The sequence below is a fragment of the Eschrichtius robustus genome, chromosome 14 (assembly GCF_028021215.1).
Source record: "Eschrichtius robustus isolate mEscRob2 chromosome 14, mEscRob2.pri, whole genome shotgun sequence".
In the NCBI taxonomy this organism is placed as follows: Eukaryota; Metazoa; Chordata; class Mammalia; order Artiodactyla; family Eschrichtiidae; genus Eschrichtius; species Eschrichtius robustus.
Window position 1 is genome coordinate 317,723 of NC_090837.1, and position 71,851 is coordinate 389,573.

The following is a 71,851-nucleotide window of genomic DNA, read 5'->3' on the forward strand; positions in this document are numbered from 1 at the left end:
TCATATGGTAGTTCTATTTTTAGTTTTTTAAGGAACCTCCATACTGTTCTCCACAGTGGCTGTATCAATTTACATTCCCACCAACAGTGCAAGAGGGTTCCCTTTTCTCCACACCCTCTCCAGCATTTGTCGTTTGTAGATTTTCTGATGATGCCCATTCTAACTGGTGTGAGGTGATACCTCATTGTAGTTTTGATTTGCATTTCTCTAATAATTAGTGTTGTTGAGCAGCTTTTCATGTGCCTCTTGGCCATCTGTATGTCTTCTTTGGAGAAATGTCTATTTAGGTCTTCTGCCCATTTTTGGATTGGGTTGTTTGTTTCTCTAATATTGAGCTGAATGAGCTGTTTATATATTTTGGAGATTAATCCTTTGTCCGTTGATTCGTTTGCAAATATTTTCTCCCATTCTGAGGGTTATCTTTTCGTCTTGTTTATAGTTTCCTTTGCTGTGCAAAAGCTTTTAAGTTTCATTAGGTCCCATTTGTTTATTTCTGTTTTTATTTCCATTACTCTAGAGGGTGGGTCAAAAAAGATCTTGCTGTGAATTATGTCAAAGAGTGTTTTTCCTAGATTTTCCTCTAAGAGTTTTATAGTGTCCAGTCTTACATTTAGGTCTCTAATCCATTTTGAGTTTATTTTTGTGTATGGTGTTAGGGAGTGTTCTAATTTCATTCTTTTACGTGTAGCTGTCCAGTTTTCCCAGCACCACTTATTGAAGAGACTGTCTTTTCTACATTGTATATCCTTGCCTCCTTTGTCATAGATTAGTTGACCATAGGTGTGTGGGTTTATCTCTGGGCTTTCTATCCTGTTCCATTGATCTATGTTTCTGTTTTTGTGCCAGTACCATATTGTCTTGATTACTGTAGCTTTGTAGTATAGTCTGAAGTCAGAGAGTCTGATTCCTTCAGCTCCGTTTTTTTCCCTCAAGACTGCTTTGGCTATTCGGGGTCTTTTGTGTCTCCATATAAATTTTAAGATTTTTTGTCCTAGTTCTGTAAAAAATACCATTGGTAATTTGATAGGGATTGCATTGAATCTGTAGATTGCTTTAGGTAGTATAGTAATTTTCACAATATTGCTTCTTTCAATCCAAGAACATGGTTTATCTCTCCATCTGTTTGTGTCATCTTTGATTTCTTTCATCAGTGATGTATAGTTTTCTGAGTACAGGTCTTTTACCTCCTTAGGTAGGTTTATTCCTGGGTATTTTATTCTTTTTGTTGCAGTGGTGAATGGGATTGTTTCCTTAATTTCTCTTTCTGATCATTTGTTGTTTGTGTATAGGAATGCAAAAGATTTCTGTGCATTAATCTTGTATCCTGCAACTTTACCAAATTCATTGATTAGCTCTAGTAGTTTTCTGGTGGCATTTTTAGGATTCTCTATGTATAGTATCATGTTATCTGTAAACAGTGACAGTTTTACTTCTTCTTTTCCAATTTGTATTCCTTTTATTTCCTTTTCTTCTCTGATTGCCATGGCTAGGACTTCCAAAACTATGTTAAATAATAGTGGTGAGAGTGGACATCCTTGTCCCTGATCTTAGAGGAAATGCTTTCAGTTTTTCACCATTGAGAATGATGTTTGTTGTCGGTTTGTTGTATATGGCCTTTATTATGTTGAGGTAGATTCCCTCTGTGCCCACTTTCTGGAGAGTTTTTATCATAAATCGGTGTTGAATTTTGTCAAAAGCTTTTTCTGCATCTACTGAGATGATCATATGGTTTTTATTCTTCATTTTGTTAATATGGTGTATCACATTGATTGATTTGCAAATATTGAAGAATCCATGCATCCCTAGGATAAATCACACTTGATCATGGTGTATGATCCTTTTAATGTGTTGTTGGATTCTGTTTGCTAGTATTTTGTTGAGGATTTTTGCATCTATATTCATCAGTGATATTGGTCTGTAATTTTCTTTTTTTGTAGTATCTTTTTCTGGTTTTGGTATCAGGGTGATGATGGCCTCGTAGAATGAGTTTGGGAGTGTTCCTTCCTCTGCAATTTTTTGGAAGAGTTTGAGAAGGATAGGTGTTGGCTCTTCTCTAAATGTTTGATAGAATTCACCTGTGAAGCCATCTGGTCCTGGACTTTCGTTTGTTGGAAGATTTTTAATCACGGTTTCAATTTCATTACTTGTGATTGGTCTGTTCATATTTTCTGTTTCTTCCTGGTTCAGTCTTGGAGGGTTATACCTTTCTAAGAATTTGTCCATTTCTTCCAGGTTGTCCATTTTATTGGCATAGAGTTGCCTGGAGTAGTCTCTTAGGATGCTTTGTATTTCTGTGGTGTCCGTTGTAACTTCTCCTTTTTCATTTCTAATTTTATTGATTTGAGTCCTCTCCCTCTTTTTCTTGATGAGTCTGGCTAATGGTTTATCAATTTTGTTTATCTTCTCAAAGAACCATCTTTTGGTTTTATTGACCTTTGCTATTGTTTTCTTTGTTTCTATTTCATTTATTTCTGCTCTGATCTTTATGACTTCTTTCCTTCTACTAACTTTGGGTTTTGTTTGTTCTTCTTTCTCTAGTTCCTTTAGGTGTAAGATTAGATTGTTTATTTGAGATGTTTGTTGTTTCTTGAGGTAGGATTGTAATGCTATAAACTTCCCTCTTAGAACTGCTTTTGCTGTATCCCATAGGTTTTAGATCGTTGTGTTTTCATTGTCATTTGTCCCTAGGTATTTTTTGATTTCCTCTTTGATTTCTTCAGTGATCTCTTGGTTATTTAGTAACGTATTGTTTGGCTTCCATGTGTTTGTGTTTTTTATGTTTTTTTCCCTGTAATTGATTTCTAATCTCATAGCATTGTGGTCAGAAAAGATGCTTGATATGATTTCAATTTTCTTAAATTTACTGAGGCTTGATTTGTGACCCAAGATGTGATCTATCCTGGAGAATGTTCCGTGCACACTTGAGAAGAACGTGTAATCTGCTGTTTTTGGATGGAATGTCCTATAAATATCAATTAAATCTATCTGGTCTATTGTGTCATTTAAAGCTTGTGTTTCCTCCTACCTCAACATAATAAAGCCCATATACGACAAACCCACAGCAAACATCATTCTCAACGGTGAAAAACTGAAAGCATTTCCTCTAAGATCAGGAACGAGACAAGGATGTCCACTCTCACCACTATTATTCAACATAGTTTTGGAAGGCCTAGCCATGGCAATCAGAGAAGAAAAAGAAATAAAAGGAATACAAATTGGAAAAGAAGAAGTAAAACTGTCACTGTTTGCAGATGACATGATACTATACATAGAGAATCCTAAAAATGCCACCAGAAAACTACTAGAGCTAATCAATGAATTTGGTAAAGTTGCAGGATACAAAATTAATGCACAGAAATCTCTTGCATTCCTATACACTAATGATGAAATATCTGAAAGAGAAATTATGGAAACACTCCCATTTACCATTGCAACAAAAAGAATAAAATACCTAGGAATAAACCTACCTAGGGAAACAAAAGACCTATATGCAGAAAACTATGAGACACTGATGAAAGAAATTAAAGATGATACCAACAGAGGGAGAGATATACCATGTTCTTGGATTGGAAGAATCAATATTGTGAAAATGACTATACTACCCAAAGCAATCTACAGATTCAATGCAATCCCTATCAAATTACCAATGGCATTTTTTATGGAACTAGAACAAATCATCTTAAAATTTGTATGGAGACACAAAAGACCCCGAATAGCCAAAGCAGTCTTGAGGGAAAAAAGCGGAGCTGGAGGAATCAGACTCCCTGACTTCAGACTATACTACAAAGCTACAGTAATCAAGACAATATGGTACTGGCACAAAAACAGAAACATAGATCAATGGAACAAGATAGAAAGCCCAGAGATAAACTCAGGCACCTATGGTCAACTAATCTATGACAAAGGAGGCAAGGATATACAATGGAGAAAAGACAGTCTCTTCAATAAGTGGTGCTGGGAAAACTGGACAGCTACACGTAAAAGAATGAAATTAGAACACTCCCTAACACCATACACAAAAATAAACTCAAAATGGATTAGAGACCTAAATGTAAGACTGGACACTATAAAACTCTTAGAGGAAAATATAGGAAAAACACTCTTTGACATAATTCACAGCAAGATCTTTTTCGACCCACCCTCTAGAGTAATGGAAATAAAAACAAAATAAACAAATGGGACCTAATGAAACTTAAAAGCTTTTGCACAGCAAAGGAAACCATAAACAAGACGAAAAGACAACCCTCAGAATGGGAGAAAATATTTGCAAATGAATCAACGGACAAAGGATTAATCTCCAAAATATATAAACAGCTCATTCAGCTCAATATTAAAGAAACAAACAACCCAATCCAAAAATGGGCAGAAGACCTAAATAGACATTTCTCCAAAGAAGACATACAGATGGCCACGAAGCACATGAAAAGATGCTCAACATCACTAATTATTAGAGAAATGCAAATCAAAACTACAATGAGGTATCACCTCACACCAGTTAGATAGGGCATCATCAGAAAATCTACAAACAACAAATGCTGGAGAGGGTGTGGAGAAAAGGGAACCCTCTTGCACTGTTGGTGGGAATGTAAATTGATACAGCCACTATGGAGAACAGTATGGAGGTTCCTTAAAAAACTAAAAATAGATTTACCATATGACCCAGCAATCCCACTACTGGGTGTATACCCAGAGAAAACGATAATTCAAAAAGACACATGCACCCCAATGTTCATTGCAGCACTATTTACAATAGCCAGGTCATGGAAGCAACCTAAATGCCCATCGACAGACAAATGGATCAAGAAGATGTGGTACATATATACAATGGAATATTACTCAGCCATAAAAAGGAATGAAATTGAGTCATTTGTTGAGACGTGGATGGATCTAGAGGCTGTCATACAGAGTGAAGTAAGTCAGAAAGCGAAAAACAAATATCGTGTATTAACGCATGTATGTGGAACCTAGAAAAATGGTACAGATGAGCCGGTTTGCAGGGCAGAAGTTGAGACACAGATGTAGAGAACAGACATATGGACACCGAGGGGGGAAAACTGGGATGGGGTGGGGATGGTGGTGTGCTGAATTGGGCGATTGGGATTGACATGTATACACTGATGTGTATAAAATTGATGACTAATAAGAACCTGCAGTATAAACAAACAAACAAAACAACTAATACTAAACTTTCATTGGGTTATTTGTATGGAAATATGTTAATATAAATGTTTCAGACATTCCATGAAATTTCTAAAAATCTTATATGTTCTGGTATAATGTTATAAGTCATAATTCTAGTTATTACTTTAAAATGTATATCTCAGAAATAACTAAAAAATAAATAAATAAATAAAGCTTGTGTTTCCTTATTAATTTTGTGTCTGGATGATCTGTCCATTGGTGTAAGTGAGGTGATAAGGTCCCCCACTCTTATTGTGTTACTGTTGATTTCTTCTTTTATAGCTGTTAGCATTTGCCTTATGTATTGAGGTGCTCCTATGTTGGGTGCATATATATTTATAATTGTTATATCTTCTTCTTGGATTCATCCCTTGATTATTATGTAGTGTCCGTCCTTGTCTCTTGTAACATTATTTTAAAGTCTGTTTTATCTGATATGAGTATTGTGACTCCAGCTTTCTTTTGATTTCCATTTGCATGGAATATCTTTTTCCATCCCTTCACTTTCTGGCTGTATGTGTCCCTAGGTCTGAAGTGGGTTTCTTGTAGACAGCATATATATGGGTCTTGTTTTTGTATGCATTCAGCAAGCCTGTGTCTCTTGGTTGGAGCATTTAATCCATTCACATTTAAGGTAATTATTGATATGTATGTTCCTATTACCATTTTCTTAATTGTTTTGGGTTTGTTTTTGTAGGTCCTTTTCTTCTCTTGTGTTTCTCACTTAGAGAAGTTCCTTTAGCATTTGTTGTAGAGCTGGTTTGGTGGTGCTGAATTCTCTTAGCTTTTGCTTGTCTATAAAGCTTTTGATTTCTCCATCGAATGTGCATGAGATCCTTGCTGAGTAGAGTAATCTTGGTTGTAGGTTCTTCCCTTTCATCACTTTAAATATGTCATGCCACTCCCTTCTGGCTTGTAGAGTTTCTGCTGAGAAATCAGCTGTTAACCTTATGGTAGTTCCCTTGTATGTTGTCATTTTTCCCTTATTGCTTTTAATAATTTTTCTTTGTCTTTAATTTTTGTCAATTTGATTACTGTGTCTTGGTGTGTTTCTCTTTGGGTTTATCCTGCCTGGACCCTCTGCACTTCCTGGAATTGGGTGGCTGTTTCCTTTCCCATGTTAGGGAATTTTTCAACTATAAGCTCTTCAAATATTTTCTCAGGTCCTTTCTCTCTCTTCTTCTTCTTGGACCCCTATAATGCAAATGTTGTTGTGTTTAATGTTGTCCCAGAGGCCTCTTAGGCTGTCTTCATTTCTTTTCATTCTTTTTTCTTTATTCTGTTCTGCAGCAGTAAATTCCACCATTCTGTCTTCCAGGTCACTTATCCGTTCTTCTGCCTCAGTTATTCTGCTCTTGATTCTTCTAGTGTATTTTTCATTTCAGTTATTGTATCATTTATCTCTGTTTGTTTGTTCTTTAATTCTTCAAAGTCTTCGTTAAACATTTCTTGCATCTTCTCAATGTTTGCCTCCATTCTTTTTCCAAGGTCCTGGATCATCTTCACTATCATTATTCTGAATTCTTTTTCTGGAAGGTTGCCTATCTCCACTTCATTTAGTTGTTTTTCTGGGGTTTTATCTTTTTCCTTCATCTGGTACATAGCACTCTGCCTTTTCATCTTGTCTATCTTTCTGTGAATGTGGTTTTTGTTCCATGGGCTGCAGGATTATAGTTCTTCTTGCTTCTGCTGTCTGCCCTCTCCAGTGCTTTTTTTATGTATGGGAAGATGCAAAGTCTGGACTCACTGAAATCGTTCTTTTGATATGCACCTCAGCTATCTGGGGCCAGGATCCTGTGTTTTCTCATCCTGAGTTTCCTCAAGGCTCACCATCGGGGCAGCTGTAATGTGATGGCTTGATGGCTGCAACGTCCTTTGTTTACTGATATGGCAGGCAATATTTAACTATAAATTAATAACATAATTTCAAAAGGTCTTTCTGCCTGAAAATCTTTTTTTAAAAAAGCTTTCTATTCAACAAATAGCGAGGGAAATACAGACAAAACCATAGACAACACTGTACAAGAATTTGTGGGAGAAACTTAAAGCAGTGATGACAGGAAATTTCATAATCTTAAGTAATTATAACAGTAAAAAACAAAACAATAAGTGAGTTGAATTCTCAAAAAGCGAAAGAACAAAGTAAACCTAAAGAAGTCAAAGGAGAGGAAAGATTAAAGATAAAAGCAAGAAACTATCCAAGGGCTTCTCTGGTGCCGCAGTGGTTGAGAATCTGCCTGCCAATGCAGGGGACACGGGTTCGAGCCCTGGTCTGGGAAGATCCCACATGCCGCGGAGCAACTAGGCCTGTGAGCCACAATTACTGAGCCTGCGCGTCTGGAGCCTGTGCTCCGCAACAAGAGAGGCCGCGATAGCGAGAGGCCCGCGCACCGCGATGAAGAGTGGCCCCCACTTGCCACAACTAGAGAAAGCCCTCGCACAGAAACGAAGACCCAACACAGCCATAAATAAATAAATAAAAATTAAAAAAAAAAAAAAAAGAAACTATCCAAAATCAGCAGGAACAGAAAAGACTGAAATAATACTATGAATCCACTCAAAGTAACAGACAACTATAGAACACTGTCTCTAAAGATTGTTAAATATGCATAATTTTTACATTTTTACATGTGCATGAAACATTCTCCAAGATAGGTTCTATGTTGGACCACAAAATAGTCTTAATAAATTTGAAAGGATTGAACTCATAAAAATTATGTTTTCTGACAACAATGGAACTAAATTAGAAATCAACCCCAGAAAAATTGTAGGAAATCCCCAGGTTTTTGGAAATTAAAAAACACATTTTTAAGCAACCCCTAGCTCAAAGAAGAAATCATAGGAAAATTAGAAAATACTTTGAACCAAATTAAAATGAAAATGCAACATATCCAAAAGTCTAAATTACCAGAAATTCAAATCCTGAGCTCGTTCCTTTATTCCACTTACCTCCCATTTAATCTTCCCTTTCTATTTGAACCCAGACCTGCTCAGTCACTGTTATGGTTTCATAAAATTCCCAAGCAAATTGTATTTGTAACAAGTCCCAAACACATTCTATGCCTGGTTCTCTGATTGAAGGAAACTCAGCACTTAAGATCTTTCTTAGGCTGTCCTACCATTTGGTTTGCCATTTTATGTCATTTAAGTAAATTTAAATGGATAATCCCTAATCTTATTGTCTTTCCAGATCTTTCCATGTTAGACCTTAGTCTCCTGTTAATCCAAGTCTCCTTATTCATAATTATGAAACTTTTGTTATGGTGTAAACCTGCTACTGCCTTAAAACAATGCAGAACTATTTTTAGGGAAGAGGGCCTAGGATTGCTATTGGGTATGAGGGAACGGAAGGAGGTCTTGGAAAAGTGCATGAGGGAAATAGACATCTGTAAGAATAATTAATGACAGTGCGTAGACAAGAGGAGACCAACGAGGGCATTTCAGTGTGTAGGATATGACAGAATACAACACAAAGATAACCATTCTGTTCATAGAAGATTAGGGACAGTAATTGGGGCAACTGCATGCAAAAAAGAAGTAGAGCTGCAACAATGAATAAATACATACCTTTTTGTTTCTATATTTTTCAGTGATTTAGCTTAGGTTTTTTTTTTTTTAATTGGCATGGGAACTGATGCTGGAAATGAGGTAGGAGATGGATGGGCTCTGGGGCTGAGCAGCTGGAATTTGTCAAGCTGAGTAAATTGGGGTTTGTCTCCCCCTGACACTTCAAGGAAAAAGTTAATGGCAGGAGCTGAGCTCTGTTGGAGTAAAGAGATAAATGACCACATCTACCACTCCTGAGGTCAAGGAGACCTCCCCAACTGCACATGCACAGAAAGGCTCCTCAGGGGTCAGAAAGGGAGGGGCTGCTATCCCATAATAGGTGCTGTCAATCTCCCAGAGACTCCCACGCTGGCATCCATCTTGGCTAAAAAATGCGCACACATGGTGAGGGCCCTGGGCCAGGTCAGATGTGGGAAACAAAGCAAGATTATTGGCCAGAGGAAAACAAAGACTCAGAAGAACTGCCCTCAGATAAGTGATTTAAATCACCTCTCTGGCGAGCTCCTCATTAAGGAGGATGCCTGCACTCTTTTCCTGGTGCGTATTTCTGCCTTGCTTCTGCCTTAAATAAATAAACTGCTTCTCTGTGTGCTCTCCCACATGTTGTGCTGTGTCTCTAATAATAAACTTTGTGCCTGTTTTCAAGTTTTTGTCTCCTTGAAAAACTTTTGTTTTCAAAGGGGACAGGAGCCAGGGCAGCTCTGCTTCTAGCCTCTAGCTTCTGGTGGTCTAGTGGTTAGAGTTCCTGGTTTTCACCCCAGCTACCCAGGTTCAATTCCTGGGCAGGGAACTAAGATCCTGCTTCAAGCCACCACTCACTGCTGTCTCCCTGAGATCAGAAACACCATGCCTAATTAATGCAGTAAATTTGTATTAAGAGTCGTTTGGATACAAATGCCAGAAATATAGCTCAAACTAGCTTAAACTAATGGAAAAAATGTATTAGTTTTATAACTGAAGGGGACAAGCAGTGGGCTTCAGGAATGGCTGGACTCATAGCTTCATTCACCATTACTCTACTTTCTCCCTTTCTCTATTCTTCCCAATTGGCCTTTCCTCATGAAATAGCAGAGGAAGACTCACCCTTCTTTCATAATCGTTCTGGAAAATATGTGGGGATAGACTCTCATCATCCCTGAACAAGAGTCACAATGACTGATGGTCCAGGCCTTGCCCATTGTATAAAACCAATACTTCATTGTCTGAAGCTTTACTGAACCCACATAGACTAAGCATAGGAGAAAGGTTGTTTCCCAAAGAAAAACTGAGATGAATTATCAGAAGAAAGGGAATGGACGTAGGGAAGGCAAAAATAGAATTTCTCAGGTCCTCTAGTTCTAGAATTACTCCCCTGATACATGAATTCACCCTGTTCCATGGGACAGTCACAGCATGAGGAAGCACTATACACACTTTCAATTTGCTCAGGTCATATCGCAAAGCCTCCAAATTCATTCTTGTCTATCCCAGTGAATTTTGATCCCACCATATTTATGAACTGTGGTAGGACTTGTAATTTGAACCATGTAAATTACTCCTATGGCCTTCATATCACATATCATTCTTTGTTTCCTCCTTGCATATCTTTATTTTTTTCTCTACTTAAATTCTAAGCTTCGGGTAAGAAAGTGCTCCTATTTATTTTGCTCCCAATTTTGGAAACAGTAGTTTCTCTTTAGATATTGAATTGGTTGGTTGACTTATATGGAAGATGCCTAGAAAAATTATTTCTCCATTTTTAAAATGGTCTTTTTCATAATAATTTCTTCTCAGTCTCAGCTTCCCTGATCTTCCATTCTCTTTCTGTGCTTTTATTTTGTGTGTGGGAAATCTACTATATAAGCCTAGGACTTTAATACTAAGGGACTCAGCAAAAGATGAGACAAATGTATTTCTCTAACAGACACTTATAAAGTAACTGGAACAAGAAGTGTACACAGGTAGCAGGTTGAGTTTTGCAGGAAGCAGACTTTGTAATGGAGATTTATGAGCGGATGGTTTGTAAGGGAATGAGGGAAGCAGGACTGGACGGAGGGGAAATTTGAACAGAGATCCATTTACAAAGGAGGCCTCAGTTAAGCTTGCAAAGGTCTCTGAAGCGGGCCCTTCAGAGATATCCAAAATTGAGGCAAAGGGGTGGGGACTTTGTACCCCCATATTGACCAGTTGTTGGATACAGGCTGTCCCCAAGGAGGAGGCTAATCTTGGGTGAGGCAGCTCCTTCAGCTGAGGGCAATTTCTCGAGAGGGACTCATTTGTGGCCTCTTAGAAGGCACCACAATTGGTAGCTGGACGGATCAGTGCCTCAGTCCTTAAGGAGGTTCTGGGTCGCACATCAGAGCACCCACCACAACACACAAGGCAGTAAGCCTCTGAGATAAGATTTTGCAGAAAAATCAGTCTATTGTTACAAAGTCAGCTTTCAAAAGGAACTAGGGGACTTCCCTGGTGGCACAGTGGTTAAGAATCTGCCTGCCAGTGCAGGGGACATGGGTTCGAGCCCTGGTCCAGGAAGATCCCACGTGCCGCAGAGCAACTAAGCCCTCGTGCTACAACTACTGAGCCTGTGCACCAAAACTACGGAAGCCTGTGCTCTAGAGCCTGCGAGCCACAACTACTGAGCCCGTGAGCCTACAGCCCATGCTCCGCAATAAAAGCCCGTGCACCTACAGTCCATGCTCCACCGCAGTGAGAAGCCCGCGCACCGCAACGAAGAGTAGCCCCCGCTCGCCACAACTAGAGAAAGCCCGCACGCAGCAACGAAGACCCAATGCAGCCAAAAATAAATAAATGAATAAATAAATTTATAAAAAATTAAAAAATGAAAAGAACTAGGCAAAACCACCATAAGACATAACCTGCATAGGGTCAGTACCTATACTTAATAAGAAAACTCATTCAGTTTGAGGGAAAGTAGTATTTATGCCAATAACGATTTTCAGAGTTCAATCAGGTACACAGATTTAGAGTGACCCCAATTTTTTTTAAGATAGAAAACTTCCTCGTTATTTTTCATTCTGAAAAGTCAAGCCTGAAATTTCACACAGACTCTTCAGTGAATAGGCCTGTATTGTATTTTTCTTTTCTGAGTCACAACTTTGTATTTTGACCACCTAGGTTTGAATTTTTGATATACTACTAAATAGCTTTGTGGCACTGGGTTTAAATAAAAGTGGTCAGTAATTTTATCTATTATCATCTTTATTGCTATTCTTGTCATTATGACATGTGTAGAGTTGCAGGGCAGATGTCTGGGAAGCCCTTGAAGGTTTTCGGTTAGCACCAGTAATATAAAGTATATATATTGATATTTTAAAAACATGAGTCTTAGATACAGAATGTTTTGGAGGTTGGAGGGAGAGAGTTCACCACTTATTACATGATTGCAGATATACTGCGAAGAATATGATTCTAAATCGACTTTTCTCTAATTCTTTAACTTAATAATATTTTCCTGTGTTATTATTTCCCTTTATTGTATCCAGTGGTTTTCAAAGTTTAGGATTCGTTGGAATCACCTTAGTAAAACATGTGTTCTTTCCAGAGGATGAGACTTGGACATTTGTATTTTTAACAAACTTGCTGCATGAATACAATGCTTGTTGAAGCATGAGAATCACTGATTTACCTCTTTCTCTAATATCCTTTGTCACATTCCTAGACAAAAATCTCCTAATTTTCAGTGTTACTGTTCAATTTTTAGATTGCAAATCCATAGTAGAGAACTGTCTGTGTCATTCATGTATTATTTGATATTTAATGATCCCACTTTTAGTATAGAAGTCTCCTTTCTTCAAAACTAGGAAATCAAAGTAGGAATTATTTTTTTCTTTCATGCAGGAGTCTAGGATATTTCTGAAGGTAACTCATCCCAACACAAAATGATGGAAAAACTTTTAAGCCACAGTCTTAAGTGTTCCAGTTTCAGAGAGAATTAGGAATGTAAAGACCAGTATATGAAACAGAAGGGAAATCAGAAGGCACTTTCAGCACCTAACAAGAAATCCCTTCTTTCAGCCAATACACAAATCTTAGTCTATATCTGGGAATTCTTACTGGAGAGAAACCTTGCGAACATTCTAAGTGTGAAAAATATCTTAGCTCTAACATAGTTCTAACCCAACATCAGAAAATACATGCTGGAATCAAACCCTATGAAGATAATCCCTCGTGTACAGATCAAACATTACTTCACACCCCATAACCATTCGTGTAGAAAATCTCTCTGAACGCAAGGAATGTGGAAAAGCCTTTAACTATTACTTTCTCCTTATTGATTAGCAGGATGTTTATAAACGGTTCTAACTATAAGCAACGTGGGAAGATTTTTAGTTATTGCTCAAGCCTTGTTAAACATCGGAGAATTCATACTGAAGGAGGACCCTGTGAGTTTAATGAGTGTGATAGCCTTCAGACACCTTTAAGACTTCACTGCACATCAGAGACTTCTAAGCCAAGAGTCAACTTTACCCAAATCAAACCGAGAGAACAGGTCCCATGCGCACTCTGAAGAGTCTAAAGAACCAGTTGGGGGCTTCCCTGGTGGCACAGTGGTTAAGAGTCCACCTGCCAATGCAGGGGACACGGGTTCAAGCCCTGGTCCGGGAAGATCCCACATGCCGCCGAGCAAATAAACCTGTGTGCCACAACTACTGAGCCTGCTCTCTAGAGCCTGTGAGCCACAACTGCTAAATCCTGCACACCTAGAGCCCGTGCTCCGCAACAACAAAAGCCACCGTAATGAGAAGCTCGCGCACTGCAACGAAGAGGAGTCCCTGCTCGCCGCAACTAGAGAAAGCCCGTGCACAGCAACGAAGACCCAACGCAGCCAAAAATAAATAAACAAAATAAATAAGTTTATTAAAAAGAAAAAGAAGAACCAGTTGTAGGAGTGTTAACTAAATTGCCTACTTAAAAAACAAAACCAAACCTTCTTTGCCACTTAAAAAGGCATTAAGTAGTTGATCCAACTTACTAAGGAAATCAACTGATTTATCACAATAAATTAGCACCAAAGGAAGCTAGGTGAAAAATGAATACAAAGTTAATAATTTTCACCATATCATCAACAAATTGCAACCAGGTGTTGGGCTCATTCCAAAGAGTGATGGAGGTGCAAAGAACAATGTCAAGATCGTCAAGATCGAGACTCTACAGGGTATCATAGTTAAGATGTAACTAGCAGCAGTAAGCACTCTAAACTTTCACTGACAAAGAGGATGAAGTACATACCTAAGTGCTCAGGTCATCTTGTTCTGTTGATCTTGAGCAGAAGTTGTCCTCTTCATGCAGTCATCTGCTTCTGAAAATTTCCTAAGACCCTTCAGTGTGATGCCTCCAGCTGGTACTGTTTCCCAGTTATTTAAGAATGACAAGTCTTGGGCTTCCTTGGTGGCGCAGTGGTTGAGAATCTGCCTGCCAGTGCAGGGGACACGGGTTCGAGCCCTGGTCTGGGAGGATCCCACATGCCGCGGAGCGACTAGGCCCATGAGCCACAATTGCTGAGCCTGCGCGTCTGGAGCCTGTGCTCCACAACAAGAGAGGCCACGATAGTGAGAGGCCCGCGCACCGCGATGAAGAGTGGCCCCCACTTGCCGCAACTAGAGAAAGCCCTCGCACAGAAACGAAGATCCAACACAGCCATAAATAAATAAATAAATAAATAAATAAATAAATAAATAAATAAAATTAAAAAAAAAAAAAAAAAAGAATGACAAGTCTTGGGACTTCCCTGGTGCTCCAGTGGTTAAGACTCCACGCTCCCAATGCAGGGGGCCCAGGTTCCATCCCTGGTCAGGGAACTAGATCCCGTATGCCGCAACTAAGAACCCGGCACAGCCAAATAAATAAATAAATATTAAAAAACAAAAACAAAACAAAAAAAGAATGAGAAGTCTTTTTACTTGAGACCAGGATCAACAACCTGGAGATTTAATGTTGTGTTTGTTAACAATAGTATTCATGTAAAGTTAAGACATAAAATGTATGACATATGATAAACACAGTCTGCGTGTAGTAAAATTATACATGGAATGGCAGGCTACACAGCACATTCATTGCAATGATTGCTGCAAGAGGAATGGTAATAGGAGGAAAGAGACTAAAGGCTCAGAGAACAGCAACTGAATATACAGTGTTTTAATTTTTTTGTTTTGTTTTTTTATTTTTTGATTAAAGAAGGATCTGAATCAAATATTACCAGATATGAATATCTGATCATTTGACTGTTTATGATCTCATTCTCTATACTTTCGTGTATTTTTAAAATATTCTCAATTTAAGAAAACAATATTGGTGATAGTTTTATGATTTCTAACGATAATACTTCTTATACCGTTATCCATTTATGAGACATTTATTTTCACATGTTGCGGTAGCAGTATCTCAGCACTTCTGTGCGTTGTTTTTTTTAATGGACATTCTAGGTTGAATTTATTTAAAGATTTTTCAGTATTTAATTAGATGATGATGCATGTTTCCCCCTTTAATCTACTGATATGGTGAAAAGTCCTGCAATGACTTCTACTTGTTTATGATATATGTTTTTAAATGTATTGCTTGATTCCATTTGCTATTTTTTTTAATTTTTCACATAAATATCATAACTGAGACTGCTTTACAGTTGTTGTTTTTTTTATTTACTTTTGGTTATAGTATAACTATTTTGCTATCTTTGTGTTAAGAAAAGGGTTCGGTCTAGATTTTTCAAGAAATTGGTAAGATTATATTCTTTGATAATGTGGAAGATTCACCAAGGAAAACACGTGAGCCTGTAGCTAAGAACTTTTTAAAATTTTTTATTTTATTTTATTTTTGGCTGCATTGGGTCTTCGTTGCTGGACGCAGGCTTTCTCTAGTTGCGGTGAGCAGGGGCTACTCTTCATTGCGGTGCGCAGGCTTCTCATTGTGGTGGCTTCTCTTGTTGCGGAGCATAGGCTCTAGGCCCGCGGGCTTCAGTAGTTGTGGTTCGCAGGCTCCAGAGCGCAGACTCAGTAGTCGTGGCACACGGGCTTAGTTGCTCCACAGCATGTGGGATCCTCCTGGATCAGGGCTCGAACCTGTGTCCCCTGCATTGGCAGGCGATTCTTAACCACTGCACCACCAGGGAAGCCCCCTAAAAACATTTTTAACCGTCACTTTAGGTCTAAAAAGATATTATTTTCTTAAGTTAATTACCTAACTATTCCTTTATATCACGTACTTCATTAAGTTCTAAATTTATTAACATAGTTCCTAGATTACATATAATTGAGCAAAATATTCTTTCACAAATATTTTAATTTGTTCTTTTTGGCTAATTTTCTTTTTTCATTACCAATTGTTTTTGCTGTTTCTTCTCACTTTTTGATAAAAATCTTTAGTATGACTTTATATTTTATTTAAAAAATTGGATTTATCAAGTTGTTTTTTCTATTTTAATTCCTTTTATATTCTGCTTTTATATTCTTTAATTTACTTCTCTTCCCATAATTACATTTTATTTCTCCCCAAATCCCTCATTTCATTTATTTTCATTCTTTTTGTTAGTACTGTTGGACTGGATAAAACGTACCTATACTACTACTTTGATTTTATAAATTACTTTGCTCTATGATCAAAACTGGAAGGGATGGTGAGCACATTGCGGGGGGGGTGGGGGGGGGGGGGTGGGGAGCGCAGGCTACATCCCACCGTCTGAACCGGGAGCCCCAGGCAGCCGCAAAGAGCTTGGCACCAGGAAACCTCACCCCTGTCCATCAGGGAGGCGCGCCGCGGAGGCCTCTGGGAAATGTAGTTCTAAAGCGAACGGGGCTCCGGGAAATGTAGTTCTGCGCGGACACTTCCGCGGCCGGGCCGTGTCTGCCTCGGCGCCGTGGGCCAAAGGGGTAAGGGTGTGGGGGGCGGAGACGGGACGGCGGGGCTGCGGGCTGGCGGTGGCCTCCGCGTCCGACCGGGGCCGCGGTGACCACGGCGCGGACCGGCTCGGGGCCACGCCGGCGTGCGCACGAACCGGCTCGGAGCCGGGTGCGGGGAAGGCGCGGGAGGACGGCCCTGCCGCGCAGGCGCCGATTCCGGTCCAGGTCGGGGGGCGCTGTGGGGGAGGGGCGTGGGGCGGCAGAGGGGAGGGGCCGCGGGGGCCGCGGGGCGGCCGGGCAGCGGGGAGGCGGGAGGGAGCGCGACGGTGGGGAAACGTTTGGGGGACAGGGGTCTGGAGGGGCGGGTGTGGGCGGCAGTGATGTGGGAAGCAGGAGGGAGATTTGGGGCGCAGGGCAGGGCCTCCCGTGGTGGTGGGAGAGGAGGGGCTGTGCGGGGAGACGGTGGGGCTGATGAAGCTGGGGACCCTTGGCGGGCGAGGTGGTGGAATGTCTGTGAAAATCAGTAATTCGGGGCCAGGGAGGGCTGAGTGGTTGTGCGGAGGGAATTAAGTGGATGGTGGGGGCCTCTGGGAGGGGCCTCTGGGGGAACCTTAGCCTCGGGGGCTGGAGGCAGCAGGCCCTGGGGGTGAGGGAGCCCGGAGGCTCCCCTCGGGAGTGAGTGGAGGGCTGTGCGGCGCCGGCGTGTGCGCTGGGGATGTGGGTTAGGGTTTGTGTGCAGCAACAGTTAAGGCTCTAGCCATCCACGATTTGCGTGCCTTTGGCTTGGCGACTGGGCGCGAAGGGATGAGCGACGAGGCTCTGTGGGCGCGTGGGGGGCACGTAGAGGGCCCAGAGTGGTTGCACTGAGGATTTCGTCGGCAGGAAGGGCCGCTGGTTGCTGCAGTGTTGGACTGTACCTGAGCCGTGTGCTCCTGGGAAGATCCCCCCCTCTCTCGGGTTCCGGGAAACAGCTGGCTGCAAAGGACCCCCTTCCCACATGATGCCCTTGTTTACCTGTGACAAGGCCATAGGTAAATATGACACAGCCCCTCTCATCTTTTGCCTCATCAATGATTAGCTGAACCGTTTGTTCTCACTGATTAGAACGCTTAGAAACCAAACTTTGGTTCAGCTTCTCTCCTTCCCGCAGTTCCCTGAACTCTGGGCCGTACGTAAGCTTGAGCAGCGTGCAGCCCGCCACCGCGCCCAGAACTGGCCGAGCTCCGATGAGATGTCCTCTCGTCTGCTGTCTGGTCCCCTGCCCTTTGATCCAGCTTCTCCGCACTCTGCAGAGGTGCTGTGCCTCTTAGGGCCGCAGCGTCCTTCCTCTTTCAGCACCCCTCCCCCCCTAGAATAAATCCTCGGAGTAAAACATTTCTTTGCTACGTCTGCGTTTGGTTTGACTTGACAGTTCGATGGTAGCTTTTTCGGTGGAGGGCAGTGACCGGGGCGGCCCGTGCTGGTGAGTGGTCTGGGCCCGTGTTTGGGGATCTTGTGGCTGAGGCATCAGGTCGGAGGCCGCGTGCCAGTGGCAGGGGTCTGCACACAGGTTGACGGGTGGCCTGTTGGGGGCTGTGAGGGTGATGTGGGGGTGGTAATTGGCGCCGTTGGAGGGGCCGGGGGTGTTTGTGCAGAGCTGGGGGCCCTCGCAGGGTGATGAGCTCTGGGGGCGTCTGAGTGGTGGGTGAGCTCGGCGTGGACTGGAGAGTGGGTATCTGGAGGTGAGTGGCTGGCAGCCCCGTGTGATGAGGCCTGGCTCAGGGGGCGGGTGGTGACAGGCTCTGTGAAGGTGAGTGGGTGGGCACCGCGAGAGGGAGGGATTGGAGTTCTCTGGGGGTCCTTTGGGACTCAGCACTTGGGGTTCCACTGACTCAGTGTCTAGTCAGTGGATAGACCGTGGAGGTTATTGAGTGGGGTTTGGAGGAGCCAGTGATGGGGTTTCTTGGCCTTGGCATTGAGAAGCCTGTGGAGGTCAGAGGGCTCTGGGGTCGTAATCAACCAGGTGGTCCGTAGGGAGGCCTGTGGCTGGTGTGCAGGGCTGAGTGACGGAGAGCCCACCGTGACTGGGAGTCAGGGGTTCTGTGGGTGTCTGATCGGGGTTTGGCTGTGGAGAGACTTTGGGGTTCATTGATTCACGCACTTCTGTGGATTGGTTTTGTCACTGGTGGTTGGTGATGGGGGGGCCTTGCTAGAGGAGCCGATGGGGACTCACAGTGTGTGTAATTGACGGCCCAGACCCCCTGGGGGGTGCTGGGCACATGGGGTTTATGGAGTCAATGGTTGTGTGGCCTGGAGACTCGTGTGTCCAGTGATCTGGGGGCTGGGGGTTCTCAGGGGGTCAGTCAGTGTGATTGAGGCGGTCTTTGGAACCGAATTTGAGGGGCTTTGGGTGTTGGTGATTGCGGGGCCTGTAAGGGTGGTGTTTTGGGGTTTGGGTGAGTCCTGCGTTGGCTCAGGAGAGACTCACGTCGTGACTTCTGTTCAGTAACCATGTTGTCCTTTGTTCTTTGGCCCCTCTCACCCAGCGTGTATGTGGCTGTGTTGGTCAGTGATGGCTCCTTTTACTTGAATATTTCCTTGTTTAAAAGTGCTCAGAGACCCCACTGGCTAGGAGTCCTCCCCCTTGCTCCAGCCCTTTGTGTCGGATGCTCCTTGCCGGGCCCCTCCTCCTCAGGGCTCGGCTAAAAGTCATCTGCAAGGAGTGCCCTCCACCCACCCACTCTGGCACATCTGAAGTTTCTTCTGAGCACTCTCACAGTCTGAAATTATTTTACTTACTTGTGTGTCTGTTTCCCATCCTAGAGGGCAGGGACTGTCTGTCCTGTTTAGCGGTCTCTCCCACGTGCCCGGAACAGGGCCCGGTAGTAAGAGGCCTTCAGCAAATTGCTGCTTTCCTGGCCCGTAAATGAGACTGTGAGTGTGTGTCTAGGTCTGCATTAGTGTGTGAGTGGGATCTGACGTGGATGTGAGAGCACAGTGCAGGAGTATGTTGGGGTCCTGGGGGAGGAACCAGGGTGACTGTTCGGGGTGTTAGTACAGTTGGCACGTCCCCTTTTCCAGAGGAGAAGCTACAGAAGGTCTCCTGTGCATCAACCCAAAAGGGGTCCAGATGAGATAGAAGCTTCCAGGGCAGGTGGGCCTGTGTCTCAGGGGGCCTCAGGTTTGGAAAGCAGTGACTCTGGGCTCTCTTTTCACTGGGCCTTCTAGACCATCGGGACCTGCCCGTGCCCAGGAGCCCCAGGGAGCTCCCTGCGCGTCTCGGGAAGAGGCGCTTCTCCTTTGGGTGTCGCTCTCTGCTCTCCCAGGACGTTTTTCGTGAGAGACCTGTTCTCATGCACCACACTCTTCACTCTGGTCTCGGGAGAGTCCGGTTTCACTCAGGGAATCTGACCTTTGTGTCTGCTGCCCCCCATGCGTGGGCAGAACCCATGCCATCCTTCTCCGTTCCCAGTTGTAGAGTTCTTCCTGCCCTGGACGCCCTCGCTCTGCCCTCTGCCACTGTTTCAGGTCAAATTTCAAAATCCAGTCTGTCTGTCTAGATGGGCTGGTTCTTGACTCTCCACAGGATCCTCAGCACCTGGGTAACATTGGGACCTGCCCTCCCTCCCTGGCCTGTGTCCTCCCTCGATTCGCTAAAGGACAAAGAGGGAAACGTTTAAGGCCCTCGAGAGACGGTGCCAGGAGCTGGTCCGTGGTCCGGCTGGCGTTGAGCAGCATTCCTGGGTTTCCTTTCCTCTTTCCCTTGCTGACCGAGGGTGTGGGGCTCCCGAGCGGGTGTGGTCTGATTCCAGCCCTCAGCCCAGCTCTAGGGGCGGGCAGGAGGGGCCTCGAAGGGGCCAGTGTTCTCTCCACTCTTGTTAGCTGCCCGGGGGCAAAACCTGGCAGTCTGCTAACGCCAAGGCATAACTTTCTTCCCTCATTTGTGGAGGGCGAGTCCGCCCATCTCTGTTCGGCTGGGACCCTGAGGATACCGCCCTCCTCTCCCCCCATTCTTTGTTAGAACAGGGGGCTCCTGCTCTAGATCTCCTGTAGCTATTACGTTCTCTCCTTGCTCAGCTTACTTTGCGGAAAGGTGCCCGCTGACCATCCACCATGTCGGTCCTCCTCTCAGCCTGTCAGCCTGTGGGACCAAGCCGGGAGCACGAGGGGCCGCAGGTGTGGACCGCGGCGCTGGACGGATCTCGGGGGGGAGGTGGAGTTTGTCCCTCGTGCCCCCAGGCTTACCGGCAACTGAATTTTTGGATATTTCCTTTCAGATGTACCCTCACGAAGGAGGCCACATCCCTGTGTGACCCAGCTGTGAGCCCGTGGAGTCCTTGGCCCTGATCCGGTATCCGGCCGGTGTAAGTGACCTGGTTCGTGAGCGGTGGAGAAATTGAAAGTGTAAGTATTTGTGTGCATGAAGACGTCGTGTTTTTTGTGATTGTGCTGATCTTAACTCTTGGTCCATCTGTTCCGATAATTCTGCCTCAGATGATCTCTGTAATACAGTTTGTGATCTTTTAAAAAGTTTTTAAAGTAGTGGTTGTACTCGTTTGTTTGGTTATTTGGCTCATTGGGGAAATAATTTCAACCAGTCTCTGCCAATCCAGAAGACTTCTCCACAAAAGTAGAAGAGAAAGAATAGGTGGTTGTTGTTTTTAAATTTCTTTTTCTAATTAAAAAAAATTTTTTTGGCTGCACGCGTGGCATGCAGGTTCTTAGTTCCCTGACCAGGGATCGAACCCGTGCCCCCTGCAGTGAAAGCATGGAGTCTTAACCACTGGACCACCAGGGAAGTCCCTTAGAATGGTTTTATTATTGAATAAAAATTGAACCAGAATTTGATGCCCACCTCAGGCAGTCTGCTAAAGACATTGCGAGAGACAGGAGGAGATCATGCCCTTTTCTGTGGCCGGGCAGGTACAACCCGTTATACACACGGTCTCAAGGTAAGTGATCATTTGTCACGTGTAGTCCATCCTAAACTTGCCCGGTAGTTGGGGTGGCTACTGTGTTAGCTGCTTGCCTTCATGCAAAGGAAAAATACACTTCACCTACCTTTATGATGGGGGTAATTTTACAGTTTGGAGCCGGGTGCCAAAGTCAGGCTGGTTAGGCTCCTGTCCTTGCAGAGACCCGGAGAGGGAGGTGTCCCTGCCTGGGTGATTCAGAGACGGCTCCCAGGTCCCTAAGAAAGGCATTCTTGAGTTGTTAAACTTAGTTTTAGGAAAGATTTACATACATCCCAAAGGGGCAGAGAAAGATTTTGTAATTGCCGATCTTCTACAGTAAATAGTCTTTGAAAACGGTTCTGGGGAGTCCTTTTCTTTTTAATTTGTATTTGCCCTCACAGGCTCTGAGCTGTATCCCCCTAGAGGTGTTATCTGCTCTCCTGCTCTGCTAATTGCATTAGGGAAGGGCTGAGGCCAGGCCTTCGAAGCAAAGGGGAGGGAAGGCACCCCAGGGCCAGCAGTGTGGACCTTGGAGCCCCCGGATAGCCCCGTACCCACCACTTGTCTGAGCAGCTCTTCCGATCAGGGAGCAGAGACCCTTAGGAAGAAGCAGGTGTGGAGCAGTTTCCTTGGGGTCCGTGGGGCGGTGGGAGACAAGTAAGTGCCTGAAGGCAGCTGGGCCCTTGCCGTTTCTGTGATTCCTAAACTCAGCAGGGGTTTTGATCTGCCTTCTACGGTGGCCTAGGCTGTTCTGCTGATTTCCGAGGGAAGGGAAGGCAGTATTTGCGCCAACGTGAGCTGAGAAAGAAAGAACGGAAAAGATTTCCTTAGGCCTCTCTTCTCGCTGCGTCTGCTCTGGGCTGTAGCGGGGCCGGCTCAGCCGGAAACCCACAGCTGAGCGTCAGCTTCACCGCGGCCTCCGTCTCCCCCGGGGTCTCTCCTCCTCTTCTGGCCATTTCTTTTAGTTCCTCTGATCTATGCTTTCCTTTTGCTCCAGGGCTGATTTTGGAGTAGAGAGCCAGCACCCCAGGCCACTTCCCGCTCCCTGTCCTGCCTAGAAGTGAGTGGCGTTTTATTCTGTAGTACCTGTGCCAGTGGTTTCATCTAAGTGCCCCTGGGAATAGGTGCTGCAGGGTGGGTGAGCCAAGACTGTATTTCCAGACTTGGTTGCCGTCTCTGCAGAGTGCTTTGAGGTGGTGGGGCTCCCCTGGGGTCTTTGGTTGAACCAGCGAGGCAGGTGGCTCCCGTCGGGCATTCCCAGGTGGGAGCCAGGCTGCAGAGCCCAGGGTGTGGTGCAGGCCTGGCCTGGCTGCGGTCGGCTCGGCTGACACATGCCAGTAGCTCACTTTCTATCCTGTTTCTTAGTGCTAGCAAATAGCTTGTCTGAGTTCCCAGCTATAGAGAACCAAGATTGAGGTCCCCAAATGAATTACATCATCTAAAATAAAATTCCCACTGCACCTCCAGGCCATGGCTCTCAGGAGCACGAAAACTCATGTGAAATAAGAAAGAAGAGGCCTCAGGACTTGGGGTGCATTCCCAGTCCACAGACCTTTGACCAGAGGCCTTTTTCCAGAGCATCAGGACAGAGCAGAGCAGATTTCCCAGGAACGGGGGAGAATGATCAAGTCACAGGTGAGTTATTTGTCCTCTAGCAGTTTTCTCTGTGGGTGTGATGAGGCTCACAGGCGTCTCTACAACTAACAGGAAAGGTCTAAATACATTTAACTTATAACCGGAGAAAATATAACCTTGGGAAGGAAGATGTCAAAAGAAGCACAAGGTGGATCATAGAATCGTACAAAAGTCTTGAAGATGGGGCATAGACGTAAGACAATTAAGGCCCTGCACTGTTGGAGTTGAGCCGCAAGCTTCCTCAGATGTTCCCAGAAGCCGCCACAGAAAGAGAAACAGGAAGAGTTGCGTGGTTTCCTCTGTCAAAAAGCAGACCATTTGCTCGGTGGAAGCAAACATCTCCTGATGGTTACCTGTAAAGAAAGCGTTTTGCTAGCTGTTGATGTAGATGACGTGGCAGGTGACATCCTGTAACGGATGAACACATTTCTGAGGCTGTTCTTCGCAGGTCCTAGGTGGGCGCGGGTGTAAGGAGCACAGCAACGGGCAGCAGGCCTGGGTCCACGTGCCACCTGAGCTCTGGGTTTAGGGAAGAAACCTGAATCATCTGGCACAACTGGTTGTTACAAAACCTTCAAATGGCCCCATATATATTTTCTCAGTTGGAATTTCGATACATTTTAGGTAGAACTGTTTTTGCTTCTGCTGGCAAAAGCTGCACGGGAGGGTATCTGCCTTCAGTTCCTTTTCCTGACCTTTTTTTTTTTTTTTTTTTTGATGTATAGTTGATTTACAATGTTGTGTTAGTTTCTGCTGTACAGCAAAGTGGTTCAGTTTTATATATATATATATATATATATATATATATATATATATATATATACATATACACACACATACATTGTCTTTCATATTCTTTTCCATTACGGTTTATCCCAGGAGATTAGATATAGTTCCCTGTGCTCTACAGTAGGGCCTTGTTGTTTATCCATTCTATATATAACAGTTTACATCTGCTAGTCCCAACCTCCTAATTCATCACTCCCCCTACCACCCCGACTTTATTTTTTATTTTTTTAAATTAATTTATTTATTTATGGCGTGTTAGGTCTTCCTTTCTGTGCGAGGGCTTTCTCTAGTTGTGGCAAGCGGGGGCCACTCTTCATCGCGGTGCGCAGACCTCTCACTATCGCAGCCTCTCTTGTTGCGGAGCACAGGCTCCAGATGCGCAGGCTCAGTAATTGTGGCTCACGGGCCCAGTTGCTCCGCGGCATGTGGGATCCTCCCAGGCCAGGGCTCGAACCCGTGTCCCCTGCATTGGCAGGCAGATTCTCAACCACTGTGCCACCAGGGAAGCCCACCCCGACTTTATTGACTCAAGAAACGACTGCGGTATCCCTTCACCTTTCTTCTTTTTTTTTTCTTTAATTAATTAATTAATTTTTTGGCTGCATTGGGTGTTCGTTGCTGCACGCAGGCTTTCTCTAGTTGCAGTGAGCGGGGGCTACTCTTCGTTGCGGTGCGCGGGCTTCTCATTGCAGTGGCTTCTCTTGTTGCGGAGCATGGGCTCTAGGCACGCGGGCTTCAATAGTTGTGGCACACGGGCTCGGTAGGTGCGACTTGTGGGCTCTAGAGCACAGGCTCAGTAGTTGTGGTGTACGGGCTTAGCTGCTCCGCGGCGTGTAGGATCTTCCCAGACCAGGGCTCAAACCCGTGTCCCCTGCATTGGCGGGCGGATTCTTAGCCACTCTGCCACGAGGGGGAATCCCTCTCTTCACCTTTCAAAACAATTCCCATCCACCTAGCTGACCTCCTCCCTCTTTTCCTCCCTCTGTTCCTTTCTTTGTTTTAAAAATCCTGTTGTTTAAAGCAGCGCATAGCACTGTAGCTTTTCCCCTTTGCTGCTGTGTTCTGTGCCAGGAGCTCAGCAGAGCTGAGAGGGCCGAGCTGCCAGGTGTCAGAGTAGCTGGTGAGAGCAGCAGCCAGGGTGACAGTAGCCGAGAGTGATGGCACGAGCGAGAGCCGGATGCCGCAAAAAGCGCCAACTCCCCATTTCCTTTTCCTGAGGAGTGAACAGCGCCCTGGCCACGTGTCAGGTGTGTTCGCTGCCCAGGGAGCCCCGAACAAAAGGCTCCGGCAGATTTATGGACTTGGGGGCCAGGAGGAGGGGAAGAGGAGGAGGGAGTGGAAAGTACAGGGTACCGGGTCAGAGTACGGACAGTGTCTTCAGGTTCCCCCTCCCACAAGGGGGTCTTAGAGAGGCACCTGAGAAAGGCTTCTGCCAAAGGCCTCAGGCAAGTATGGTACTGGCACAAAAACAGAAACATAGATCAATGGAACAGGATAGAAAGCCCAGAGGTAAACCCACGCACATATGGTCACCTCATCTTTGATAAAGGAGGCAAGCATATACAGTGGAGAAAAGACAGCCTCTTCAATAAGTGGTGCTGGGAAAACTGGACAGGTACATGTAAAAGTATGAAATTAGAACACTCTTTAACACCATACACAAAAATAAACTCAAAATGGATTAAAGACCTAAATGTAAGGCCAGACACTATCAAACTCTTAGAGGAAAACATAGGCAGAACACTCTATGACATAAATCACAGCAAGATCCTTTTTGACCCAGCTCCTAGATAAATGGAAATAAAAACAAAAATAAACAAATGGGACCTAATGAAACTTAAAAGCTTTTGCACAGCAAAGGAAACCATAAACAAGACCAAAAGACAACCCTCAGAATGGGAGAAAATATTTGCAAATGAAGCAACTGACAGAGGATTAATCTCCAAAATTTACAAGCAGCTCATGCAGCTCAATAACAAAAAAACAAACAACCCAATCCAAAAATGGGCAGAAGACCTAAATAGACATTTCTCCAAAGAAGATATACAGATTGCAAACAAACACATGAAAGAATGCTCAACATCATTAATCATTAGAGAAATGCAAATCAAAACTACAATGAGATATCATCTCACACCGGTCAGAATGGCCATCATCAAAAAATCTAGAAACAATAAATGCTGGAAAGGGTGTGGAGAAAAGGGAACACTCTTGCACTGTTGGTGGGAATGTAAATTGATACAGCCATTATGGAGAACAGTATGGAGGTTCCTTAAAAAACTAAAAATAGAACTACCATATGATTCAGCAATCCCACTACTGGGCATATACCCTGAGAAAACCATATTTCAAAAAGAGTCATGTACCAAAATGTTCATTGCAGCTCTACTTACAATAGCCAGGACATGGAAGCAACCTAAGTGTCCATCATCGGATGAATGGATAAAGAAGATGTGGCACATATATAAAATGGAATATTACTCAGCCATAAAAAGAAACGAAATTGAGTTATTTGTAGTGAGGTGGATGGAGTTAGAGTCTGTCATACAGAGTGAAGTAAGTCAGAAAGAGAAAAACAAATACAGTATGCTAACACATATATATGGAATCTAAGGGAAAAAAAAAAAAAGGTCATGAAGAACCTAGTGGCAAGGCGGGAATAAAGACACAGACCTACTAGAGAATGGACTTGAGGATATGGGGAGGGGGAAGGGTAAGCTGTGACAAGGTGAGAGAGTGGCATGGACATATATACACTACCAAACGTAAAATAGATAGCTAGTGGGAAGCAGCCGCATAGCACAGGGAGGTCAGCTCTGTGCTTTGCGACCACCTAGAGTGGTGGGATAGGGAGGGTTGGAGGGAGGGAGATGAAAGAGGGAAGAGATATGGGAACATATGTATATGTATAACTGATTCACTTTGTTATAAAGCAGAAACTAACACACCATTGTAAAGCAATTATACTCCAATAAAGATGTTAAAAAAAAAAAAAAAAAAAGGCCTCAGGCAGAGACACAGGGCACCCGAGATCCTCACCGGCCCCTTGGAGGCCATGGCACGCAGGCTGCGCCCCAGGTCTGGGGGCAGGGGTGGGGGCAGTGTCCCCCAGGAGGCCTGTGGGGTAGCCCTCTGGGCCTGCCTGTGTTTGGATCTGAGGATTCACACGTAGGTTTTTAACCAGGAGCCAGACTCCTCAGCCCACCTGCTTGATTTTTCAGGACCTGAGTGAGAAACAGGCAACCCCATCATGGACCTGAGCAGGTCGGACCTAGAGGGGCCGAGACAGGAACCAGGGAGTTCATCCGGGGCAGCCTCCCAGCGTGCATGTGGTCTCAGCCGTTTCCCAATCAGGAAGGCATGTGTCAGCCCATCAGGAGGCTTCTCAAGTGGCCGTGTGAACCTTTGTGACCGGGCACAAGGCAGTGGTTCGCATAGCACAGCTCTGGCAGCAGGCGGAGGCTGGCCTGAACGCCTGCCAGGGCTGAGACAGCGGGGTCACACGGCTGGGTGTGCACACCAGGAGCACAATCCCAGGGCCTCCAAGCAGCACATGCTTTCATCAGGCAGTTAGGCTAACGGGGCCCCAGCGTGGCTTTCCGTTGCCCAGTCTGAATAATTTACTTCAGTCCTTGGTTTTCGAGGGGCTGCCTGGGGCGCTGAGTTCCAGGCCATTTTGTTTGTCCAGGCCCTGCCACCTCACGGGGTGCAGACAGCATCGGGGCTGTTGCGTGGGAAGCACGGGGGCCGAGGCGCCCTGTGCCGCTGGCCGGCAGCCCCGTCGAGCAGGAAGGCGTCAGTCTACACCCAGAGCGGTCACGGGCATGGAGAGAAGCACAGGGAGTCATTTTCTTTTGTTTCTTGTTTTTTTTCCAGGAGGAAGGAAAGCTTTCAGGAGCAGGTCTAAAACACAAAGGTCGTTAATATTTTTCTCCCTCCCCTGTGCCTCCCCTGGTGCTGGGCTTTATATTCTTTTCTCTCTGGTCATCATCAGTGTGTCCCATTTAGTAATCAAAACTTTAAAAGAAATCATCTCTGTTTTCATCCAGACCCTTTGTCTGGAAAGACACTTTGTCCCTATACAGAGGGACAGATATTTTTACATAATTTAACCAGAGAGACAGAGCGTGTTTAAGAATTGGTTCCAGAAACTCCTGAGTTTTTAAAAGATTTGAAAGTGGTTGTACGGGATCTGGCACTCACTGAGTCTTCGGGACGGGGTCGTAGGGGTGGCGGCTCCTGCGGGGTCTCCCGCAGGGCATGACAGTCAGTGACTGTGAGAGGGGGGCTGTGACCGGGGACAGCGTGGCCGAGCCCCGGCGTGGTGAGAAGGGCCGCTCCCTTCTGAGTGCTGTGCTCCAGGCTGGGGTCACCGTGAGCCCCCCTGTCAGCCCCTTAAGCCTGTCCTAGAACTGTCCATTAAAACGCTCACTCAGCCCCTCTGCAGCTATGGGGCTGTTATCAGATGCAGTGAATTCGAACAGGAAGTAAATGTGGTCAGGTAGGGCCTGGAGAGTGTGACCCGTGCCTGGGGAGCCCATGAGGATGGCCAGACCAGACCCCAAGAAAGTGTCAGGGTCCAGTGAAACCCTCTGGTTGGGACCAGAGGACCAGTGAGATCCGCGTGTTGACAGAGTCCTGGCCCGCTGGCACGGGAGCCTGTCCCTGAGCAGTGTTTTGGGCCTTGTCCAGCGTCTGGAAGGCAGGACAGCTTTCCACGCTGTTTCGGCACCTTCTGATGACACGGCAGCACACGTAACGTGGGCCCAGCCTGGGACGGTATTGGTCTCTATGGCGTCCTGTCCTTTGCCCAGATACCAGTGGCACCTTCTTTGAGAAACACTGCTTATTTAGAGACAGCCTATTTCAACTTCTTATTCTATGGGTAGATGGGTGGCTAGGTGAATGAATTCATAATGATGAATATTTTAATAACATTTTTGTTTTCCTCTCAAAGTATAATGCGCGACTAGGATATTATATTACTTATCCATTGCTATGTAACAAATTACCCCAAACCTCAGTGGCTGAGAACACAAACATGTATCTCAGTTTCTGTGAGTTAGGAGTCTGACAGCTGCTCACCCATTTGATTCTGGTGGAGGGTCTCACGCGACCCTGTCATCAGGATGTTGAGAAGGGCTGTGGTCATCTCACGGGCGGTAGGGAGGTGACCTGCTCCAAGCTCCCTCACGTGGGTGTTGGCAGGCCTCGGGTCTTTGCCACGTGGGCTTGTGCACAGGGCTGCCTCGCCATGTGGCCCAGGGAGAGCAGGAGAGGGTTCCCAACGTGGAAGTCACAGTCTCTTACACCTGATCCAGCACTTCTACCCTGTTCCATTCGGTGGAAGTGAGTCAGTAAGTCCAGCCCACAGTCAGGATGGTGGGGATTAAACGAAAGCATGAATCCCAGGAGTTGGAGATCATGGGGCCATCTCGGAGGCCGCCTGTCACTGTAGAGAAGAAAGCCTGTATTCAACAAAGAGAATGACTTCCGATTTAACAGGGATTATGCTTTTTTAGATATCATTTGAGGATGTGGCTGTGGACTTCACGTTGGAGGAGTGGCAGCTGCTCAATCCTACTCAGAAGACCCTGCACAGGGATGTGATGTTGGAGAACTATAGCAATCTAGTTTTCTTGGGTAAGAACATTCTTGTGTGACACAGGGCGCACCCAGCAACTGTGGGACCCCTAAGATGTTATGGATTTGGGGTTTAAGTTTCAGATGTCAAAAGAGTTTTTGATTTCTACACCCAATTGAAAGGCTTTTATTTGCTTGTTTTGTTTTTTAGTCTCTGTAGTGAAATCTTCTTTATATTTAAGGGTCCCTCAGCCCAAGCAGTTGGGACTCTCTGTGTTTCCAATTGACAGGTTATCAAATGATCAAACCTGAGGCGATTTTCAAACTGGAGCAAGAAGAGCCATGGATATTAGGTGAAGAAATCCTAAGTCAGAACTTTCCAGGTGAGAAATTATCAGGTATATGGCAGATAGTGAAAGTTAGGTCTCGGGTTTTGATGACAGGTTGGTACTTTTGAAATGTTATCTGTAAAACCGTGTTTAAAGTTCCTCCGTCCTTAGGGTTGACTCAGGACTAGTGACACGAGTCCTTCCTGACTTTTCATGTGCTCTCCGTCCTGGTCTCCACATCAGGATGCATCCCCTTTGGTGGAGCTGGTGATGAAGTGTGCCCCGTCTTCCATAGCCGGCAGCACAGTCATTTAGGACCTGCCTTCGTGGATACGCCCCTTCTGCTAGCTTCCCCAGTCCCACCTGTACAGGTGGGCTTCCTTCCTCGTCCTTAAGAGTTCATAGTTTTTTCCTGTTTGAGGTGACACTGATTACCTTTGAGTTCCCTTTATTATTTTTCTTTTCTCTCCCTGATTGGTCAGATTTCTATTTCAAACCCACATAGAGTAGAAGGTGAGTTCATGGATACAGGAGAAAAGTCTAACGCCTTAAGCACTTTTCCGGCCTCCCTGCAGATAAGAACTTCAGGGTCAGCGTCCAGGGCTTCTTTCTGGTGCCTTTGGTATTCAGCTTCTAAAGCTTCTCATTTTTCCCTTCAAATAGTCTGCTGGGTTTAAGACCTGCTCTGTGGTACTTTAATGCCATTTGTGTTGAAGACCCTCAGCAGTGTGGCAGCATCTTATCTCTGCAGTTTTTCCTGTGCCCAGAGGTCCTGGTTGACGCCACTCAAAGTAGTTCTTTCCTCGTGTCTTTCACATTTGTTTCTCTGCATGTGGGCCTTTGGTTGTCCTACACTTTCCCATTTAGACACCCTCCCCCTCTTCACTTTAAGCTCTTTTTCCACCTCCAGGGAGTGTTCCCTGACTCCCAGCCTTTTCTGAAATCTCTACCCACTGAGCAGTATTGTAGGAACCCGGGTGTGATCACATATTATCTGTAATTCCTTAACCAATTAGGTCTTCAGGTTTTTTCCCACATAGAAAGATGGTGAGTAACTTACTCTTCTCTGTTCTCTGTGGAATTTATGCTGTGTAATTACTAAATACTTCATTAATTGGTTGTGGTGAGGCCAGGTAAGGCAGGAACTTTCTTATTTATCAAATATTTCTTTAGTACAAAGGTTTTCGTCTAAGTAAGTGTTTCAGCTTACCTTAGGAAATATTTCAAATTACAGATGTCTAGGCACCATTCACATGGATTATTAGGACTGGGTATGTGTAGTTTAGAAAAGCTGTCAAGATAGACTTTATGTTCCCCCGTTAATTTAGAACCACTGCTATTTTGTAGAATGAGAGGAGTTGAGATAAAATATGAGTCATGAAATAACCTTGCAGGACCAGAGAATTTTAATTTAGAAGAAAATATAAAATTAATTCAGTGTTTGAACATGAAGCATTTGTGTCAAAATGCAAAGTTAATTGTCAAGATTAACTATATAGAAAGGAATTGCTTTAGACGTTTAATGACAAGTGAAGAGTATTTATCCTACATGTATTGAGGGCTAGTTATGCGCTATGTAGTGGGGGTACCTCAGTGAAAAACACAAACCTCTTCCCTGCCCTCAGGGTTTACATTCTAGTGCGAGAGACAGAAGCAAGGTGATTACCTATTTGATAAATGCTGTGAAGGGAATAAACAGGGTGTTTGTTAGTGTGCCCTTAAAATTATGTGAGCCAGGCATGCTGGAAGCTGGGCAGGGAGAGCACATGCAAAGGGCCTACAGCAGGAAAAGGCCTTTGGAGTCAGTGGGACGGGGAGGAGCCCAGTGTTGTGAGAGGGAGTGGGGGGCTGGAAGGAGCCGGCACGCAGGGGTGCGGAAGCCGTGATAAACGTCTGGGTTTATCAAAGGTTTCTAAGCAAAGGGTTAAAAGGCCTGAGTACATTTTCTAAATATTACGTGTTGCTGTGTGGAGACTAGAGTTGGGAGGGAGCAAGCCTAGAAGTGGGAATATCAATTGAAAATAGGGTGAAATGAAGGCAGAAAGGACCGGAGTGTAATGGAAACAGAGATGGGGAAACACACGTGTACCCGCACCTGAGGTGGCACCAGAGAAACCCAGTCCAGGTGTTTGCCAAAGTGACAAGACTTTTTTAAAATTTCTTAAAGATTTTTTGGTACAGTTTAACTTCAATATTGTTTTATATCATTTAACTTATTAATTTGGATATATATCTTAGTCTTATTTCCTGATTTGATTTGAATTAAAATTTGTAATTTTTCTTTAACATTTCCTAAAACAATTTTTTATAAACTATTCAGGTGGATCTCACACTTCTGTGTCTACAGACGACTTTGCTTTTAACCCCCTAACTTCTCTCTCTAGTCTTTAAAATACCCATGAATAGCATTATCATCCACACTCACTGAAGCTTGGAACGTTGAATCCTTTGTTCTCCTCCGTATCGGGCTCTAGTTGGTTCTTCCTCTGAAATTCTGGTATGTCTGAGAGTTAGATATGGCTTTTTTCCCCCCCAAAAAAATTGTCCTGCAGAAGAGGAGTGATAGCTTTATATCTGAGATCTTGCCATATCTTTCATCTTGGGAGTATTACCTCACAATTCCTAGTAAAGAATATAGTGAACTAAACAAACCTTTAAAAGATCATTTTAAAATTCTCAATAAATGGTCATATTGTGGAGATCACAAATAATTGTACTTACAGGGTAAAAAAAAAAATCTGTCCTAATGTTATGCAAAGAATACTTGTGGTTTAGAATAATTTCCATCATATACAGATGCAATATATAGATGATCGATTCAACTAAAATGTCGAAAACCTAAATACAAGTGTTGATGCTGAGCTCTGGAGAACTCTCGGATAATTCCAAAAAGTAACTCTCATGATGGTGAAATTACTGATATCAGTGATTCGGGTGAGGATCTTGAATGAGAATGTTTTTTTAATGTACCAATAGTACAGCAAACTAACGTACCTCACCTTTCAGACGTGAAGTTGATATCCTGCATTTGCTGTACATCATATTCAGTGTTTCTTCCTGTCTGACGTTCAGCACTGTGTACTAATCTTGCTCTTCTGTGTACTGTGATTCTCAGCCTTCTCTGATGGGGTACTTACCTGCCTTCCTCCCTGATTTCTGCTACTCACAGCGTCTGGGCACACAGTAGATAATCAGTAGGTTATTGTGGAATGAGTGCGTTAACCACCCCAGTATTTGATCAGAAATTGCTTGTCTCTTTTACCTCATCATGATCACTTGAGTATATTTCATCTTCCCTTATTTGAAAGTTGTGTTTATAAACATTTGTAATTTCAAAATCTGTTTTCATTTCTATTAAAATTTTCAATGCCTAATAAGTAGACACTGTATTTGGGAGATTTTTTTTTTTTTTTTGATGGACTGGGATATTAGGCTCCATTTCAGAAGACTTATTCAATAAGCATAATCATTGGGGAAATTTACACAGTATGGTTCATTTTTTCCTTTTTAGAAGAAGTCTGGCTAGATAATAATCTCAAAATGTGGCACCAGGATAATCAAGACAAGCTTAAAAGTATGGAGAGAGGCCATGAATATGACGTCTTTGGGAAAATGTTTCATTCAGGCATTAACTTTGATCATTTAGGAATGAGATCCCATAAATGTGGCACAGGTGAAAAAAGTTTGAAACATCCTTTTGATTTTCTTATTCCAAAAAGTAACTGTGAAAGAAAAAAACTTGATGAGCTTAATAAGAAATTATTATTCTGTATCAAGCCTGACAAAACCTGTGGTGGAATAAAATACTCTGATTGCAGTAAATGTAGAAAAGTTAGCAGTAAAGAGCCAGGGCTCATTACAAACCAAATAGCACATACAGGAGTCTGTTTATGCATGGAATGTGGTAAGGTTTTTAACAAAAAGTCACAGCTCATTATACATCAGAGAACTCATACAGGAGAGAAGCCCTACGGATGCCGTGACTGTGGAAAAGCCTTCTCCCAGAAGTCATTACTCACTATTCATCAAAGGACTCATTCAGGAGAAAAGCCATACGGGTGTGGTGAATGTCAAAAAGCTTTCAGCAGGAAGTCACTGCTCGTTTTACATCAGAGAACTCATACGGGAGAGAAGCCCTATGGCTGCAGTGACTGTGGGAAGTCCTTTAGCAGGAAGTCACAGCTTCAAAGACATCAGAGAACCCACACAGTAGAGAAGCCCTATGGCTGCAGTGACTGTGGGAAGGCCTTCTCCCAGAAAATAAGGCTCATTACTCATCAGAGGACACACACAGGGGAGAAGCCCTACAAATGTAATGATTGCGGAAAAGCCTTCTTTTGGAAGTCACAGCTTATTACTCATCAGAGGGTTCATACAGGGAAGAAACCGTATGCATGTAGTGAGTGTAAAAAAGCCTTCAGCAGGAACTCACTCCTCATTAGGCATCAGAGGATCCACACAGGAGAGAAGCCCTATGAATGCAGTGAATGTGGTGAAGCCTTCATCAGAAAACCACAACTTGTCAAACATCAAATGACTCACACAGGAGAGAAGAACTATCAGTGCAGGAACTGTGAAGAAGCCTTCTTTAAGAAGTCAGAACTAATTAGACATCAGAAAGCTCATTTAGGAGAAAAACCCTATGGATGTGTTGAATGTGGAAAAACCTTCTTTGGGAAGTCACAGCTCCTGACACATCAGAGAACTCACACCGGAGAGAAACCTTACGAATGTGGTGCCTGTGGGAAAGCCTTCACCCAAAAGTCCAGCCTGGTATCTCATCAGAGGACACACACAGGGGAGAAACCCTATGAGTGCAGCGAGTGTGGGAAAGCCTTCAGTGAGAAGTCAAGCCTCATTCACCATCAGAGAACCCACACTGGAGAGAAACCCTTCGAATGTAGTGAGTGTAGGAAAGCTTTTGCCTGGAAGCCACAGCTTCTTAGGCATCAGAGAATTCATACAGGGGAGAAACCCTATGAATGCAGTGAGTGTGGGAAGGCATTTGTTCAGAAAGTACAGCTCATTAAGCATCAGAGAAATCATACAGGAGAGAAGACCTATGGATGCAGTGATTGTACAAAAGCTTTCTTTGAGAAGGCACAGCTCATTATACATCAGAGGATTCATACAGGAGAGAGACCCTATAAATGTGGGGAATGTGGGAAATCTTTCACTAGAAAGTCGCACCTTATGAGGCATCAGAGGATCCATACAGGAGATAAATGCTATAGATGCAGTGAATGTGGGACAGCCTTCCACAGGAAGGCACAGCTCCTGATACATCAGAGAAGTCATATGCTGTAGACATGGGGCGAGTGCGGTGAGTATGGGGAGTCTGCCATCAGGTGTCAGGCCCCTCACACTCTGAGGACACGTACAGGAGAGAAACCCTGTCACTGCAGTGACTGTCTCACCATACAGAATTCAGAAAGAGAACTTTTTTTTAAGTAGGCAATATAGGAAAACCTTCTCCCAGAAAACAAGACTTATTACATATTGATGGCTCCTCAGTGTGGAAGTCTTCTCAGTATTGTGTTAAGTACAGACCTTTCAGTCAAAAGTGACAGCCTATTAAATATTTAGAAGACCTAAACAGGAGAAAAACTCAATTGTCATAACAAGTAAGTGAAAGATTTCACCGGGAAAGGGTAACTCAGAGTACACTAGAGAATACATGCACAAAGGAAATACTGAGTATTATATATTAGAGGTCTCATGCAGAGAAGTAGTCCTAATAATTTGAAGAATTTGATAAACATGATCCTATTAAAATAATTCTAAAAGGAAGATGTGTTCATTGTATATAAATTATTATGAGAAAATAGGCATTTTAAAGTGGTAGCTGTGTTTTATGTGTGAAGACTTCTGCTTTCTGCTATGGTGCTATAGGAAGAACCAGATAAACTCTCCTGCCTTAAGCAGCTAGAAACCGTACCATTTATGAAATAGTGGTTTTTAGACATATGTCAAACACAGGTTTGTGATCCCTGGCAGGAGGTGGACAAGGTGAGGAGAGCCCCACGACTGCCCAGCCTAGACCCTGGGGGCAGCCTCCAGGCTGCAGGTCAGGGAGGGGAATGAATGTGGTCCTGCTGGACTGAAGAGAGTTGCCGAGTTGGCGTCTGGGGAGCCCTGGTGGCTAGAATTTGCAGGGAAAAGCTTCTGGAAGAAGCTTCCCAGAGAGGGCCTGCAGAAATCCGCAGTGAGTCCCCCCTTGAGTCTGTGGGCTTTAGTGCTGATTCACACATGTGTGGAAGGAAGCTGAGACCATGAGAGCGGCACTGGGGAGCAGTGAGCTGGGCAAGCCCTGGAACTCAGCGCAGGCGGGGACGGTTCACGTTCCCACCAGCCACACGAAAGCACGTGGGCATCAAGAGAGTTGCCAGAACAGTATTGTCTTGATGGGGAGGGTAACTAACCCTAGATTAAAAGCTACTCTGCATCCACAGTGACTGGCGTCCAAACACTTACCTGGCATGCCAAGGGGCAGGAACATATGACTTGTAACCAGGAGGAAAATCAGGCAGTAGAAAGAGAAAAGACTGAAGTGATTGGAATTAGTAGACAAGGATGTTCAAATAGCTATTGTAAGTATAAAGTAGAGGAAAACATGAATTTGACGAAACATAAAGTGGAAGATATATTTTTAAAAGCTCAGATGGAACTTCTCAGGATGAAAACAACATCTGTAAATTAAAAACAAAAAACTGGATGGAATTAAGAACATATTAGACATAGAAGAAGGAAAACAATCAATGAATTTGAACAGTAAGTATAAAAAGTATCCAGATGAATGATACACACAGAAAGGAAAAGACTGGGGGGAAAGGAGAACAGGGAATTAGTTACTGTGGTGTAACATACATGGAATGGGAGGTCCAGAAAGAGAGGAGGGAGAAAAAGGATTTGGATAAACGATGGCTGAAAAATATCCACATGTGATGAAAAGTATAACTCCACATATTCAATAAGCTCAAAGAACCCAACACGTAAGAAACATAAAGATACCAATGGACATCATCGTCAAATTGGTGAAAACCAGTGTTAAAGAGAACGATTGTAAAACGCCTGGAGGAGAAGACACAACACGTTCACAGAACAAAGAATAACAACATACTTCTGGTCAGGAACTATGCAAACTAGAAGACAGCAGAGTGACATCATTAAATTATGAAAGATAAAAAAGAAACCCCTGCAACCTGGAGTTCGGTTGCCTGTCAAAAACATCTTTCAAAAGTGAAAGCAAAAAAGACTTCAAAGAAACAAAATCAGAGAGAGTTCCTGCCTTAAGGAAACATTGAAGGAAGTTTGGGGGCAGCAAGAAAAGAACACTCTGGAAATGGTGAATGTGTGGGTGAATATGAAAGTTTTTTTTCTCATCTTAAAATCTTTCAAAAAGGTAATGGACTGCTTAAAACCAAAGTAATGACAACATACTTGGGGTTATGATCTATTTAGAAGTAAAGTGTATGACTACGATAGCACTTAAGTGTGAATCTTTAAAAATAGTTGAACAGACTGTGTCGTCTGAGACAGGGGCTCGGGATGACTTGTGTTTGTAGCAACTGCACGATGGAAGCTGTCTGTGTTATGGATCTGTGCACGTCTCCACACCCATTCTCCTTTTTCTGCTCTGCATGCCCAGAGGGAGTGCACGACTGCTTCCTAGGGTTTCTGCTCAGGTTCACACAGGGAGGTATGTGTCAGCCCTCCCTCCCTCCTGCTGGCCTACAGACACCCAGATGGCTGCAGCTCCCTGCTCATCAGATGTAAGGGTGTTAACTGCTTCTGGGGGCTTCACCGTCCCTGGTTGGTTTTCTTAATTGTGAACACAAATCTGTAAATAGTCCCTTTATTAAATGTTCTTGAGTTAATAATTTGAGTGTAACATTTGTTTTCTGTGACGTGTTAAATGATGAACGGTTGACCAAATTTTGAGTATCAGTTACTGGTCCACGGGGCAAAGACTGACATCTGTCAAGATTTCTCACACTCAACATCAGTGTTTTCTCTTTGTGTTTTAATAATTCAGTAGAAATTATAACAGAGTTCTTTGTGTTTTTTGTTTTGTTTTGCTGCAAACGTAAGTGGCTCTGGAGATCATTACCATCTGCTCCATATGCTGGTGGTCTTGCAGTTATTACTAGAGTTTCTTCACTGATAGAAACCGAAATGTTTATGAGGTCTTTATGCTGCCTCTGGGTTAGCTGAACGCCTTACAAGAAAGCGTTGTTATTTATGTTAAATGTGTACAGACAAGAAAAAGGTAGCCCATTACTGAATGAAGAAAGAAAGGAATGATGTACTGTACTTCCCTGTACTCTCAGTTTAAAAACTTGTGCTGCGCAATTAAAATACTCTTATTCAATGTTCTGCTGTTTTTATTATAATTCGTGCAGTCTGTCACCCGTAGACAAGATTTCCCATCTCAGGAGTCAGAATCACCCCAGAGAAGCTCTTCAAAGGCTCCACACCAGTTCGCATCACAAACACCACGCCAAATTGAAAATCAGCTTTTCTAAGATTAAAACAGAGGTGCTTCAGGTACAACCTCATGAAGCCTAATAAATTAGGTGGAAGTAGACTGTTAGGCTGGTGTAGAGCGCACTCCCCTGTCATTTATCAGACATCCTCTCTCACCCAGTCTTTCTCTCCTGCTGACACGCAAACCTCATTCGAAGGGAAATAATTGTCATCAGGCTACACAGCGGTATTTTCTCTAACAGTTGGATTTGCATTTCAATCTGCATTTTGAAGAAGCTCTTCGTGCAGGTTTTCCATTTCATATAACTCCAGGAGGTACTGTTCACAATGCAGACTGTGTTAATAAACTTGTGTATCACTCTGGTCCTGTCTTTCTGAAAATAGCTAGTGAATGAAATAAACCTTTTGAGGTTTGGGCATAATTGGAAAAGAGCATTGTGACAGTTACCTGTAATGGTTTCTCTGTGTTCTGTTTATGATGTAAAGTGGTTTCCACCATGAGAATTCTCCCCTGGCCCCTTATTTGCCACATGGTGAAGGGAAAAGCCATTCTCACTCTGATTATCTTAGAAAATTTCATTTATCTCCTGATGTCTGTCTGCAACTTAGAAGCAGGCACTGTAACATGTCATGATCAGCTCAAAAGAATGAAATTTAACTAAGTTAAAGTAAGCTTTTCTTCCACACAGCACAGATCCCTCCCAGCGCCACACACCCCATCGCCACATCAACTCACCTTAGTAGTGGATTTGTTGTGGGGCCAAGTCTGCAGATTTAGTGATACCATGTATTCTTTATTTTCTTTGTGGGCTCTTTACAACTTTTTTCACAGTTATTACACAATTCATCTGGGTAGTCTTGACATCTTGTCATTGAGACTCTTACTTTCAGAATGCTAATATGAAATAAACCCAGAACACCAAATTTATTTAATACCTAAATAATTATATTTAGGTATTTAACAATACCTATGTCATTATATTTAGGTATTTAACAATACCTAAGTCATTATATTTAGGTATTTAACAATACCTAAGTCATTATATTTAGATATTTAACAATACCTAAGTCATTATATTAAGGTATTTAACAATACCTAAATCGTTAAAGGTACCCAGCAAAGAGAATGTACCTATGAAGCAGTCACTGGTGAGATGAGAGAAACACAAGTGAGGTGACATTGTAATTTGAGGTTCTCAAAGCACTAGAGTCGTCAAAATCATTCATTAAACACGTCAAGCTCAGACTCACAAAAAGATGGGGGAAGGGGATTAACTTCTGCGTGCTTGTTAGAGATGGGGTGAAGGGAGCGTTGAAACCAGACACGCCTGCACTGCAGCTGTCCAGATGCAGTGTGGGCGTGTCCCCAAACCATGACCTCTGAAGGCAAAAGCAGGTCGTATACATTTGTCCTCTTGGGTATAACATGTTCGTATAAAGCAGAATGCGTCAGGTGATGTGACGTCTGCGGTCGGGGACCGCTGTGCTCCGGTACGAGGGTGGTAAGTGGCCGATGATGAAGTCAGGCTGCTGTCCCTTGTTGAGGGGCATCCGGAGATCAGGGCATCTGGCCTGTGTCAGCTCACGCCTGCTGCTAACACTTCCCTCGGTGCTGCATTTGAGAGGAAAACCTCTGTACCCATGTGTTTACTGGGTAACAGATTGATGAATTCATATGTGTGAGTGTGATCATCGGGAACAGTAAACGCTCCCTTTCATGCCAACGGGTATCCCAAACTCAATCTGAACTCGCATCCCTTTGCAGCACGTCATGATCCAGTACACCTAACCTAGAGGAAAAGCAGTTGGTGATGTTACAAGTTAGTGCTGTAACCAGCCCTTTGCTCACCTGCCTGGGGCCTGCGATCTGCACAGAGGAAAACAGCTTGTTTTTTTACAAACTAATCTGGGAACTCCCCTACTCCTCTGAGGTTTAAAAGAGTAGGATACTCATAGCTTAGCTGTACCAAGAGCATAACTTTCAAGAAAAATAGAGATGAGACACAGAGTCTAAGACAGTTTACCCACACCTGCCCTGCGCCTTCTGAAGAGGAGGGTCTGGGTAGGGCCGTAGACAGTTCACGTTGGAAACTCCATCAGACACCAAATCCACGTCCCCACGAAACACGGGGCAGTGCTGTCAGAGCGGACACAGCCAGGCCTCGATCCCACACCCCACGTCCGGGCTGTCCCTGCGGGAGACACAGTCCTCGGCTCCTGTCCTGCCTTGATGGCCCACTAGCGTCAATCAGGTCCCGTCTTTGACTCATGCCTGAGTGTGGGTGTTAAGTCTCACGTGTTCGCCTTGTTGAGAGGCTTCCCTATGGAAGGAATGAGAAGTCCCCGGACGTGGTCAGTGCAGTGCTGGTGGCAGGTGAGCTCTGTGCCTGGCGCGTCCCGTGTTTCTCTTACTGTTTGCTTGCTTAGTGTTTAGCTCCACGCTCAATCTAAGCTACTTTGGTACCAGGGTCCCACCAGGTGGCAGGGCTGGGTTTGAACCCCTCTATCTCCCTAGAAATGAAGTGCTCTTTGTTACCCTGCTGTTAATTATGCTGTTTTCATCCCTGTATAAACCAGCTAATTTCTTTAGATATCTCAAAATCCTTACTGGCATTTGTCACAAACTAAAGCTGGAAAGACTGAGGGTCTGAAAAAATTAGGATCACAAAAGGCATACCTCATTTGCATTATTAGCCATTTTACTATTGCATAGTTTTTGACAAATTAAACTTTTTTGAGCTCCAATTTCCAATCTGTACAACTAAAATGGGGTTATGTGGTCTTGCGGTGTCTGTCCAGTCCATTCATCCTGTGCTGGGGGCCGGAATCCTGGCCCCCCCTCCTCACTGCAAATGCAGTGTTCTGGCCTGCCTGGCCGCGGCCATATTCTATCCCGTCGGCCAGTGACGGCCCAGGTTTTGGGCATGTGAGTCAAGAAGTTGTATTTACCAAGACCCTATAAACGGGTGCCAAGCGGTGGCCTCCCTTGGAGGGTGGAGCTGCTCTGGTGCATCCTCCCTACCTGGAGAACCCGATCTTCAGCCGGGGTGGAGGGTTCTAGACTTAAAATGAAGCAGAGACATGACTAGGGAAGGTCCCAGTGATGTTATTTGAGGTCTGGACCCACTCGTCCCTGAGGTGTCTACACTCTCAAATTCTCTGTTTGTTTCCTAATCTTCTGCTTTAGTTGCATTCTGTCTCTTGCAATCAAAAGAGTTTTGACTAAAATAGGTATTACACCTGCCTTAGCTATTTGCAAGATTCTTCATAAGACCAAAGTAAAAAATGAATAATGCACAGGCCTCTTTTTTTTTCATTTTTAAAAACTGTGCTAACATGCATATAACATAAAATATACCACCCTAACTATCTTAAGTGTACACTCCAGTGTGTTAAATATATTCATAATATTGTGAATATATTACCATCATCCATCTCAATAGCTCTTTTCATCTCACAACACTAAAATTCTGTACCCATTAAACTCCCCAAAGCCCCCTGCACCAGCCTCTGGTTACCAGCTTTCTACTTTCTGTCTGTACCTCATACAAGTGGGATCCTACAGTATCTGTCCTTATGTGACTGGCTTATTTCACTGAGCATAATGTCCTCAAGGTTTATCCATGTTGTAGCAGGTGTCAGAATTTCCTTCCTTTTAAGGCTGAATAATATTCCATTGTATATATACATCACATTTTGCTTATCCTTTCATCCATTGATGGACACTTGGGCTGTTTTCCACATTTTAGCTGTTGTGAATGATGTCACTGTGAACATGGGTGTACAAACGTCTCTTTGAGACCCTGCTTTTAATTATTTAGTTATTCCCAGAAGTGGAATTACGGGATCATGTGGTAATTCTATTTCAAATTTTTTGAATACATAGGCCTCTCACAATTCTGAAATACACGTTCGCTGCCTTTCCCAAGCTGCAAATCCTTCTGTCACTGGTAACAACATTCCTCCAGTCTCCCATTCTAGAAACCTCAGTCCTTTTCCTTATTCTTGTTCCCTGATGTATAGTCTGGAACCAAGTCCTGTTCTTGTTTCAGTACATCGTGTTTAATTTCATGTGCATTCCCTCTCCCACCCCCTCTAATGATTCACTCGTGTACAGTTGCTGTCACCTAAGGAACAGGGCTAACAGAGGGTGGTGGTTCAGATGGTGGGTCTGCCTGGGCTCAGGTCCTGGCCACGTCACTCAACATATAACCTCAGACATGCCTTCTCAGCTCCTTGCTTTCCTAACACATGAGGATGATCATAATAGTACATGCTACATATGATTGTTAGGAGGGCTGAATGCAATAGGAAGTGGAAAGCCTTGTATATAGTGAGGGCCCAATACATACCGTTATTAATGAGCCTTATTGCTACTGCCCATTTCCCCTAGTCCTGAATGTGAGTCACAAGGGCCTCTTAGGGCCATCCAGTTTAATCTTGCTGTTATGTGGGTGGGAAACAGAGGTGGTAACAGATGTCACTGGGGAGCCAGGACGTGAACCTTGAGTCCCAGTGCCTGCCTGTGCTCTGCTGTGTCCCCCACGTGGATCTTTCAGTTGCACCTCTAGAATCATACCTGGTCTTCATTCCCAACATTTAATAGCTTATTGTAACTTGATTTCTACTATGATCTGAATATTTGTATTTCCCCCAAATTCATATGTTGAAATCCTAAACCCCAAAGTGAAGGCATTAGGAGCTGGGGCTTTGGAGGTGTTTAGGTCATGAGGGTGAAGCCCTCCTGACTGGAATCAGTGCCCTCGTAAAAGACCCGAGAAAGCTAGCTCATCTCTTCCCCCAGGTGAGGGTACACGAGAAGTCAGCGACCTAGGGGGGGTGGGCTCTCAGCAGAACCCGACCACTCTGGCACTCTGGTCTTCGACTTCCAGCCTCCAGAACTGTCAGCAATAATTCCTGCTGTTTGTAAGCCACCCAGTCTTGGTATCATAGCAGCCTGAATGGACTAAGACCATCCAGACTGCCGCTCTGCTGTCTAGTCAGCCACGGCTGGCATGGACTTTTCCCAGCCAGGTTACTGTTGGTATTAATCTCCTGCTCAGTCAGTCCCCAGCGCCCCTACTTGCAAATCTACTCTCTTCTAATTTAAAGCTTTCCCAGCTTTCAAGTCCCACCTTAGGGCCATTCCCTGGGAATCTCTCCCTCCCTTCTCAGCCCTTAGTGATCTCTGATTGAGGCTCCACATCAGACTCTCACGCCTGGGGCAGCTTTTTTCTCTCCTAGTTTCCCATCTGGTGTGTTTATCCGCAGTGGGGATGTAAGCCTGGTCCCGGCCATGGCCCCGGCCATGGCCTTTCCTTTGGGGTCCTCCACGCAAGTTACTTGTTTCCTCCCTTTTAACCCTCCTGCTTTAGGACAATAAACAGCAGTCATTTGGTTCATCCCCATAGGCCATTATGTGGGTGCATTTTTCAAAGCTTTGGTAAATGTAATTAGAAGTTTCAAATAATATTAAAAGCTAGTGGGTTTTATTATGGTGGTGGGTATGCAATTACGCATTTGTCAAAATGTACACATGTTGATATAAAAAGAGTGACTTTTAGTTTGTATAAATTATATCTCAATAAATCTTTACTTAGAAAATACCTAGTGGTTTTCTTATCCTTTGGAGTGTGGTTAGCCAACTGTACCAGTGCAGTGGATGTAATATGATTTCAACTGCTTGTCCCAGAGCAGTGTGATTAAAGGCAATTACTTTCTTTTTTGCATGTGTCTATTTTCTACATGATAAACCATGATCACATCCTGTTATAATTTGAAAAACAATCATTTTGTTAACAATTAAATAATTCTCCTTGTTCTTAATGACTGGAAAACAAAAGTGCTCAATGAAAAGGCACAATTGGAACAACTGAATTCATTCACACTTACCCTAAAAGGAGCAGCCAGGGCCAAGGAGAGGGTTGAACAGAAGCTGGAGTCCTGGGGGTAGTAGGTGAGGCCACACGGGGACAGTAAGGTGCTGATTCAGGCTCCGGAAGAAACGGAGAGACAGGAACTAGTGGTGGAAGGGAAGGCTGAAGCTGCTAGTAGTGGGTGTTGACGATTTTGCCCACAGGCTTTGAAATGTTTTAAAACAGCACATTAATTAAATTAGCTAAATGAGAAGAACAGAGAGAAAAATCACTGATATAGAAAAAATAAACATATAATATAGATTATCAACAAAATTATTAACAAATTCTTTGAAAATGCCGATTAAATGATGAATCTCTCAAAAAGGTTGAGAAAAGTAAAAAGTAAACAGCATCTAATGAAAAAAGAGTTTTGAAAAATTATTAGAGGAAACTATAAAATATGAAAATTTAGATCAAATACTTTTTTCAGAAAATATAGAGAAGAGATCAAACTCACTTTGAACATCAATAAAGAAATCCAAAATAACTTTAGCAAACTGAGTCTAGCAATATATTAAAAACAACAGTGACAAGTAAGTTCACCCTAGGATTGAAACAGTTAACTTTGGAAAATCTATTACTATTAATTAACACATTCAGATGAATAGATTTAAAGATAAGAAATAGAAGAAGTATGTGATAAAATTCAATTCCAATTCTTTCTTTAGGAAAAAAAAAATGCTTGGGGTAGAAAGGAGCTCCCTAAATCTGCTCCCAATCTGGCATTTGGTGCTCATCAGATGTCAAACTCAGTGAAGAAACCTAACCTATTTAAAACCCCTTTAGTTAAAAAATTTAAACAAGACAAGAACTATCACTGCGGCTTTAAGTTTTTATGTTCATCAAACATATGCATGCTGTTATGCACTGAATGTCTATGCCCCCCCCCCACCCAAATTCATGTGTTGAAGCCCTAAGCCCCAAAGCGATGGTATTTGAGGCAGGGCCTTTGGAGGTAAGGTGGTATGAGATCATGAAGGTGGGGCCCTCATGATGAGATTTGTGCCCTTCTAAAAAGAGGCACTGGAGGGCTTGAGCTCTCTCTCTGCCCCGTGAGGGCACAGTGAGAAGGCAGCCATCTACTGACCAGGACCCAACCACCCTGACTGGAACCCTGATCTGGGACTCTGAGCCTCCAGAACAGTGAGAAGATCAGTTTTGTTGTCTAAGCCACCCATTGTATGGCATTTTGTTACAGCAGCCCAAGCTGACAAAGACACATCAAGCACTTGGATTATGGAGGAGATCACCATGTCAGTTATGGGACAATGCGCTTTACCTCCGCTGTCCATCCTGCTTCTGTGATGAGGCACGAGCCGTAGGTTTGTTGTCGGGGTGAGGGTTTGGCTTCCACAAGTGCACACTCTTCCCACGTCCTCATGCTTCCAAAGTAGTACCTTGTCACTGTGGTCAGGGCAATATTCAGCATTGATTCACTGTGATTCTGTAAGCACATTTTCTTATGAGTTTGAATGCGTTGCTCCATGATCTTCTTGCTTCCAGCAGGAAGCTTTTCTGATTCCTAATCGTTTGTATGTGACCTTTTTCTTCCTGCAAGCCTGTTAGATTTTGATTTTGTGCCCAGTGTTCCGGTTTTTCTCAATGATATGCATTTGTTTTGACCAACTTTTTTCTTTTTTGAGGAAAAAAAACCCATTTTGTTTGGAAATAATTTAAAACTTACAGAAAAGTTGTAGGAGTGAGAACAGTACATAGAGCATCTGAATATCCTTTACCCAGATTCACCTATTGTAAACAATTCACCCCCACTTTTGCGTTATTGTGTTATGTATTTTCTGTCTCTCACCCATATGTGTATGCGTGTGTGATGTTATTTGAGAATTGCATAAATATACCTTTACCCTTAAATACTTCAGTGTGTACTTCCTAAGAAAAGGATATTTTCTTACATAATCCCCTTAGAGTTATCAACTTTTAATAGTGATACAATTCTGTTAATCTATTGTCCATGTTCAGGTTTCGTCAAATGACCCAATAACAAACAAAAATATGTACAGAGAGATAGATCTAGATACATCTTATTGGTTCTGTTTCTCTGTTTCTCTAATACTCAACCCAATTTAAAAATGGGCAAGAGACCTGAACAGACACCTCACCAAAGATGACATAGAGATGACAAATAAGCATATGAAAAGCTGCTCAGTATCATATGTCACTAAGGAAGTGCAAGTGAAAATAACAATGAGATACCACCAGGTACATATAGAATGGCTAAAATCCCAAACACTGAGAACACCAAATGCTGGCGAGGATGAGGAGCAACAGGAACTCTCACTCATTGCTGGTGGGGATGCAAAATGGTACAGCCACTTTGGAAGACAGTTTGGCATATTTTTTAACAAAATTAAACATGCTCTTACCATGTAATCTAGAAATCGTGCCCCTTGGTATTTATCCAAATAAATATGTCCAAATGAAATTTCATGAATATTTCATATCCACATGAAAACCTACACATGAATATTTATAGCAGCTTTTTTCATGAGTACTGAAACTTGGAAGCAATCGAGATGTCTTTCAACTGGTAAATATATAAACAAACTGTGTGCATCCATATAATGGAATATTATTCAGAAATTTTAAAATGAGCTGTAAAAAGACATGGAGGAATCTTGAAAGCACATTGCTAAGTGAAAGAAGCCAATGTGAAAAGGCTACCATATGATTTCAACTATATGATTTCAACTATATGACACTCTAGAAAAGGTGAAACTGTGGAGACAGTAAAAAGATCAGTGGTTGCTGAGACTTGGGGGGGCAGTTCTAGTTATGGAGAGAGGTGCAAATAGGTGGAGCATGGGAGATTTTTAGGGCAGTAAAACTAATCATGATACTGTAGTGGTGGATACAACTTTGTCAAAACTCGGGGAGTGTAGAACACAAAAAGTGAACCCTGGTGTAAACTATGGACTTTAATAATAATCATAATGTATCAATATTAGTGCATCAATTGTAACGAATATACCCCAGTAATATAAGATGTAAATATAGGGAAAACTGTCTGCAGATGGGGGAGTGGAGTATAAGGGAACTCTCTGTACTTTACAATCCATTTTTATGTAAAACTGACACTGCTCTAAAAAAAATGGCCTATTAATTAAAAAAAAAACCAAAACTGAACATGGGCCAAAAAAAGAATTTTACAAGTTGACCTTACTCATGGATATAGATTTTTAAATCCTCAATTAAATGTGAACAAAAGTGAATCAGGCAATATACATGTATCTATAAATATGTGTTTTTATATGTACACAATAGACATATTTTTATGGACTTACATTTGATCATTTGGGTTTATCCCAGTACTACATAGGCAACTGGACATTAGGAAATCTTTTAACAGAAGTCACCAAATCAACAAACTATAAAATAGACAAGAACTGTTTGATCCTCTCAATAGATGCAGAAAATAACATCCTAAAACTTTTGATATTCAATGTTAAAAAATGAAAAGGAAAGAAAATTATTTTTCAAAGTAGGAGTAGAAAGGAACTTCCTTAACCTGAAAAGGTATTTGTACTAAAAGCTTGCAATACATACCATTCTAAGATATAGCCTTTCCAGTCAGGAAAAAATCAAATCTGCCTGGTAGCACCGCTTCTATTCAACACTCTTGAGAAGAATTTCCCGTGCAAGTCAGAAAAAGTATTGTTCACAATAAAAAGTGATTAACAAATTTAAATATATTAAAATTCAAATTTTCTGTACAACAAAAAAATCACCATAAGCAAAATAGAAAGACTAGCATCACGTCAGAAGGAACTTGACAATAATTACACGGAATTAGTATCCAGAATATATTAAATAAAGACCTCCTGTAAATCTATAAGCAAAAGTCAGAAAACTAAACAGGCAAAAGCTCTTCATAGAACATGTGAACAGGGGAGTAATGGGAGCCCTCATCCATTACTGGTAGATACACGTCCACAGGAGGACAAGGAAATATGAGTAAGATTGTTCCTTGAAGTAATGCTGAATCAGTTGCAAAAGTAAAAATTACTTTGGATCAAGAAAGTAAACCCTGCCCCTCATTAGGCTGGAAGGACAGATGTAAATTAAGGCACCTGCAAAGTTAACAGGAAGCAATGTTTCTCCCTAGGACAAGCTGTAAATTTTCATCAAGTAGCCCTCTTAGAGTGATTGCTGCTTTCTTCCTTACTGAGAAAACTTTATCTCTAAAATCATAAACCATCGTAAACTGTGCCCTTTGAAAGTATATCAGTAAAAATAAAATATATCTCACTCTTGCCTGGGGGACCTAAATGACTTTGACCCAGAGAAGCAACCTCTTTTCCAACCCAGGGGCAGAGCTTCAGATAAGGGGTGTCCGGACACAGACGTCCACAGTCATCTTATCTTTGTAGTTTCTTAGGAAACCAGACCCTGGGCCCACTTGGCATTCTGGACCTGATATTGTTCCCTTTACACACAGCCTTGCTGTGCTATCACAACACTGCTTCATGTAAATTTCACCCAAATTTACCTTTCGCCGAAATACTTTAATTATTGATCTCTTCCTTTGTTTGGACTGATGACCCATGCTTTCTCAGGCGTTTACCTTCCTTCATTGCAATGAGTCGATAAATTGAACGTTGTTGAACTACAGATCTGTAGTTATGCCTGTAGTGAGGGATAAAGTCCCTAGGCTGATTAGGCTAGGAATAGTAAAACCAAACAAAACTAAAAACTAAAAACAAACAAAAAGCACCAAATATCTAACAATCAGCATATATTATGGTGTATTCGTAAAATTGAACACTATATCATAGTTTAAATGAATGAGCCGTATCTATATTCATCCATATAGGCAAAACCTAATGTTGAGTTTTAAAAAAAAGGAATTAAAACAATGTTACATCTTACCTATCATTCATATGAATTAAAAATAAAACAAAAAATAAATAAAATAAAACAAAATATCTGCTGTAGACTGACTGATGTGTCCCCTCGAAATTCATAAGTTGAAACCTACTCCTCAGTGTGATGGTGTTTGGAGGTGGGGGCCTTTGGAAGGCGATCAGATCATGGGGGGGAGCCCTCGTGAATGCGATTGGTGCCCTTATAAAGAGGCCCCAGGGATCTCCCGTGCCCTTTCTGCCATGTGAGGGCACAGAGAAAAGATGGCCGTCTGTGAACCAGCACTGGGGCCCTAAGGAGACACTGAATCTGCTGGTGCCTTGATCTTGGACTTCCCATCCTCCAGAACTGTGAGGAATATATTTCTGTTGTCTATAAGCCACCAGTCCACGATATTTTGTTATAACAGTCCAAATGGATTAAGGCAACATCACTGCACGTAGTCTGTGTAGTAAAGCTATAGATGCTCTGAGTAGAAAGACACAGGATGAACTAGAGCCGTCTCTCCTCGGGCTGGGAGGGACGGCTAAAGGGAGTGGGACTGATGTATTGGGGCTAATGAATAGCTGATAACAATGTTTTATTTCTTTTATTAAAATATTTAAAAGCAAATATGAACAAATACAATTCTTAATAATTTGGGTGTGATAGATACCTGAGTGTCTGTGCATTAGCCTCCATACTTTTGTGGATTTTAAAATGTTTACAAATTAAATAGAAAAACAAATAATGGTAATGGTGGCTTATTCCTGATTTTAATGGGAATTCTTATGACCCCCTCCAACTACATGATTAATATGTATTTTTTATCATGTTAGGCTGATATATAAGCCTTCCAATTTTAAGGGTTTAAAAATGTACATGGACATTCAAATTTATCAAATGCTTATTTAACTGTCTATATAAATGATCATATGTTTTTCACGCTTGATATGTTAATATGGTGAATTTATTAATAGTTTTCTTAATTTTGTAGAATTCTTGAATCCCTGGCATGGACCCCATTAGGTCATGGTATATTTTAAATGAATACTCCAATTTGTCAAGCTCTTATTTTTGCATCAATATCTATAGGTGATTTCTAGTTTGTTTTTTTTTTAATGCTACCTTTGTAGCATTACATCCAAGTTATCCTGTTTCTGTAATATGAAGAGGGAGACTTTCCATTCTACATTCACTGCAACAGTTTATTCCTTACCATTTAAAGATTTGAAAAAATTCAGCATTTGAAATGTGTCAACCTGGTGCTTTCCAATGAGTACGACTGAAAATTTTTCCATTTTACCAAAGGTTATTGCTCTGCAAGGTTTTCTATTTTTTTTTAATAGTAATCTTTTATTTATTTATTTATTTTTTAATATTTATTTTTGGCTGTGTTGGGTCTTCGTTTCTGTGCGAGGGCTTCCTCTAGTTGCGGCAAGCGGGGGCCACTCTTCATCGCGGTGCGCGGGCCTCTTCACTATCGCGGCCTCTTCTGTTGCGGAGCACAGGCTCCAGACGCGCAGGCTCAGTAGTTGTGGCTCACGGACCTAGTTGCTCCGTGGCATGTGGGATCTTCCCAGACCAGGGCTCGAACTCGTGTCCCCTGCATTGGCAGGCAGATTCTCAACCACTGCACCACCAGGGAAGCCCAAGGTTTTCTATCTTTTAACTTAATTATGGTTATCTAAATATTCCTTGGAAATAATTCATTCCATGGTAATTTCAAAATTAGTATAGAATCAGGCAAAGTATTGTGCTCCCAATCTTTTATTTTTCTGTGGTTATTTCCACATTCTCATTCCCAGTTTTGCATACCTGTGCACTTTTCACCTTTTTCTTAATTTGGATTGGTAATGATTTACCTATATAAATTTTCTTTTTAAAAAAAATTTGTATTGATCCAAAGAAGATGGCCAAAACGCACATGAAAAGATGCTCGACATCTCTAATTATTAGAGAAATGTAAATCAAAACTACAGTGAGAAAAAAAAAAAAAAAAAAAAAACTACAGTGAGGTATCACCTCACACCAGTCAAAATGGCCATCATCAAAGAGTAAATAATAAATGTAAATAATAAATGCTGGAGAGGGTGTGGAGAAAAGGGATCCCTTCCATTCTGTTGTTGTGAATGTAAATTGGTGCAGCCATTATAGAAAACAGTATGGAGGGTCCTTAAAAAACTAAAAATAGAGCTACCATATGATCCTGCAATCCCACTGCTGTTAGGAAACTGTTGACCGAAACCACCTGCCTCGGCCAGGCATGATGGTAACCACTTGCATGAGTTTTCTCACAACGGGATGTCCCAATAAGGAACATGGTGCTGCCACCGAAAACTAACCGGGAGAATTCAGGAGGGGCCAGAAAGAGGGAGGAGACACCAGCCCATAATTCTGTCCTACCAACCTCCCAGAATCCTTTGCACTGGAATCCACCTTGGCTGAGAGATGCGCGCACCGCCAGAAAGGACCCAGAGTCAGACCAAATATGGGCCAAGCAAGACGATTGGCCAGAGACAACCCAGAAACTAACCCCATCACCATAAAACCTGAGACCGTGAGCCACACGGCAGAGCAGTTCTCCTCGGTTCCCTTACCCTGCTGCTCTCTGCCCAGAGGGCCCCTTCCCAACAAAGTCTTTTGCTTTGTCAGCATGTGTGTCTGCTCGGACAATTCATTTCCAAGTGTTAGACAAGAGCCCACTCTCGGGCCCTGGAAGTGGTCCCCCTTCCTGCAACATTTCTGGGCTCTGGAGAAAACCATAATTCAAAAAGACACATACACCCCAATGTTCACTGCAACTCTATTTACAATAGTCAAGACATGAAAACAACCTAAATGTCCATCGATAGATGAATGGATAAAGAAGATGTGGTACATATATACAGTGGAATATTACTCAGCCATAAAAAAGAATGAGATAATTCCATTTGCAGCAACATGGGTGGCCCTGGAGATTATCATACTGAGTGAAGTCAGACAGAGAAAGACAAATATCATATGATATCACTTATATGTGGAATCTAAAATATGACACAGGGACCTCCCTGGTGGTCCAGTGGTTAAGACTCTGTGCTTCTACTGCAGGGGGCATGGGTTCAATCCCTAGTTGGGGAAATAAGATCCCACGTGCCACGTGGCGTGGCCAAAAAGTTTTTAAATAAAAATATAAATAAATAAATAGTGAAAGTAAAAAAAAAAAAAGACACAAATAAACTTATCTACGAAACAGAAACAGACTCACAGACATAGAGAACAGACTTGTGGTTGCCAAGGAGGAGGTAGAGGGAGGGATGGAGTGGGAGTTTGGGGTTAGCAGATGCAAACTATTATATATAAAATGGATAAAACAACAAGGTCCTACTGTATAGCATAGGGAACTATATTCAGTATTTTGTAATAACCTATATGGGAAAAGAACCACTTTGCTGTACACCTGAAAATAACACACCATTGTAAATCAACTATACTTCAATGAAAAAGATTTTTTTCATTGAAGTACTTGATTTACAGTGGTTTTTTTAATTGAAGTCCTGTTGTTTATCTATTTTAGATATAGTAATGTGTATATTTTAATCCCAAACTCCTAACTTATCCCTCCCCCCCACCTTTCCCCTTTGATAACCATAAGTTTGTTTTCTATGTCTGTGAGTCTGTTTCTGTTTTGTAAACAAGTTCATTTGTATCATTTTTTAGATTCCACATATGAGTGATATATGATGTTTGTCTTTCTCTGTCTGACTACTTCACTTAGAATGATAATCTCTAGGTCCATCCATGTTGCTGCTAAATTTTCAAAGAACTAGATTTATGTGATACATAAGGACTGATTTACGTGCTGCATCGTCGACTGAAAAAAATGCACAACCTTAAAGTTGAGAGTTATCTTTTATTTGGTGGACATTCTGAGGACTTCAAGCCCAAGACACAGCATGTCAGATAACTGTGAGAGACTGCTCTGAAGAGGCGAGGCGGGGGGCACCAGGATACATAGGAGTTTTTGCAACAAAGACCAGGTAGTTGGAACATCAAAAGATTACTGTTAATTAAAGAAAACCAGATACCTCAAGTTAAGGGATTTAGTGCTTTTCTACATATGGGAAGATGCAAGAGTCTGGGCTCACTGAAGTCATTCCTTTGACGTGCACCTCAGCTCTCTGGGGCCAGTGTCCTGTGTTTTCCCATCCTGAGTCCCCTCAGAGTGCACTGTCAGGGGTCGGGGGGTGGCTGCAGCAGGTGACTGCTAGATGGGGGGCATCCTGTTGCTAGCCTGAGTTCCCTCAGGGCTCACCATGGGGGCAGCTGCAATGTGATGGCTTGATGGCAGCAACATCCTTTGTTTACTGTTATGGCAGGCAATATCTTTCTTTCACACATTTATTTCCTCTGCTTCCCAGCCGTCTGTTTTGTTTTTTCCCAATGTCTTACTGCCTAATTCATTTATTTCCACGTTTTACTGTTAAAGTAGTGGGATACTCCACTTTGCACTATGTGATCTAAAATTCTTGCAACAATACACTTAAGAGGGTGTTTCCTCTTAGTTTCCCCCCACTACCGTCACTCTCTGGGCTTCAGGTCAGCTCCGCCTCAAGACCCCCGGCGTCACAGGAGGGCTGACGCCAGGTCCAGACGCCCATCCTCGCCGCCCGCCCACCCGCGAAGAGGAGGCGGTGGGAGCTCCCGGCCAGATGCGCCGCGGAGCCCTCTGGGAAATGTAGTTCTGCGCGGACACGTGCGCGGCCCTGCGGCGTCAGCGTCGCGCCCCGGGGGAGGGGTCAGGTGTGTGGGGCGGCGTCTGCGTTGGCCGGGGTCTCGCTGCGGGCCCGCAGCACAGCCGTGCGGCCGAGTGAGGCGGCCAGTGAGGGTCGGAACCGGGGGTTCTTGGGGTGAGTGGCTGAGGACTGCGGAGACTGGGTGATTCGGGCCTTGGGGTCGCAGGTCGCGGGCCTGGAGCGTGACAGCTGCGTCGGGCGCCGTGCGGGCTTGGGGAGGCGAGTACCGGGGCCGCGGGGGTGGGTGATTGGGGCGAGCTGGCGTGGGGAAGGGGCTTTAAGTGATTGCGGACGTGCGAGGGCCGGCGTGTGGGGATCCGTGGGTCCGCAGACAGTGACTGGACAGCTGCAGGGATACATGATGTGGGGCGCGCGGCACTGGTGCTTGAAGGTTACCTGAGTCGGTCTGAAGGCGTCAGTGATGCGGAGCCTGGACCTGGGGTGCCTTCCGGAGGTCGGTGACGGCGGCCTGTGTGGAGAGCAGAAACTGGGTGCCTGCTGAGGTCGGCAGAGGGCGACGAACTTGCTGTTTGGAGGAACCATGACGTTTAATGTTTGTGGGGTGAATGATTGGGGTTCTGTATGGTTTGGGGATGGCTGGGGTTTGTGAGAGTTCTGTGAATGGGGAGACCGGATCTCGTTGGAGGGAGAATTTTTCTCAGTAGCTTATCACTGTGCTGTAGGGACGAGTGGCTTGGGGGCCCTATGGGTCAGTGATGGGGCGGGGGAGTGCGGTGCGTGTAAATTATAGGCTCGTGGAGGAAGCTGTGTCAGTTTACGATCAGTGGATGACTGACTGGGCAGCCTTACCTGGCTGAGTGATAGAGGAGGTTGGCTCTCAGTCATCAGAGGAAGTGATTGGGCAGCTGTGGGGGAAACAGTTTGGTTTCCTGGGATGGAAGGCAGAGGTTGGTAGACCTCTGCCCGTAATTTTGAGCTATGAGGATGACTGACTGGGGACGGAGTGGATTTGGACAACTGGGGAGACAGTCCGTGGGGACAATAGGATGAATCATTAAGAAGCCTGTGGGGGGACTTGCCTGGCGGTCCAGTGGTAAAGAATCCGCTTTCCTGTGCAGGGGATGCGGGTTCCATCCCTGGTCGGGGAACCAAGATCCCACATGCCGCGGGGCAACTAAGCCCACACGCCACAACTAGAGAGAGAAAACTGGCACGCGCCACAACTGGAGAGAAGCCCGAGCGCCACAATGAAAGATCCCGCGTGCTGCAACTAAGACCTGACGCAGCCAAATAATAATAATAACAAACAAATAAATAATTTTTACAAAAACATGAAGAAGCCTGTGGGGGTGGATGATTTTGAGAGTCGGTGATGGGAGCTGTTGGTGTAAGAGGTAGGGCTGTGGGAGGGCCGGGATGGGCCACGTGGGTCTGAGTGGGAGTCGCAGGGCTTGTTGGGGGCGGCCTTGGTGGAGTAAGTGATGAGGGCCTTACCAGTGTTTGCCCAGGGGGTGGGATTGAGTGAGGGGTCTTTGAGGGTAATGATTGGGTGGCCTCGGAATCAGTGATTGCAGACTTGGGACACCTGGATATAGCGTGTTGGTTGGTCTGGGGGCTAGTGAATGGACTATGGAGAAAGGGGTGGGGGGAGTCTGTGGGCGTGAATCATTGAAGGGCCTCGGCAGCTCAGGTTTAGGGAGACCTTCTGGGAGTCGATGGCTGGGGCACCTGGGGAGGTAATGCAGGGCGGGGCGCAGGGTGAGGGGTTAGGTATCATTTGGGGGTTAGTGACTGAGACTGATTGGGTGGGCTGTGATAGGTCTAAAACAACAGGTCTACGAGTATATTTATTGGTCTGAAAAAAAATATGTATATAAAAATATGTTTTCACTATATAGCATTAAAGCCAGTTCACAAAGTTAGAAAGACTATAAGATCACGTTTTTGTTTCTACCACCCTTTGAGAAACTACTTACCTTGAAGTAGTGGGATTATGGGTGATTGTTTCTTTATTTAGCTTACATGTATTTTCTGATTTCTCTATAATCATATCATGCAATAATAAGAGCACTAACTAGCATTTATAAAATGTTTGTGTACCAGTCTCAGTTCTAAGCTTTTTACACGTATTAATTTAGAACACTCAAGAACATTATGAGGTTAAAATGAACTCTGTTGTATGTTTTTTTTTTAATAAAGATCTTTCCAACATGCAACAGCTATCTGTTGTTTTTTTTTAATTATTAATTTATTAATTAATTTATTTATTTTTGGCTGTGTTGGGTCTTCGTTTCTGTGCGAGGGCTTCCTCTAGTTGCGGCAAGCGGGGGCCACTCTTCATCGCTTTGCGCGGGCCTCTCACTATCGTGGCCTCTCTTGTTGCGGAGCACAGGCTCCAGACGTGCAGGCTCAGTAGTTGTGGCTCACGGGCCTAGTTGCTCCGCGGCATGCGGGATCTTCCCAGACCAGGGCTCGAACCCGTGTCCCCTGCATTAGCAGGCAGATTCTCAACCACTGCGCCACCAGGGAAGCCCAACTCTGTTGTATTTTGAGGAGAAACTGATGCAAATTATTCACTTAATGAACTGTTGGATTCAATTTCCTCTTTCATTCATGCCTTTAAAAGTGAAATTGATGTTCTCCTTGCCCATTTGCTATATGTTGCACACACACACATTCTTTGTCTCTCTTCCTCACTTACTTACTTTCAGAGAGAATGATGGAATAATGCCCAATTTTCCAGGCCACCCAACCTTGTGAAGAAAATCACATTCTTCCGACCTTCCAGAGTGCTGTGCTGTGGAAGCTTGTGTGAGATAAGGCTTCTGGAATTCAGAGGCAGCCTTTCAGAGACCATGCACACTTGCACTCACCCCTCCCTCCATCCACGTGCAGTCCTGTGTTTGGACCGTGCTTCTTCTCTTGCTCCCACATAAGGATAGGCCAGGCCAGAGGGCCCGAATCCCCTCCAGCACAGAAAGAAGGGAATGTGGGCCCCTTCAAGCTAAAGAGTTGATGGGGACTCCAAGGCAAAGACAAGATTCTGATGTACACATTCAAGCTCCAGAAACCCTTCTCGTAATTGTTCTGTTTTCCACTTCTTATCTTAAGGGTCCTTAGTAGGCACTTTCGTGTCCATATCACCTTTAATTCTTATACGCATCCCACATGGTCTGTGTTCCCATCACCATTTAAAACAAAACAAAACACACCAGGCTCAGTGAAGTGAAGTGCCTTGCTTAAAGTCACATGGCCAGCAAGAGACAAAGCTCAGACTGAACCTTATTTGTTTTATTCCATATCTCATGTTCTTTGCCTGAAACACATTCACTCCCAAGCACCTAATTAAATGTTTTGTACCAAGGGGTCTTGAGATATTTGTAGAGGACCTGTTAAGTCTCACAGATGAGCGTGGAATTCACAGGGCTTTTTGGAGATTTTGCAGAGCTCTTGGGTTAAACACTGCCACTGGGACTTCCCTGGTGGTGCAGTGGTCAAGAATCCGCCTGCCAATGCAGGGGACACGGGTTCGAGCCCTGGTCCAGGAAGATCCCACAGGCCGTGGAGCAACTAAGCCCGTGCGCCACAACTACTGAGCCCGCATGCCACAACTACTGAAGCCCATGCGCCTAGAGCCCATGCTTTGCAACAAGAGAAGCCACCGCAATGAGAAGCCCGCCCACCGCAACGAAGAGTAGCCCCCGCTTGACGCAACTAGAGAAAGCCTGCTCTCAGCAACGAAGACCCAACGCAGCCAAAAATTAAAAAAATAAAAGGCACTGCTATTAATGCTGTGGGGTACCCGGTGCATACTCTAGTCCTTGTTAGCTCTGTTTAGAGTCTATAGAAAACCCAGTCTGGGCTTTAAATGAAGGTCAGTTTCCAGCAAGATAGGGAGTTTAGATGCCAAAGAGTATGCCTCAACTAAAGAGAATTTAATTTGCTACTGATTCAACAGATTCCAGTTTCCATGAACTAATCGGCTTATGTGAGATGGAGGACGCCCAGGACCAAGGATTCATCCTTGGTGAAGAGTCCTGACCAGAGCCCTCTAACTTGAGCATTAAGACAGAGTCCAGAAGATTCACATGATAGGGCAGAGCCTAGATTTGCTGGCCCTTTCCCAAGAGTAGCAAAAAATGACCAAGTCCCAGGAGAGTAACTTATTTATTTATTCCTCAATTGTGGTTTCATACAATTCACCCATTTAAAGTGAACAATTTAATATTTTTTAGTAACTTTAGAGGGTTCTGCAGTCATCTACTTGTGCAACCACAGTCTAATTTATTTTTTTTTTGATAAATTTATTTATTTATTTTTTGGCTGCATTGGGTCTTCGTTGCTGCACGCAGGCTTTCTCTAGTTGCAGCGAGCGGGGCTACTCTTCGTTGCGGTACACGGCCTTCTCATTGTGGTGGCTTCTCTTATTGCGGAGCACGGGCTCTAGGCACACAGGCTTCAGTAGTTGTGGCACGCTGGCTCAGTAGTTGTGGCTCATGGGCTCTAGAGCGCAGGCTCAGTAGTTGTGACACACAGGCTTAGTTGCCCTGCAGCATGTGGGATCTTCCCAGACCAGGGATTGAACCTGTGTCCTCTGCATTGGCAGGCGGATTCTTAACCACTGCGCCACCAGGGAAGTCCCTGTCATGTGTCTTTTATTCTTTGGCTGATTTAAAGATTTTCTCTTTATCTTTGGTTTTCAGCAGTTTGGCTGTGATGGGCCTTGCTGTGGTTTTCTTTATGTGTATCCTGCTTGGGATACTCTGAGCTTCTTGTGTCTGTGGGATGGTGTTTTTCATCAAATTTGGAACATTTTCAGCCATTATTTGCTCAAATATTTTTTCTGCCCTATTTTCTTTCCTCTTTTATGACCCTCCAATTACAAGTATTTAAGATTTTTTGATGTTGTCCTACAGGTCACTGATGCTCTACAATTTTTTTTCCGATTTTTTATACTTTAGATTGTATAGTTTTTATTAACCAGTTTTCAAGGTCATGAATCCTTTCCTTTGTAATGTCAAATCTGCTGGTAAGTCCATTCAATAAATATTTTATATCAGCTATTTTTCAGTCTGGAGTTTCTATTTGGTTCTTTAAAAAAAATCATTTCCTTTTCTTTCCTGAAATATTCCATCCCTTAACCCTATAATATTCATGTTTTCTCTAAATTCTTTAATATATTCATAATTGTTATTTTATAATTCTCCTTTGTTAATTCAGATAACTTGTTCATCTGTTGTTCTGCTTCTATAGGCCAGTTTTACTTTTTGTGGCCTTAATTATTGGTTACATTTTTCTACTTCTTGGTATATACCTATATTTTATTACATTCTAGACATTGCAAATAAAAAACAGTGGAAACTAATGTGCCATTTTTAAATTAATTAATTAATTATTTTTGGCTGCCTTGGGTCTTTGTTGCTATGTGCATACTTTCCCTAGTTGCAGTGAGCAGGGGCTACTCTTCGTTGCAGTGTGCGGGCTTCTGATTGCAGTGGCTTCTCTTGTTGCAGAGCACAGGCTCTAGGCACACGGGCTTCAGTAGTTGTGGCACGTGGGCTCAGTAGTTGTGGCTCACGGGCTCTAGAGCACAGGCTCAGTGGTTATGGTGCACGGCTTAGTTGCTCCACGGCATGTGGGATCTTCCCGGGCCAGGGCTCAAACCCGTGTCCCCTGCATTGGCAGGTGGATTCTTAACCACCGCGCCACCAGGGAAGTCCCTAATGTGCCATTTTTTGTTTTGTTCATTTTCCAGAGCATACAAACTCTTTCCTTTAGAAATTAGATTGGAGGTTTATCATTCAGGTTTTTTCTAGAGTTGAGTTGAATTGCAGTGAGTTCACAATTTAAATTAGCTTAGGTTCACCTATGATTAGTCCACCCATAGCTGCTTCCACTTACACTGCCTTTTGATCTTTTCAGTATTTGAACTGAGAGGGAGTTGGACTGCAGTTTCAGTTAATTTTGGTTCACCTGTGTATTCAACTATGGAAGACTCTTGGAATCCAAACATTGCAAAAATATGCAGGACTGTGCAAATTTTCTCTTTCCACCTGTTGAAAAAAACAAAAATGTTAACATAGTAGGCCTGAGGCTGCTGTCTTTGAAAGGGTGTTTGCAAGGCGGGCCTCTGGCAAGTCAGCTTGTGGAGAGTTTGCTGCACTGCCGTGACAGGCTCCCTGACTGATAAAGGGGTGCCAGTGGGCCCACAGAGGCCTTCTCCAAGGTTCCAGACCACCTCACTACGGCAAGCATTGCAGTGAAGTGAGCCTAAAACACACGAATTTTTTGGTTTCCAGTGCGTATGAAAGTTATGTTTACTCTCTACTGTAGTCTATTAAGTGTGCAATGGCATTATGTCTAAAAAAACAATGTACATACTTTAATTTAGAAATCCTTTATTGCCAAAAAATGCCAGCCATCATCTGAGCCTTCAGCAAATCGTAATTTTTTTGCAATAATCACATCAAACATCACTGATCAAAGATCACCATAACTAATATAATAATAATGACAAAGTTTGAAACATTGTGAGAATTACCAAAATGTGACACAGAGACCCAATGTGAGCAAATGCTGTTGGAAAAATGGCACCAGTAGACTTGCACGATACAGGGTTGCCACAAAGCTTCAATTTGTGAAAAACGCAGTATCTGTGAGGGGCTGTAAAGCAAAGCACAATAAAACGAGGTCTGCCTGTACTGTATAAACAGCGTGGTGTATGGTGGACACCTGCTTTCCTTTTGGAAGCTGCTGTGTGACCAGACTCCATGACACATCTTGCGTGCTGAGTCTCTACTGGTCTTTCCTGGGCGGAAACATCAAACAAAAGTTGCTGCATTCTCTTTGCTGGGGTGGAGTGTGCTCTGTGTGGCCCCTCATCGGAGGGAGAGAGCACAGGTACCGCGCACACGGACTCCTCCAGCACCTGCCTCTTTCTCTTTCCTCACTCATCTGCTCTGCGTCCCTGCCGTGTTGCTATAATCCGCCTTAGCCATGAGCACAACTGTGCCAAGTCTCGCGAGCCCCTCTAGTGAATTACCGAGTGTGCGGGTGGCCTTGGGGACCCCTGAAACACCACTCTTTTACCTCTGCACTTTCTTGGCAAAATTCCGGAAGAGTGCCATGAAAAACTGTTGGGCTAAACAATTTATTCCTGTTAGGGACTCTTCCAGATTCCAGGTTTTCCCATCAGTCCTCACCCATGTCTAAACTTGGTTAATTTCTCCTCATTCTTGTTAAGTCCCTCTGGCTTATGGCACCTTCTCCTCTGACTGACCATATCCAGAACAGACACCTGTACCCAAGTATAGAATCTGCCACAGTTCTCTGATAACCTATAGAGAGCTTGCTTCTCTCGGAAACTGAATTCCTCAAAACTTCCTTGTATCCATATGTCTCCGCTGGCCCTATAGAAAAGTATAATTAGTGTACAGGTTCATGGGAGCAAGGGCCTTTTGCATCTTTCTACATGTTAATTCTGTCTCCAATCTTAGATGATTCTTTGGATAGGTATAAAATTCTCGGTTGACAGTCATTTTCTCTCAGTGCTTTAAAGAAACTGTTTTACCATTGTATGGCTTCTAATATTGCTGTTAAGAAATCTGTCGGTTTAATTGTCATTGTTTTATGGGTAATATATCTTTCTCTTTACCTTCCTGTGGGATATCATGCCTTTATCCTTTTGTTGAAATGTTATGATTCCTGAAATTCATGTCTTTCATCACTTCTCAGTTGTTTTACCTTGGAATATTTCCTCTTTCCCAGTCTCTGTTTTTTCTTTGGGAATTCCTTTTGAGGTGGATATTGCACTGTCTCATTTTGTCTCTGTGCCCAATATCTGCTAGTTCATATTCCCAACCTCTATGCTGCATTCTCTGTACATTCTTTGGGTCTGTTTTATTCATGTATCTGATCTGCCATTTAACCCTCCATTGGCTTTTTCAGTTTTAGTGACTGTAGTTCTCATTTCTGGCATTTCTCTTTTGTTGCTGTTGTTACTGTTTCCTAAATTTACTGGACCTTTTAAAATATTGTCTTGTTTCTTTCTTATGTTTTTATTCCTTTTAATGTGACTTTGGTGGTTTTAACATCCCTGTTATATAGTTTATGTCCAGTATTCTATTTTCTCAAGTTTTTAGAAGTTAAATTCTACTTTTTATTATTTCTGCTGATTCTGGCTTGTGGTGGAGTATTTCCGCATGTGGTTTATATTTTGGAGTAAGATCTCATGTTTATCTGTTACAGTCTTGTGCAGCCTGGGTTGGAGTATGTCCCTTAAGAAATAATTTGTTTTGCTTCTACTAAGTTGCCCAACAGAGGAATTACTGGTCAGGGACCACTTTTTTGTTTATCTCTTAGCTTAGAAGTTCCTGGACCTTGCAGGTAGTATATATTGGAACCACAAATCTGTGTGAAGGAAGATCTGTGACTATAAATTCTCAGAGTAAGAAATGCTTTTACAAATGTGTCTTTAAGTTTCATCCATGTTCTTGCATAGAGCTGTAATCCATGCATTTTCACTCTTGTCTAATCCATTGACTATGTAATTATCTACTTTCTTGCCATTAGATGTTTGAGCTATTTCAAATTTGCTGTTTTAAACACTGATGCTCTGAAAAGGATTATATTTGTTGGCTGGTACACACGTGCAAGAAAGTCTCTAGGGCGGGATAGCTACTTTTCCTAAGGACCAGGTAGTGAATATTTTAAGCTTTTTAGGCCGTACGTTTCCTATAGCAACTACCCAGCTCTGCCACTGTGGTGTGAGGGCAGTCAGAGACAGCACATAAACAAATGGGTGTAGGCTGTCCTTCAGTAAACTTTATTTTAAAAAATAAGCACTGAGGGAATTCCCTGGCGGTCCAGTAGTTAACATGTGGCGCTTTCACTGCCAGGGCCCAGTTTCAGTCCCTGGTGGGGAAACTAAGATGCCACAAGCCACATGGTACAGCCAAAAATAAATAAAATAATTAATTAATTAATTAATTAAAAAGTGAGCACCTAGCTGGACTTGGCCACGGATTGTAGTTTGTAAACCCCACTCTAAGGTATAAGCTTAGAGAACAGAACTGCTGGGTCACAGGAATTGTGAATGTTTACCTTTATAAGATAATGCTAAATTGTTGTACAAAGACTTTGTATCTCACCAGCACTGTACTAGTTTCCTTTCATCCACATCCTTACCAACTCTTGATATTGTCAAGTTTTAAATTTTCAGCAATCTAGTAGGTGTAAATGATACCTTATTGTAGTTTTAATTATACCACCCATATTCTTCTATCATAGCCTTTGTATAAATTTGCCTTGCTGTACAAGATTGAAAGCTCTCTGAGGTCAGGATGTGTTTTATTTGTCTTTATGTTGACAGTACCTAGAGTCGTACCTGACACATTTACTGATGAATAAACATATCTTAGATCATTCTATCTTATTTAAATCACTTAAATTATAATAGGAATTTAAAAAGATTTTTGTTTCTGAAATAAAGTGCAATGCAAGACTAAGTCTATGGTAGAGAGCCTATATAGTGAATCCTGATAAGAATGGTCTAAATAAATGTCAGTCAGGAATGCTTTCAGACTTCTCTGGTGGCACAGTGGTTAAGAATCCGCCTGCCAATGCAGGGTACACGGGTTCGATCCCTGGTCCGGGAAGATCCCACATGCCGTGGAGCAACTAAGCCCGTGCACCACAGCTACTGAGCCTGCACTCTAGAAGCCCACGTGCCACAACTACTGAAGCCCGCCCACCTAGAGCCCGTGCTCCGCAACAAGAGAAGCCACCACAATGAGAAGCCCGCGCACCGCAAAGAAGAGTAGCCCCCGCTCGCCACAACAAGAGAAAGCCCATGTGCAGTAACGAAGACCCAATGCAGTCAAATAAATAAATAAATAAATAAATAATGCTTTCATTTACAAGTAACAGAAAACCTAAATAATACTAGCTTTAATAATAAGGCCATTTAATTTTCTCCTGTAAGACACCTGGAAGTAGACAGCCCTGGGCTGGCACAGCACTTCACTGGTGTCATAAGAGATTACGGCTATTTCTAGGGTTCCACTCTGCTGTACTTCACAAGCTGGTTTTCTGTGCTCACACATATTGCCTCATGGCTCAAGATGGTTGCTGCAGCTCCAAGTCTAACATCTGTATTAAAAGCAGTCAGGATGGTCAGGATGGGGGCAGAGGGCACTATCAATATCTGTCTCTTTTATCAGAAAAGCAAAAGCTTCCTCCAGATCATCGTCACATATTCCTTACATCCCATTGCCAGAACATAATCATATAACTGATGTGAGAGAGACAAAAGAACAAAGGGAAATAGGAGAAGACGGACTTGGAACCGTTAGGATTCGTTCCTGGGAACAGGGCATATTTTCATCCCTAATATAATTGGGGTTATTAGCAAGAAAGGAGGAGGAAACGGCTCCTTTGAAGGCAACCAGTGGTTCCTGCTACAGTGTTTCTTTACATCTTGTCTTTATTGTCCAATATATGTTTCTTCAGATTTAATGCAAACATGTTCTTTCAGGGGTCATTGTCATTTGAGGATGTGGCTGTGGGCTTCACATGGGAGGAGTGGCAGCTCTGGATTCTGCTCGAAAGAATTTGTACAGAAATGTGATGTTGGAGAACTTGAGCAGCCTTGAGTCGCTAGGTAAGGACACGTTCCTGCCCAGTCAATTGTCTTTTCCTATTCACTTGCTAAAAACTGTGGCCTTTGAAGTGTTTAATGATTTAGGCTTTAGTTGAAGAATTGAGAAAATCTTAGTCCTTTCTTGTCTTCAAACAGTGTTTGTACACTCACATCCCAAATTAAAGGCCTCATTGTGCAGCCTTTGAACTAAACATTTGTTTATTCTTTAGAAGCTGAAACCCAAGAAATTGGACTCAAGTCCTCTGTGATTTCCCATGTGCAGGGTTTCAGGTTATCAAACCAGATGTGATCTTCAGATTGGAGCAAGACCAACCACGGGCAATAGATGAGGATACCCCAAGTCAGAGCTTTTCAGGTGAGTGATTGATAACCTCTCAAGTGTGAGACAGTGGAATTTAAATGCCAGTTTTCAGTAGACGGCGAAGATAGTGAAGGGTGGTTACCTTTGAAGTAAAAAGAGAATTCTCGAAGCTCCTAAACCTTTGGAAGTGACTCAGGACCACTAATGTGAGCTTCTCAGATATCCAGATATCATACTGTGTATCACTTATCCATATTAAGATAATCTGTCCTTCTCTGCTTTAGTTTTAGTGAGCTGTGCTCCACTTATGTATACTTAGGGGCTTAGGCCTGTCTTTCTCACATAGGACCTTGTCCATTCATTTTCCCTCTCTGCACCCCAAACCTTATCCTGATGATAGATTCCTTTTCTTTTCTCATGTATACAGGATTAATTGCAATTTTTTTGCCTTTCACTTTTCTAATTCTCTCCTATTTTCTTTCCCTTACATTGTTAAATGCTTCAGATTGCTATTGAAAACCCATGGTCATTTTTCTATTCTCTCCTTGGTTTCTTTTATGATAGTTTACTCCTTCTGTGCCTGTAACCAAAGGAATAACTTTGATGTCATCATTCCCTACTTTTAGTGCAACTTTTGTTGCCTTGTCTTAAAGTTGATTGTGCCCAAATGAAACCCCACCTTTGCCTAGGACAGATTATTATATCTTGGCCTCTAATACCCTATTTAGTCAAAGCGTTTTTTTCCTTTTCCTTATCTATTATTGGTTTTCTACCTCAGTTCCCATGAGAGCACTTTTTAATTTCCAAGCAAAAGCGTATAGTTGTGCATTATTATTTCTATGGTTCTAGTTTATCTGGTTCACAGTTATTAAAGGATTCACAAAATATGTTTATTGTTCTTTTTTGTAGAGTTCTGGAAAGTTGATCGTTACAAAGCTTGGCACCAAGAAACCCAAGACAGGCTTAAAAGATTGGAACAAGCCTGTGAAAGTAATGCGAGTGGAAAAACAGTTCAATCAGGCATGTACCTTGAACCTTTAAAGCAAAACCTAATAAGTATGTTTCAAATGGAAAACATTTGCAATATTCATTAGATTTGCTTACTCAGAGTGGAAATTATGGGAGGAAGAAACCTGGTAAGTTTAATGGGTATGAAAAATCATTCCTCTATACCAAACATGAAAAAATTTGTTTTTGATTAAAATACTATGAATGTAATGAATGTGGAAAAGTCAACAGCAAGAAGTCACGGCTCATCATCCATTGGAGAACACACACAGGGGAGAAACCCTTTAAGTGCAGTGAGTGTGGCGAAGCCTTTTAACAGAAGTCACACCTTGCTACGCACCAGACCATTCACATGGGAGAACAACTTTATGGATGTGAGTGTGGGAAGGCCTTCTCTCAGAAGTCGCACCTCATTACACATCGGAGGGCTCACACTGGAGAGAAGCCCTATGGATGTGGTGAATGTGGGAAAGCCTTCTCCCAGAAGTCACACCTCGTGATCCATCAGCGAGCTCACATAGAACAGAAACTGTAGAAGTATAGCAAATGTGAGAGACTTTTACGAAAAGTTCAATAATCATGACAGCAGAGGAAGAAGCATATTGCTTCAGACGTATATTTGTAGGACTTGTATTCCCAAGTACGGCTAAATAATATGATTTTATATTTTTTCATAGCATATATGAAATTAATATAACTGTGAACATGATATATGTTCTGTTCATAGCATGGCGTCTGTCAAGAGTTCTGCATAGACTATCACTTACCTTGCACTACAACAATAGAATATAAACTGGATCAAATGATTGACTTACTATTTAACAAAGAGGTTAAATGACCAAGTACTTTCTGGTACATGTAACTGAGTCTGAGAACCCTCACCATGCTGTGTCTTGAGTCATCGAAGCTGGGATTTTTAAATAAAGTCTCCTGCTTCCTCTGAGTCACCAGTTCATGTACGGAACTCAGTGTGGAGGCCAGAGTACAGGCTAACATGGGACTGGGTGAGCAAAAGCTCTGAAATGTGCTGCTCCTCATCCTGAAAATGGAGGTGGACCCACAAAGCATACCCTCCTGCTATTTTTAGCATAAGTTCATTTGCACACTGATTACATACAATAGAGCCAAGGAGCTATCTGTAGTTTAGGTTAGTATGGTAAGACGTTGCATTATACTGTTCTCTGTGCCAATCCTTTAATGTTTCCCTAAAGTGCTTTTCAAATAATTAGAAGAAGACACACACTTTATTTTTAAAGGGTCACGTAGCTTTGTAAGGTTACATTCAGAGACTTTCACCAGGAGAGTTAGGAATTTTGACATTTTGATTCAGAGATCTCATATAGATGAAGCTTTTGGAATCAAGTTGTTATTGTTTGTTAAAAAAAATAAACAACAACTTTGTGCTTATTTGATTATTAAGTGTACAAGAAAACCTTGCAATGTGCAAGATATTATCTTTTAAATGTGCCAACCTTTAATTAAGTTAAATTTTTTAAGAACATGTCTCGAAAATACCAAAAGCCTTCCTTAAATGTTGGTGAAATTTAAACATTTGCACCATTCCCTAAATATGTGATTTTCTTGTGTTGCCAACCCAAGAAACTTGTCTTTGTTGAAACCACCTATTATGCGAGTTATGCCTGCCTTTGTTTAGAGTTCTTAGTAATTTCTGTCCTTGATATTGCTTGGCAATGTCAAAATCCTTTCTTGAATGACTGTGACATTCAGAATTACAGAAGACGGTTTTCATTAGAGAAGGGAGATGCACACACAGTGGTCTTAGATTGTATATCCAAGAGCAAATGTTATTTGCATATGTGGTTGTGTTCAAGACTAAATTAGGGTCTCGGTTAGCAAAGCATTGCTGTGGGGGATGAATTTAACCCTGAATTTCTTTTTTTTTTTTAACATCTTTATTGAAGTATAATTGCTTTACAATGGTGCGTTAGTTTATGCTGTATAACAAAGTGAATCAGTTATATATATACATATATCCCCATATCTCTTCCCTCTTGCGTCTCCCTCCCTCCCACCCTCCCTATCCCACCCCTCTGGGTGGTCACAAAGCACGAGCTGATCTCCCTGTGCTATGCGGCTGCTTCCCACTAGCTATCTATTTTACGTTTGGTAGTGTATATATGTCCATGCCACTCTCTCTACTTTGTCCCTGCTTACCCTTCCCCCTCCCCGTATCCTCAAGTCCATTCTCTAGTAGGTCTGTGTCTTTATTCCCGTCTTACCCCTAGGTTCTTCATGACCACTTTTTTTTTTTTTTTTTTTTTCTTAGATTCCATATATATATGTTAGCATACGATATTTGTTTTTCTCTTTCTGACTTACTTCACTCTGTATGACAGACTTTAGGTCCATCCACCTCACTACAAATAACTCAATTTCGTTTCTTTTTATGGCTGAGTAATAGTCCATTGTATATATGTACCACATCTTCTTTATCCATTCATCTTTTGATGGACATTTAGGTTGCTTCCATGTCCTGGCTATTGTAAATAGAGCTGCAATGAACATTGTGGTACATGACTCTTTTTTTTTTTTTTTTTTTATGACTCTTTTTGAATTATGGTTTTCTCAGGGTTTATGCCCAGTAGTGGGATTGCTGTGACCCTGAATTTCTTATGCAGCCCATATGGGGAGGTCTCCACTGTTCTGAAAATGGCATATACAGAGACAAGTGTAGCTGCTATGCATACTTTTGTTATGTTTCAACAAGTTTTCCTTGCCTATTTTTTGTTTTGATATGGAGCATTGGTGAGGCTCTGTTTTATAATTTAGTTCATAGATCATAGATCATGAGAAAAAACATCACATTGTCTAGAGATCCTTGACTTGGAATGTGAACATGATTCGTGGAACGTCACTTTTGCTCTTGGGGGGAAAGGGTGAGAGTGTCATTGTATGATTCGTTGATTCATGATAGGCAGAAGGACAGTATTATTATCTCAGTGTCACATATGTGTATCAGAGAAGGGCGAGAAGAATGGATGTGGAACAACAAGTGGATGGACGGTGCTGACCCTGGGCCCACTTGGCCTCAGACCCGTTCCTTGTTCTACGCCCACCTGTTCTGCCCCCAGGGCAGGGGAAGTCGGCCTCACAGGATGTATCTCCTGTATCAGGTGCTTCTAGATGAGTTTGATTAGCAGAAGGTACTGGTGGGTGCTAGATTAGTAAAAAGCAGGATATTTCTTCCCATCTGCCCCTCAGGTGAAGTCTCAGCAACGGCTGTGTCTCCTCTGTAGCTCCGGCTCTTCCTAAGTAGCCGACCATGGCTACAGCGTCCACTGGATGACCCTGGGCTCTGGACTCATCCCTCCAGCCTAGTCATGGTAATGAATTCCGGCTTCTGCTAACATCTGGGATGCCTCAGTGCCCTCTTTAGCTTCTCATCCCTCCTATCACCTCTGTAACCATGTTAAATTCCCTGTTTTACTTAGAGTACTTTTTAATTTTCAAGATTGGACCCTGTGTAGTACAGCTATGGGAGAAACAGTCTAGATTGGTTGCTGGTTCAGGGCATGTAGCATGTCCCAACAGACAGCATTCCAATCTTACCGAGTATGCAAGTTCCTAGCAGAATTATTTATAATAGCCAAACACTCTAAACAATTCAGACCAGCTGGTGAGGGACTTCCCTGGTGGTGCAGTGGTTAAGAACCCGCTTGCCAATGCAGGGGACATGGGTTCGAGCCCTGGTCTGGGAAGATCTCACATGCCGCAGAGCAGCTAAGCCCATGCGCCACAACTACTGAGCCTGCGCTCTAGAGCCCGTGCTCTAGAGCCTGTGAGCCACAACTACTGAGCCCTCGTGCCACAACTACTGAAGCCTGTGTGCCTAGAGCCTGTGCTCCATGACAAGAGAAGCCACCACGATGAAAAGTGCACCACAACGAAGAGTAGCCCCCGCTCGCCGCAACTAGAGAAAGCCCACGTGCAGCAACAAAGACCCAACGGAGCCATAAATAAATAAATAAATTTATTTATTTTTAAAAACTTTTTTCTTTTTTAAAAATGACCTTAATAATAAAAAAAAACAAAACAGCTGGTGAAAGGATAAAGGATATGTGATATATCCATACAATAAAATACTTTTAAGCAATAAAAAGGTGCTACAACATAGTTGCAGCAAGAAAGGAACCAGACACAAAGCACTAGATATTCTATTTATATCAAGCTGCCCAGAAAAGGCAAGTCAAAAGCAATGCAGGTTGGTGATTGCCTTAAGCTGCGGTGGAAGCAGGGACTGACTGCAAATGGGAGGGGGGGTATCTTTTGGGGGCGATTAAAATGCTGGATTTTGGTGATGGGTGCATAACTCCAATTTACTGAAAGTCATTGACTTGAACACTTATAATGGGTGAACTCTAGGGTATATTAATTATACCTCAGTAAAGCTGTTTAAAAGTAGATAGAGCTAAAGGGAAAAATAGAAGAATACACAATCATAATTGGAGATTTTAACTCCTTTCTCTTGGTAATTAACAGAACAAGTGCACACACACACACACCACCAACAGAAGGAGATAAAGTATTTGGGCAATTTTATTGATGAACCTGACCTAATTGACACTTATAGACCTCTACGCATAAAGTCTGCAGAATGTACATTCTTTTCAAGTGCACATGGAACGGTCACCAATATAGACCTTACGTGAAACCATAAATCAGATCTTCATAGATGGAAATCATAGGATATGTTCTCTAATAACAAAAGAAAAAAAATAATAAGTCACCTAGTAAATGCCCAAATATTTGAAAATTAGGCAATATATTTCTAAATAACACAAAATAAGGAGGAAATCAAAAGAGAATAAGAAAATAGTTTGAACTAACTGATAAGGAAAGCAACACATCAGACTTCAAGAGATGCAGCTGATGCTTTGCCTAAAAGGGAAATTTGTAGCTTCAAATACTTGTATTAGAAAAGAAGAAAGTCTTTTTTTAAATAAATTTATTTATACTTATTTTTGGCTGCATTGGGTCTTTGTTGATGCATGCGGGCTTTCTCTAGTTGTGGCGAGCAGGGGCTACTCTTCGTTGTGGTGCGTGGGCTTCTCATTGCAGTGGCTTCTCCTGTTGCAGAGCATGGGCTTTAGGCGTGCGGGCTTCAGTAGTTGTGGCTCGTGGGCTCTAGAGTGCAGGCTCAGTAGTTGTGGTGCATGGGCTTAGTTGCTCTGCAGCATGTGGGACCTTCCTGGACCAGGGCTCGAACCCGTGTTCCCTGCATTGGCAGGTGGATTCTTAACCACTGCACCACCAGGGAAGTCCCAGAAGAAAGTCTAATATCAATGATTTAAGCCTCTACCTAACAGAGCTTGAAAAGGAGCAAATTATGCAAATTAAATCAGAGTATAAGGTAGTAAATAATCAAGATAAAAGTGGAAATCAATAAAATAGAAAACGAAAAAATAGAGAAAATTAGCAAAAATATAATTGGTTTTTTGAAAATATAAAATGGATAAACCCCAGCTAGACCAATCAAGAGAACAGAAAACTCAAATTACTCATGGCAGGGATGAAAGAAGAGTGGTCTTTACAGATCCTTTAGGTATTAAAAGGAAAACAGGAGAATGTTACAAACAGATTTATGGTAATACGTTTTACAACTTAGATGAGATGGACAAATGTTTGAAAAACATCATAGGGCTCTGTATCTATTACATATATTAAATTTACCTCACCACAAGGAAAAACTCACTGGTAGGAATCTATGAAATAATTTATTAAAACAGTACCAATCCTACACAAACTCAGAAGACAAAGGGGTAAGAAACCTCCCAACTCATTTTGTAAGGCCAGCATAGCTCATATAAAACCTAACAAGGATATTATAAGAAAGGAAAATGACAGGCCAATTCAATAGATGCAAAAATCCTAAACAAAATATTAACATCATAATTAGTAAATATTAGCAATATGTAAAAATGGTAAATACATCATGACCAAGAAGCATTTATCCCAGGAATGCAAATTTTAATGAATACTTGAGGAGCAATCAGTGTAATTCACATTAACA

At 42.9% G+C, this 71,851-nt stretch overlaps 1 protein-coding gene and 1 long non-coding RNA gene across 11 annotated transcripts; both read left to right on the forward strand.

Annotated features, from left to right (window-relative positions):
- Positions 1–16,561: 16,561 nt before the first annotated feature.
- Positions 16,562–38,224, forward strand: ZNF605 (zinc finger protein 605). Of its 9 annotated transcripts, XM_068562938.1 has the most exons (9): positions 16,673–16,808; positions 17,466–17,614; positions 20,640–20,738; positions 20,840–20,966; positions 22,515–22,577; positions 22,985–23,152; positions 29,464–29,584; positions 29,815–29,907; positions 33,365–38,224. In XM_068562938.1, the coding sequence occupies exons 6-9, from the start codon at positions 23,138–23,140 to the stop codon at positions 35,158–35,160; spliced, it is 2,025 nt and encodes a 674-aa protein (XP_068419039.1). In that variant the 5' UTR covers positions 16,673–16,808; positions 17,466–17,614; positions 20,640–20,738; positions 20,840–20,966; positions 22,515–22,577; positions 22,985–23,137; the 3' UTR covers positions 35,161–38,224. The 9 variants fall into 9 exon arrangements, with proteins under 9 accessions (XP_068419037.1, XP_068419045.1, XP_068419043.1 ...); XM_068562937.1 differs by lacking the exon at positions 16,673–16,808 and having other exon boundaries at positions 17,316–17,614; XM_068562936.1 differs by lacking the exons at positions 16,673–16,808; positions 17,466–17,614; positions 20,640–20,738 and adding an exon at positions 16,562–16,613.
- A 15,667-nt stretch (positions 38,225–53,891) lies between these two features.
- LOC137776443 (uncharacterized) lies at positions 53,892–66,763 on the forward strand. Of its 2 annotated transcripts, none has more exons than XR_011076218.1 (4): positions 53,892–54,004; positions 64,386–64,511; positions 64,721–64,866; positions 65,722–66,763. It is a non-coding gene; the product is annotated as an uncharacterized lncRNA (long non-coding RNA). The 2 variants fall into 2 exon arrangements; XR_011076219.1 differs by having other exon boundaries at positions 64,774–64,866.
- Positions 66,764–71,851: the final 5,088 nt, after the last annotated feature.

What these genes read in the sequence shown, in the direction of transcription:
- ZNF605 (XM_068562936.1), top strand. An exon ending in TAGCAATCTAGTTTTCTTGG is followed by an intron (nt 29,585 to 29,814) that starts GTAAGAACATTC and finishes TCCAATTGACAG; the next exon opens with GTTATCAAATGATCAAACCT. An exon ending in CCTAAGTCAGAACTTTCCAG is followed by an intron (nt 29,908 to 33,364) that starts GTGAGAAATTAT and finishes TTTCCTTTTTAG; the next exon opens with AAGAAGTCTGGCTAGATAAT.